This window comes from Diadema antillarum, unplaced genomic scaffold (assembly GCF_040938485.1).
Source record: "Diadema antillarum isolate AM-2024a unplaced genomic scaffold, OU_Dant_1.0 scf00000073, whole genome shotgun sequence".
In the NCBI taxonomy this organism is placed as follows: Eukaryota; Metazoa; Echinodermata; class Echinoidea; order Diadematoida; family Diadematidae; genus Diadema; species Diadema antillarum.
In genome coordinates this window covers 2,332,867-2,404,955 of record NW_027270962.1, presented here as the reverse complement: position 1 = coordinate 2,404,955, position 72,089 = coordinate 2,332,867, and the positions used below count along the sequence as shown (strand labels likewise).

Below are 72,089 nucleotides of genomic sequence, written 5' to 3'. Positions count from 1 at the left end.
ACTGTATACTACCCATGTGGAAAGTGGAAATCAAGTAAGTACTCAGAATTGCAGAGCCAGATCAATGAATATTATGTACTTAAAGGGCATGTAAATGAGTTCTATAAAATGCAGATTTTAGATGCTTTAAGTTCTTCTGTTTGTTTGTTTGTTTGTTTATTTTTTTATTTTTTTATTTTTTTTTTTTTTTGGGGGGGGGGGGGATTACCTACTCCCGACTCCCGAATCCAATCCATTAGCTAAAATCAATATGGAAAATTGATTTATTGCAAATATTGTTGAAAGTGTAAATTACAGATGTGAAAATCTTCATCCAAGAGACAAAGGATACAGTAATGGTCGTAACTCTCCTTGATAATGATGATGATTAAGAGAGAAGCAACAACAACAACAAAAAGACTTGAATTATTTCCAGAAAATGCAGCAAAGTAAGTAAAAACTGACGCAAGACACTAAGTGCTCATGTGATGAAGGGATTCTGTCATTCCTTTTAATTTGAACTTGCTTATGGATTCAGTCAACTTCTTTGCTATCCATTCATTTTCAGAATCTATGGGATCAGTTAAGTCCATTGTATTGCAAAGCCAACTGATTTGTTTTCCTTGTGTAATCATTTCTTTTTACCAGCACCAGTACGTCATGGAAGAATTGATCAGGGATCACGCCAAACCTGTCTGGATTAGAATGAAAGATGCATGCGCTTACTTCTATACAACCCGTCTAAAAGTGCAAACATCTGAGGATTACAAGGACATCGCAAGATATACTGATATACAGTATATCTATAGGACTACATGCCATATGAAGGAAATGAACCATGGATAATGATTTTGAATGTTAACACATGTAATCTTTTTCCCGCTAGCCGTGTGATGGCTCACATCGTCATGATGCACTACAGACCTATTAGGAGGCATCCCACCTGTTAGAGCAACCTTTCTATTGTTTTTTTTTTCTTCACTGACAGTGTGCATCTAAACCTGTATACTAGAATAAAGTAAATCATATGGGGGATGATAGGGTTTTGTATGCGATGGGGCTTCAGGTCTCCGTGTGTGTGAATGCATGTGTGTATTACATAATGACGAACCTCTAAAGAAATATGAAGGTAGGGGGCCTATATAATTCGAAGAGGAATTCCAATGCTTATTTGATAAAAATTGGTTTTGAAATGGCAGGGATATCCAAAACAAAGCGATTCTATTGTCCTCTGTGCTTACGATAATGGTCACCTGCATTCTTATTGCTCACAGATATGTGTAATTGTCTTTTTTTTAACAGCTGGTACGTAAAATTGTAATTTTATCTAATACATGTATGTAAAGACACTTGCTCGAAATCGTTTTGCACTATTAAGAAAAACAGTTTTATTCACTTCATTTTATTCATCAACCAATGTCCTTGTAATTCACTGTTAAGAAATTACTAAAGAACTTTGTTCGATTGGCTTTCTGTTATATTCTTGTGCAAAAAGGAATATAGATATCAAAACAAATTAAATGAAAATATCAGCTATTTCATTTTTTCCCCTCAGGTGCTTCCAATACAATCAGCAGATATTGGACGCAAATAAGAGGCCAGTAGTTGCATCTGTTTGGAATTCTTTGCAATTTTCTTGTAGACCTAATAGGATATGCAATATTCGGTAGTTAATATTTTCTGAGATATTCTTGAAATCGGTCACATGGAGAGAGGTATTAGAAATGTAGTACAACATGTATGGAGAATGGGGAGGAGTCTTACAACTGACTGACAAATTGACAAGGGAGGAGTCTTGCTGATCACATCGCGTGTTCATGACAGCCTTGCATACCCTCCCGCCTCCAGTTGCAATGCATTATTTTTCTTTGTTCATATCATCTTGTCTTTACCAAAAATTCTGCTGTGTCGAGATTGAAAGTAGCCCTCCATACCATGATTATGTGGAGTATGATGAGACTGATTAGACTTTAATAGACTATTCATGTATACCCATTGAGTTTGACTTCTTTCTCCAAGGTTCTTGCAAGGAAGAATTTTTTTTCTCACTCACCCCTTGAAATCCACTAACATTCTAATATTTCTCTCAAAATAGCAAAAGTGAAAAATCCATACAGTACTGTTAGCCTATGTACTTTCAGTGATCGTCGCAGTGAAAAGAAACATCATATATGTATTTAAGTTCCATTATTGGTACTGATCAGGGAGTGCAGATGTTCACCACAGGCTAAATACAGTGAAAACATTTTTTTTTTGTCTCTTTATGATGGAGTGCATCATCTACACTCCCTGATCAGTACCAATACGACCATAGTGTTGTGCATGGTATAATAGGGTTCGGGTACACCCCAAAGCACTTTGCCAATAATTGATGCAATCTTCAAGGTCGGCATGGATTTGTTCACAGACTGCAGTTATGTTCCTGGAGGTGTTTCTGTTACGTACATTGTGTCAAGCTTCCGAAGCGTTGAGTTGCAATTCACAATCAACAAGTTTATTAGTTTGTTTTACAATACTAAGAATTATTTCTGAATACAGTAGAAAGACGGCAATTCTTGAAAGTAGGCCAAGAATTACATGTGACTGAAAATTAATTGTTGAATGCAATTTTTTTTCTCCAAAATGAGTTGTGTGCCATTTCCTGCATATACAAACTTTACTGTGTGTATAGGAGAGAATTTCATTTACGTCTTCGTGTACAGGCCAGTGACTCCCAGATATCTTGCATTTAACTCAGTATGGTGTCGTATAGCAAAACATGGCAATATTTAAAGGGGAAATCCAGTCCAAATACAAGTTAGTCTGATAAGAAAGAGTAAAATATTAAGAGTTCGTCGGTAAAATTTTGATCGAAATCGGATGTAAAATAAGGAAGTTATGACATTTTGAAGTTTCGCTAATTTTTGAGGAAACAGTTCCTGAATGGTTGATATGAATATGCAAATGGTAACGTGGGCATGTCATTCCCTCAGAACTTACTTAATTTCAAGTTTTTAATTCAAACGCAATTATTCCCGAGGCTCAAGTCCTGATATATCTAACTGATCACTTTTCTGAAGTTATTCGACCAGCAATACCATGTTTCACATTTCTTTAACATAAACATTGAATTTCATCATTTTTTTTTTGTACACGATCAATGGAAAATTGTGAGGTTATGGCATGGTCAACTCACTTATTTGCATATTCATATCCACTTTTAACTGCTTTGCAGAAATTAGCAAAACTTCAAAATTTTATAACTTCCTTATTTTTCATCCGATTTCATTCAAATTTTTACCGTTAAACTTGTAAGATTTTACTCTTTTTTATCTTATTAATTGGACTCTATTTCCCTTTAAAGGATTTTAACTTATTATTCATCAGATATTGCCCAAGCTTTGACTGATGTTTTGATAACTTGCATTCAGAGAATTGCCTTTGACTCTTGTAGCCAAAATGTTTGTGAAAGCTAACCCAGGTCTTCCCTGGTATTATGCGATGTAAGTGTGCTGATGATTTGGTACATACTGGGAACATTCTTATGATGTTATGCGTTTATCTCATTCCATGCAACAACAAAAAAGTGGAAACAATCCACTTTACATTAGTAAATACATGGGAATTAACATGCATGATGATATGTCTCATTTAAACACGTACAAATTAGCATGTTTGAATGTATGATGTGTAAACATGTCTCATATAAACACGTGGAAATTACCATGTATGATGTGTAAACATGTCTCATATAAACTCTCAGCATGTATAAGGTGTAAACATGTACATTGTATTATATAAACACTGAGAAATTGCGATGTTTAATATGTAAACATGTCACATGTTTAGTGTATGCAATTTTGTGATCGATCTAAAAATCAGACATGTGTTCTGAGAATAAACACTAAAATGGCAAATAAACATGTCGCAGTGTTTTTAATCTGTCACAGCGAATAAACACGTCGCAGTGTTTACATCGTAAACAGTGCGTCATGTTTATTTTGTTTTTCAGTGTTTAGATCGTAAACATTGTGGGTGATTATGTGACTGTGCGGTGTTTAGTATTTAAACACTGTGAGTGATTATGGTGTAAACGTTTGGTGTTTAGGCTGTAAACAGAGCAGGTGTTTAGTTTTTAAACATCAGAACCGTTTAAAACATAAACATGTGTGTGTGATAAACACCTAGGGTGTGCTGAAAATAAACACAGCATGTGTTTAGCTCCTAAACATGTTTAATATATAAACGCGTCGCAGTGTTTTTAAACTGTCACAGAAAAGTGTTTAGTTAGGTGTTTAGAAACTAAACAAATTTTTTACAGTGTGGTTGGGCGTAGCCCCCAGACGCTCTCAAAGACCCAATTTTACCAGCTATAAGGTTCACATATTTCAGAAATGACAACAGTGTAATTCCATAACAATACCGCTTGCTTGCGAGTTCACCTGTCTATAATCTATGCATGCCTTATTCTTTTGTTCTGCTTCCTTGAGCCCCAGCTTATGCATTCGTATGGTGACTCTCCCATGTCATCATCCTTGTTCATTGCAATTTGTTCTATTTTTTGAAAATATTCTTATTCTTCATCCCAATTATCACAAATTCTGAAACTCTGTCCTTAGTATAACTAATTCATAGTTGTACAAATGTAAAAATCTGAGAATCACCCGGAGGTCTCCTTTTTAATGGGGGAGTTTCTTGAGCGCACAGGGACACATGCATATGCTTTGAAATATCAATAGGGCAAATGTTGAGACGAAATACTGTAGAAATATGAAAATATACAGTGCTGTGGTTTTGGTAGAAGAAATAGGGTATCTGTATTTGTCCTCAGTGATAACCAAAAAACTTATTTGGAAAGAATAATAGACAGCAAAATAAGAATTGCCCAATCCTGCACGCACCAGTCGACTGGGCAGTGTGTGAGCTTCACGCTTCGGTTAGCGGCAAGCAGCAAACAGTAAAGAAAAATTATTAACGAAATAGAACTTCTAGGAACATGCTTCACATGACCTCACCGTTTTCTTCTCTTAAGAAAGAAACGAAATCTGAAAATTGTTCAAGAGTGTTTTTGAACATAGTTCATTGCAAAAGCAGAAAAATTCAGTGTTTTTAAGAAACATAACTCACAACAGCAAGGAATTCCTGTCGTGTCTAGTATTGCACGTTTTTGGTTTGGAGGGTTTTGGATGCTAATATTTCAAGACAAGTTTATGCTCCGGCACTTCAATGAACTTAAATGTAAAGTAATGATCAACCTCTCTTGCCAATAAACTCAACATTTGCTGTTCTTCAGTAAAGCATATGACAGAAACATATGACAAACATGTCTAAAATTCATATGAATAAGCTCACAGCATCAACAAAAATATTGTTATCTATAAACTAATACTGCATGTACTTAGTTTCGAGGGATTAAGATGCAAAATGTTATGACAAAAGCCCCTACGTGGCTACCAGCAATTAAACATCCTTCAACTTCTTTAGCAAATGAGCTCATGTGTATCATCTTCTTGTTGAGAAGACGAAGATGAGTAACGACAAAATAACCAAACTATCAACTTTCCTTAACTTGTTTTATATGAAATCATTATTGCCTCCTCGTAACGAAATTGAAAAAAAAAGAACATCTGAAATTGTTCAAAATCGCTTCTTGATAACGATGAAAGCAAAGGAAACTTAGTGTTTGTAACAACTATGACACGTGTCTACAGATCTGTCATGCTCATAAGAAACGTAACTCACAGGAATATAATTTTATACAGTAAGTACTTGGTTTGGAGGACATTTAGATGCCAACTTTTTAAGAATAATACTCCAGCACTGACATTAACTGATGAAAAAAAAAAGGAATGCTCAGCATCTTTATCCAATTAGCTCATAGGTAATTCCTTGTAGTTGAAAAAAAAAACCGAGTACACATAAAAATATAGACTTCCCGTAACATGTATCACAGGTCATGATCTCCACATTTGCTCCTCTTAACTTAAAAGAAATGAATATATATTTAAATTTGTTTTAAATGACCTTTAAACAATATGAAGAAAAAATTCTGTGTCTGCAAAGGCTTGACACGTGTCTAATACTGGGTCACGCTCATATTAAACGTAGCTCACAGGAACAAGGAATTCACGTGTATATAAAATAATACTGCAGAGAGGGTGCAAAGTTGAACCCTTTATTGAGGGTGCGAAAATGTTCCCTTGGGTACATCTTTCCACCCACACTAAGTGGTGCTAGATTGCACCTCTTCTTGAGGGTGCATCTTTCCTCCCACACTAAGTGGTGCTAAGTTGCACCTTTCTTGAGGGTGCGATCTTGCACCCTTTACCTTTCGGCGCACCTTTGCGCCCCGTGTAGCCTTTACATCTTGGTGCAACTTTACATCCTTTCGTGAGGGTGCAAAGAAACACCCAAAGTTCGAAGATTGTGCCTTGTTTTGAGGGTGCAATCTTGGAAATTTAGGTGCTGCTTTGTACCCGCAAGAAAGGGTGAAAGTTACACCCTCGGGAGCAACTTTGCCCCCTTGAAAAAGACGCAGCCTCGTACCTTTAGGTGCAACTTTATACCCGAAGGATGCAAGAATGTACCCTCTCTTGAGGGTGCAATCTTGTGCCTTATTGGTATGATGTTGCACCTATGTGGTGTTTATTTGCTCCATGACTGCTGCGAAATTGCTCTTTTAAAGGAGCAAGTCAGTGTCACTGCCTGCTCCTTTATAGGGGCAATATTGCCCATCATCTCAAGGTGCAACTTAGCATCACATAATCGGGTACGATTTAGTTACTTAACTACTCTAAACCTTGAATAGTGCGAACTGATGTAAGCCTATTTGCTCAGTATATAACTTATGTTGTTGTTGCACTCTGTAGCACAAGTAAATAGGATTAGTGTAACTTGGATCTTGTGAATCATGAAATGTGTGTGCGTGTGGAATTTGTTAGTTGTGAAAATGTTAATGTAAAAGTTAACTTAGTTGTGTTTGAATAATATACTGAAACCAAAAATTTACCCAAATACCTTATCAATAAGGTGAGCACTATATCTATCAATTAAACCTTCTCGGCAAGAGTATACATCTGCATGGAGGAAGAGGTGAAAATATGATATGCAGTTGTCTGGATACGTTTTATTCAAAACGTTCTTGAATGCGTACTTATTCACATAATCTATAAGAATAACATATGCTTCTTACCAGTACTCAAAGCCTCTAAAACAAGAACATGCTTCTTACACTTCTAAAGTATACACCATTAGACCAGCAGCTGGCTGCTGGTCAATTTACCCCACCAAGCCCAAAAGGTTTGACCCCTCAGAGTTGCTGGGACCACCATCCTCATTAAAAAAATGGGCGTCAGCCTGGTCCCTGAGGTTGGGTTCGGCCCTCAGGGACCCCCCGAAAAGGCCCTCCGGCGGGTGTAATTTACGCCATGGAGCCCATGGACCAAACTTGGTCTAAATGGATGTCCTATGGGTGTACATAATCAAAATATAAAAACTGACAGAATATCTGGTTGGGAAAGGGGTTGCAAGACCACTTGTTTGCAGGTACAAAACCTCGATTTTGGTCAAGGAGTCTGCGCCAAGAATACACTGTCCCATAGGCCCTGTACTGTAGCGTAAGGGACACTACCAGTTAGTGCATGTAGTAGTCTTGGCGCAGACTCCTTAACTCTCAACAAGGGTTTGTGCCTGCAAACTACCCGTTAAACCCTGGGACCCAGGGTAGTTTGCTCCCAGAAATTCACCACACACACACACAAACACACATACGTTCACACATGGCTCCATGTATACTAATACTATACACAAAACATGTTCACTGGTTTCTCCATACAGCCATGATACCTTGCATGTATAAAATGTCCGACCTATAAAGATGTTCATACGTTTTGAATTTTTTAAAGGATACTCTCAATACACCTTTAAGCAGGAGCAGTGAAGAGATTTTGAAATTTGAGTGCAATCGTATGGTGTTTTACTGGCCACACAACCTGGTTACCCTTATATGTATCCACCTTATGTGACCAAAAATATAGATAATATTATTATTATGATACATATATACATTTTGGGAAAATGCTGAAATAGACCCTTCGTTGTGAGTAGACATCAGTTATATAATAGATCAAATCAAGCATCATACTGGCTGATAGACCAATATGTTTGGTATTTGTATGAAACAAATCCATTCCAAATACTGGTCAGTTCAGGAATCATAGATTGTGACTGAAACATGTGCAATGCTTATTAGGCCTATACATTATACTTAATTTATGTAAGCTTTAGTCTACCATGGAGTGTGATGCATGACTTCATGTGTAATTTCCACTAATTTCAACTAAATCATAAACATCAACTACATTGTGCTGTATATAGTATGTGACACCCTGAAAGTGTAATATCATCTTTTTTTTTTCTGGGGGGGGGGGGGAGGGAGGGGAGGTAGACAAAATATCTCTTTGATGAGGAGTTGACAAAAATTCTGATATAAAAGAGAACACAAGAACACTACATGTAAATGCTCTCAATGTGCATGCTATTGTTAAAGAAAGAAATTAAGCTAGCGTAACTTTCAGCTGGTAATTTCATGTTTCAATGTTGTGTGTATAATGTCAAGGGTTTATGACAATCATACTCTGATGTGCCGTTTGCAGTATATGTGACACATTTAACATATATATATAGGTTGAGTTTTGTTTGTGTTGGGCTGGGGAACTGAAGATGAAGTATCTCCAGAAATAAGGAGTTGACAAAAGTGCTGAAGGAATAAAGGGACCACAAGACCAAGTTAATGCTCTTAGCCTATATGCTATAATAAGAGAGCTATTTCAGTAAGCTGATGATTTCATGTTTTAACTCAGTGTGTAGGCCTAATGGTCACTGTCAATAACAGTGTTTGCAGTATGTCCACCATTTGTGTGGGTATGGGAACTATCACAAATAAAAAAGTACAATGTATCTCCAGAAATAAGAAGTTGACCAAAAAAAAAAAAGTGCTGAAGAAATAGAGAGAACACAAGATCAAAGTAAATGCTCTTAGCCTGTTTATTTCATTACTGAAAGTTAGCATTCTATTGTGAAGCTTGTTATTTGATGTTTCAAGGAAGTTCAGCAATATACATGTATATAAGGTTAATCTATTATAGTCACCATACAGTCTGTTCATCACTCTTATTAATATGCAAATATTTGTCCAAAACTATGAGGTCACATGCACTACTGAGTATGAAATTGGTTAGATATCATTTTCAAAACCATTAAGCTCCATTAATGTAATGTTGCAGTTATTCTGATTTGGAATTTATTAGAGTCAAATAAAGGAAATGTTGCCATAGATGCTGTAATCCTTGCCTATTTCATGCATCGTAGGGTGGTTTATATCAGCCAAATAAACAACAAGTTTTTAGTTTGAGGTTTTCAAAAGAATCTTGTATTATGAGGATTGAGACTTGTTATTTGTATTCAAAAGAGGATATCAAGCAGGAGAAAAGAAAGTAATCCTAGCTATATCCGGCTTCCTCTTGTTGACATAAACTTTAATAAAGATAGGCCCTATGTTTAATGCACTGTTGATGAAAAATTAATGTTTAATTAAATCTGTTATACAACTGGCCTTTAGTGCTGTTGCTTGTGGTTGGTCTGAAACTGAAGTCTACTCACAACAAAGGTTTTATTTCAGCATTTTCTGAAAAACTCTATTTGTGTCTCATAAGGTGAATACATCATACAGAATAAGTAGGCTGGGTGGCCAGTAAAACATTTTATACAACTCCACACAAATTTCAAATTTCTTCAGTGTTCCTTATAGGTGTATTGATAGTATCCATGTAAAACATTCAAAAGGTATGAACATCTTATAGGCCTGACATTTATTATGTGCAAGATATAATGTCTGTATTAATAGTATTGAGAAAGCTAAGTAACATAGAGTCATGTGTGTGTGTGTGTATGTGTGTGTGTGTGTGTGTGTGTGTGTGTGTGTGTGTGGTGAATTTCTGGATGCAAACTACCCTAGGTCCCAGGGTTTAATGGGTAGTTTGCAGGCACAAACCCTTGTTGAGCGTTAAGGAGTCTGCGCCAAGACTACTACATGCACTAACTGGCACTGTCCCTCAGACTGTTGGGAGACGTTACAGTGCAGGGCCTATGGGACAGTGTAGTCTTGGCGCAGACTCCTTGACCAAAAACGAGGTTTTGTACCTGCAAACAGGCGGTCTGGCAACCCCTTTGCCAACCAGATATTTTGTCAGTTTTTATACTTTGAATTTGTACATCCACAGGACATTCATTTAGACCAAGTTTGGTCCATGGGCTCCATAGGGTAAATTACACCCGCCGGAGGGCCTTTTCGGGGGGTCCCTGGGAGCCGAACCCAACCTCAGGGACCAGGCTGACGCCCATTTTTTTTTAATGAGGAGGGTGGTCCCAGCAACTCTGAGGGGTCAAACCTTTTGGGCTTGGAGGGGTAAATTGATCAGCAGCCAGCTCCTGGTCTACATATCTTAAAAACAAAATGTAAGAGGATTTAAGAAGCTGTTTGTATGCATTCAAACGAATCCATATTTCTATCTAAAATCTAAAACGAGTCTTGTAAAAGGGGAATTTGTTTTATAACGACGATGCCAATTGTCTTAAAGTCCTTATCACGACATGTCTTGGAGTTCACGCTTTATTGACAACATGAGATTCTTGGCACGTAGATTACAACTATGGTTTAAAGAGTTAACTGAGATACGCATACCGTATACGGCCATTTCGATGAAAACATTTAAATACATCGTACTGTAAATAATATGAAAATCAAACTTGATACCAGCCCTTATCGGCAACCAATAGAGACTATGGAGGACTGCAGTTGTGTGTTCAGATATTGTTTTGGGTGATAAACGCATGCCGACTGATTTGGGATCAATTCGAGTCCCTCGAGCTGAGATTCCGGAACTGCAATGAACAAACCATCATTATGAATAACAAAGTGACTGAGAATAATGCATGTACCAGTTTCTCTTTCGTTGTTCTATACACAGAAAGTTGTTTCGTTTTCAAATCCTGTGCAGGCACACAGAGATTTACAGAATTCAATCATCTTTGGCTATAACGCCATGGTCGCGTGCGAAATGAATGCAGCTCATCTAACTTAACCTGTAGTTACTGAATAGGGGACTACTGTATATTCAATTTATACATTATTAATCGGATGATAGAACCTGTCAAAGAGTAAATTGCGGATATCATATACCATTGTCAAATTCAATTTCTGTTCTATACATAGTATCAATGGAATGTTATGAACCACTTCAGCATTACCAAATCATGAAGTATCATAATTATTTTCCTGAAACGGCTGCATTTGTATGAGCGGGAAGAGTTTGGCATCATACATAGCAAGACTCGTGACTACAAAACTAAATACATGTATAATACAAGGTTTTGGACACTTTGAATCATGCCCCCCCCCCCCCAAAAAAAAACCCAACAACTTAGTGAAATGTTGTATACCCTACTTCAATTAACCTATGATCTTTGACCTTTAAATACATGACCCGCATTTTTTCAACGAATAGGCATTTGGATGCAACGTAGGTATGTATAAAAGAAAAAATGTTTTAGGAAAATACATTTAACCACTTCAGAAATAATTATGGAACAAATAGCAAAATATTGACACGTTCACTTCTTCCGTAATGACATGACAGAAAACTTTCCTCACCGAATCGTTTTGCCGTAATTCATGAGCAAGTCATGGATATATACTTAGTTCGATTAAAAGTATACATTGAGTCATTGCAAAAGTATCTAATGAAAAGCATGCTTCAGAACTACATCATTGCCATTTATTCTACAACACTAATAATATACAGCTATTGGTCCGCCATATTGCCTAACAGGTCGTTGTCCTCCTGCGACGTTTGTTCAGCAAATAAGGCACAGAATTTAATTTTGCACTTGTTGCCAAAGACTCTAATCTTCTTTACCGCTATTCTCAGACATGTATGTTGATGCTGTATGAATTAGAAACGGAAGCTTACAAATATTCACCATCTAACAAGGCAAAAGCGAAGTGATGTCTCGTCCACGTATCGACTTTGTGATTACAGAGATTTTCAAATGGTATAGTTCATTGACTTTTTGACTGTTGACGTAGTCGGACTTCACCAATATTAACACTTGACAGCAATCATTAGATGATCTGAGGAGTGCATTTGGTTTTGGTAGTCATACAGCTCAAAAGTGTGGAAAGTTATTGAAAGAACACCAGAATACTATGTCGACAGTGTTTATCAGGTGAGATACAAACATAGAACAAGTCCCAGTGGGTTTCAGGAGGTTACTTTTCCAGCCAGGGCTATAGTCTAGCTGGTAAAATTGGGTCTTTGAGGGCATCTGGCGGCTACCTACCCCCCCCCCCCACTTCTTAAAACGTCTGGCAACGGCCATGCATATATCCTGTAAGTGTAAATAACAAGTTCCAGTGGGTTTCATTAGGTTAATTTTCAGCTAGGCTAGCCTAGCTTGAAAAAGTTGGGTCTTTGAGGGCGTCTGGCGGCTACCCCCCACCACTTAAAACGTCTGGCAATGGTCATTCATTTATCCTGTAAGTGTAACGAACAAGTTCCAGTGGTTTTCATGGGGTTACTTTTTGAGCTAGGCTAGCCTAGCTTGAGTTGGGTCTTTAAGAGCGTCTGGCGGCTACCCCCCCCCCCCCCACCACTTAAAACGTCTGGCAATGGTCATTCATTTATCCTGTAAGTGTAACGAACGTGTTCCAGTTGTTTTCATGAGGTTACTTTTCCAGCTAGGCTAGCCTAATTTTGAGGGGTCCCTTTTTTTGGCCCTCCTGGCCACACCCACCACCGATGACCAGCCAGACGTGCATTTCCATACTTAGGGGCATATGTACTAAATTGCTATTTACATAAAAATTGGTAACCTTTTCAGCTAGGCTGACCCCCGCTGGCTCCCGGACTATATCAATTGCCACACACTGAAATCCATAAGCAATGTGTTAATAATGCACTAACATAAAGAAACCTCTGCCATCAATTAGAAAATCACATAATTAATGGGGCAGTTATCAAAATCCAGCGATAGAATTAATCTACCAAAAGTACAAATTTCTCCCGTTAACAATCACTTCTCACCAGCTTCTATCATTAACTTCACATGCATTCTCTTGACACTGTCTCTTGTGTTTCTAAAGTTCACATCCTAATTTGTCAGAAAACGTACTTTTTCTTAACATTAATTTCTGAATCGATTCACAACTACACTGTATCGATCCTCATACATGTCGCACTGTGAGCGTATATATGTGTATCGATATATACAGATCGATATCATTAGTAATATCATAATTATTACGATTATCGGAAAAAAGAATATCGTAGCAATTACGCCGTGCAGAAACAGGACTCATCATTACGGATTAGAATCTCACTGCTATTTCTTTTACTCAAACGGTCTCACTTTTGGGCGTATGCACATAAACAACCTAACCGTCTCACTATCCGACCAGTCGTCTTTCTGGCTTAAATATTTTTGACTCAGCACGTACACAAAACAAGCAACATTCGAGCTACTTTCAAGAACATCATGTGGGGTGTTTGCTTTATACTCTCTAACATTAACATTTCTTTACTACTATTCTAAAAAATTCAGAAAAAAACCTCTTCTTTCCTACCGGATGTTAAATTGAGTAATAATACCAAAGTCTGCAAAACTTACAGCTTCTCGGTCCCTTTTTCTTGTAGAATGTCCGGCAAGCGGTGTCCACGGGGAATGCACCAAGCGACGCAGCCGAATTAACGCAATGATGCTCAGGCCATGGTCTTGGCGTGTCAACCCGACTGCACCTTCTCTCCAGCACGACTCACAAGCAACTGCTCATTCTCTCTTCTCACTCACTTCACAACCACGCCCTAGCCACTCATTCCTCTTACATAACATTCAAATCATATTCAAATAATTTTCTCCAAAATATATGTCTACCTATCACAAGCTCCCTCTATTGACACCAAAACGAATACTCTCTCATCAATGTGAGATTCATTTTGACAGCAAGAATATAACAGATGATGGAGAAATTGCCGAAGCATTTTCTTCTTTTTTCATTAAATCTCTTTTTTTTTTTTTTTTTGGTTAACATTGGTCCAAACTTGGCACGCGACATTTCATCTGCGCACAGACCTTTCCACTCATATCTACTAAATTCCAATCCTCAGTGTTAATTTTTTTTCTCCCTGTACTTGAAGCAGAGGTCTTAGATATCGTTAATTCCCTTCCCCCCAAGAAGAGTACAGGTCACGATGGGTTTTCTAATCATCTCATAAAATGTATTATAAATGAAATTCTTTCACCATTAGTCCACGTTTTGAATTTGTCTTTGCTTACTGGCACTGTGCCCACTCAAATGAAAATTGCCAAAGTTCTTCCAATCTCTAAGGAAGGTAGAGAAAATGAGGTGTGAAATTATCGACCAATATCATTATTGTCTTCTTTTTGTAAAATACTTGTCTCAATGAGGAGGTGGTTTATAGTCGTTTACTTAAATTCTTAAATGAATATGATATTTTAGCTGATAATCCATTTGGATTCCGGAAAAAACATGCAACCACTCATGCTATATTACTTGCAGAGAAAGTTGCGAAAGCTATAGACTCAAAGTCGCATACAGTCTGCCTGTTTCTGGACTACTCCAAGGCCTTTGACACAATAGACCACGAAATACTTTTGTACAAATTAAATCATTACGGCATTCGTCGAAAGGCCTTGGAGTGGTTCAGAAGTTCTTACCAAGAGAACTCAGTTTGTTACTGTGAATAACCATGACTCAGAAATAAATTCGATTTGCTGCGGAGTTCCACAGGGCTCCCTCTTAGGTCCTCTTTTATTCATTCTTTACATTAATGACTTTCGCAACTCATCCTCTCTGCTGTCTTTTCTTCTGTGTGCAGATGACACAAGTCTTTTTTATTCTCACTCAGATCCCTATGTGTTGGTTAATTCTGTGAATAACGAACTGCAACTGGTATTTGAATGGATTCAGGCGAATAAATTATTGCTCAATATAAACAAAACTAATTACATGGTATTTTGTAATACAATAAAGTTTCTTCCAGGTTCAGTATTAGCTGATGGTTTGCAATTAAATCAAATAGATTCAACAAAATTTTTAGGTACTTATATTGATAGTAATCTTTCTTGGAAGGTTCATGTTGATTATTTTTGTAAGTTGTTGTGTAAAAACGTTGGAGTTATTCACAAATTGAAATACCTCTTCCCCAAGCCAATATTGCATTCCCTCTATTCAACTATATTGTTACCTTACTTAAATTACGGAATATTGGCCTTGGGGAATTGTTCTAAGACTAAAATGATTCGTTTTGCTTTTTTTATTCAGAAAAAGACTTTTAAATCGTACACATTTTTTGTATCATACAAATGAATTGTTTGTTTCCAGTAAATTACTAAAGTTTCCGACTTATATTTGTATCACGTTGGAATTTTTATGTATAAGTTGAGCATTGGCGATCTTCCTAGTTTATTTTCCTCAATGTTTGTTAAAAACAGTGAAATTCATAATTACCCTACAAGACACAGTGGATCATATCACTTTTCCCCCGTTCCTACAGTTTTAGCCCTTTAGACAATTACTTCTGCCGGTCCTTCTTTCTGGAATATCAATAAGAAAAATAGATTATATTGTAGATACCGTAAATCCCCAAATGCTTCAAACAAATCTTTTTATATTCGTTATCGAAATACGCTTACATCTACTCTACGTACAGCTAAGCAACAGTATTTCTCCAATCAGTTTGACAAATGTAAGTTCGATATAAAGGGTACGTGGAAGGTGATTAACACAACTTTAAACTCCACTGTAGATAAAAATTCCCTAAATTCCATTTTCAAATACCGTTGTTTAGTAGATGAACCAGGGGCGATGGCGGATGTATTTAACGACTTCTTTGTTAACCTCGGGCCAGAGCTTGCCAGCAAAACACCGCATTCACGGACACCTTTTCATTTCGTTCGTAGGGGATAGGAACGCACTGACTTTCTTTTTCGTTCCTATTGTTGATGATGAAATTAAAGAAGTTGTTTGTAAAATGAATAATAGAAAGAGTGCAGGTGATGATGGTATCTCAATTTTTCTTTTGAAAAATGTGATAAATGACTTAGTTTCCCCTCTCGTTTATATTTTCAATCGATCTTTATCAAGCGGAAAATTTCCTGATAAGATGAAAGTCGCTAGAGTTGTTCCTATATACAAAAAGGGTTCTACAGAACATTTCAATAATTATCGCCCGATATCTCTTTTCAGTACAATTAAAAAAACTTTGGAAAAGCTTGTCTATGAAAGAACTCTTAGATTCCTTATTAATTGTAATATTCTTTCGAATTTTCAGTTCGGTTTCAGAAAGCAATACAGCACTACCCACGCTTTATTGGTTTTTATTGATAAAGTGGCACATGCTCTTGACGATGCTTCACACACCATCGGTGTTTTTATTGATTTCTCGAAGGCTTTTGACACGATAGACCATGATATTCTCCTTTATAGTTATGGCATTACGGCATTCGCGGGACGACTTTAGAATAGTTTAGAGATTATCTTACTGATACAAAGCAGTATGTTTTTTTTAATGGTCATGAGTACTCAATGAAATCAATTACGTGGTGTCCCCCAGGGTTCCCTACTCGGCCCGCTATTATTCATCTTGTACATGAATGACCTCCAAAATTCATCAGGGATTCTTTCTTTTATATGCTTTGCTGATGACACAAATTTATTTCTTTCACATCGTAATTCTAGTACGCTTAATCATATGTTAAACAACGAACTGAAACTTGTTCACTCCTGGATTCATGCCAACAAGTTATCACTTAACATTAATAAAACATATTATATGCTGTTAGGTAACTCTCTGTAACTTATTCCTGGTCATGTCCAAATTAATGGCATTAATCTAACGAAGGTTGATAGTATTAAGTTTCTAGGATTGTATATTGATAGCAATTTATCTTGGAAGTCTCACATCAACTTTTTAACCAAATTTTTATCTACGAATGCAGGAATTCTAAACAAACTGAAAGATTACTTCCCCACCAATATATTGCAAATTACATTTGTATATACTCAACTATGATTTCCCCTTACCTCAACTTCGGAATACTGGCATGGGGTCATACGTCCCAATTTTTGCTTGACTCGCTCTTTCTTTTACAAAAGCGCGCTATTAGAATAATTAATAAGACTGGGTATTTATCTCATACAGATGAATTTTTCCATAAGAACAAAATTTTGACATTGTCAGATTTGTTTTATTACAATTTAGGGATATTCATGTATAAATTACTCAAAATGATCTTCCTGATATTTTTTTTTGCATATGTTTAAAAGAAATGATTCTATTCCTAATTATCCCACCCGCCAACGTGACGATTATCACCTACCACGTACCCGAACCATTTTTGCGAAAAAAACCAAACAATTACGTATACAGGGCCGAAATACTGGAACGATCTCCCCATAGAACTTGTAGGTTGTTTGTCTTTGTCGACCTTCAAATACAAATCAAGACAGAATTTATTGAATAATTACATTGCGTAAGTCCATTGAAATTTCCTTCTTTCTTGTTTACGTGCCTTTTCCTGCTGTGTAGGTTGTTGTCATTCAAATCAGTTAAGCCTCTCTGTTTGCGCTCTTAAATTCCTTCACACCAGTACCCCTTTCCGTACCCTAAGACTTCGGAACGTGTGAACAGCTGGCTTGTTGTATTCCCCTAAGTGCTATACTGGCTTGTAATTCTAATTCTAATTCTTCTTTGAATGTTAGTACTTGTATGTTCACTCTTTAGGTTTCCCGTATATCTTCCGAGGACTCGCATGTCGAGTTGTTCTCTTTTCACCATTATTCAAATCATATTATTACACTATTGTCAACATTGTAAAATCAACTGTTCTTACATCTGCAGAATGTGGTTGTCAGTATATCACTATTTGTATTGAGAAGATTCTGTTAGTGTCCCAGGTATCTTTGCCTTTCATTTTTTGTTTTTCTTTATTTTGGTCCTACGTTGCATCCGTGCTCCTCATCTTTACAATCTGTTCAGAATTTGGGACCTACGCTTAACAAGCTTGCTTTTAAGTAGGTTCCATCATATTTCTTTTAGCGTTATACATAGAACCAAACGACGATGATTGACCGCTATGTTTTACATGCTTACATTAATTTACTGTGCATCCAAGCCGGATATTACGATTCGCTATGTTTTTATTATATTTGATGTACATTCCTTCATTAAGAAATATGAAAATAAATTGAATTAAATTGAATTGAATTGGAATGAGTTAGATTCTGTTCGACTGCAATCAAGTTCTCTAAGTTCCTCTGAGCAAAATCTAAAATCCATTTTTTTTTAAAATCCTATGTTTAGTTACTTGCCGTGACCATTTGATATATCTGTCTTTATTCGCAAAGATGTCTCGCTCGGGTGACTACATTTGAACACATTATTTCTTTGACCAATATTGCAATTCTATGGAGCATTGAATCCCGGAGTTTTACCTTGAACTTCATATACTATTTTGTTTCCTTAGAATTATTATAATCTCGACATACCGATTTTCGCTTGTGTTTCGTCATCTTTCGTAATTAGCATGATGTACTAAAAGCTAATATTATTTCTTTGGAACCTGCATCATGCAAGCATTTCTTTTTAGTAGGTTCCTCATATTTACACAACGTTATATTGCATATCCTTATACATTTGTGAAATTATGTCTAAAATTGAATGTTGTGTTATACATATTTTACCCCGAAATCAAATGGAATATAAAACCTGAATATGAAATGTGGAATATGGAACTTGAATAAAAAAAAAAAGTACAGATTTTACGACATACAAGGGAAATTCATTTGCTCATATTATGGTGTATTTTGTGCACATATTGATGGCAGATGCCATTATAATACCCTGCATGTACATACTGTAGTTAGCAATCTCAGTTAGTTATTCTATTATGTATTGGTACAGCAAAACGACAGTCGTACTACAGTAATGTATGTGTACTGTATAACTTACAGTATGTGTAGCAGTACAGCACCAGGATCGATGCATTATGTTATCTAATCACGGCATTATGATAAACATCGCTAGCAGTTTAATAATGTTCAGAGTACACAAGTTTATATTTCATACAGACACTGAATTTTGTTTGCACATTATTTTTTGTTGATATGTACAGTGTACAGTGCACTCCCGTTTTAACGAGGTTATAACAAAATCCCAGTTAGAACGAAGTAAAGATTCAGGCCGCAACATCATGCTCTCTATGTTTTTATTTTTTCATTTGTTTGGTTAAAAACAAATTTCAATGTAATAAAAGAAAGCCGCTGGTCCAGACGGCTTCGTTATTTCGGGAGTCCACTGTACAATGAATATGTGAGATTTTTAACGCTAAATATGACAAAGTTACTGTACACCTTGTTTCATTAATTTCTGCATTTTGCTGGAAAAAAACGACTGCATTCTGCAGTGCTACGTTTTTAATCATTATTGGGATCCAGTTGACTTCCTATTGGTATCAATGGGGACCAACTGCCAATTGGTTTCAATGGGAACCAATTGCCAATTGGTTTCAATGGGAACATATTGCCAATTGGTTTCAATGGGGATCAATTGCCAATTGGTTTCAATGGGGACCAATTGCGAATTGGTTTCAATGGGAACATAATGCCAATTGGTTTCAATGGGAACCAATTGCCAGTTGGTTTCTATGGGGACCAATTGCCAATTGGTTTCTATGGGGACCAATTGCTACTATTGGTTTCTATGGAGACCAATTGACAATAGGTTTCTATGGGGCGCAATTGCCAATTGGTTTCAATGGGGACCAATTGCCAATTGCCTATTGGTCTCAATGGGGACCTATTGTTTCACTTTCCGTATACTTAACAGTTGCCAATTGGTATTCAATTGGGATTTTCAATGGGGATTCAATTGGATTTTCGCCCTGGGAATGAACGGACAATACGCAGCTTTATCATTGTGTATCAAAAAGACCTGTTTGTCCTGAGCAAAGCCCCAAAAGCACCAAGGAAATACATGATATAATATTGAACGTGTTAGTGGCAAGGTCATTTTAACATTGCTTATAAAGTCTGTCTACGTAATTGAAGCGCTTGCCAATCTACGTGTATTTGATTGAATCTTAAGCATTGAGTTGAAAGAAATCGCATTATTTTTTTTTCAGTTGTTGTAATGAACGGACAATACAAGCTGTCTCCGTAATGACACAATATCTAAAACAACGTTAAATGTATACCTATATCGTGCGTTTGGGGCTCAAAGAAGCAGAACAAAAGAAAAAGACATGCATGAATTCTACACAGGTGGAATTGTTAAGCAAGCGGTATAATGGAATTACATTGCTACATTTCTAAAATATGTCAGGCTCCTATGTAATCAACACTATTCAGTGTATGCCCTAATTTGTGGGACATTTTTCAGAGTATGAATTTCCCTGCTCAGGACCACAGTAAATTCTAAAAATCTATTCATAGAGCTATTGATTTTTGTACTACATGATCTGAAATTATGAAAATCGTCTGGAATGCCCCTTTAAGGGACAACATGTCACTGCATGGCTTTGAAAACATTTTGAGTTCAAATATGCCGGCAAAATCATTCATCTCCCAAGCAATAATTGGTCAACAACATTCACGGGGTATAGAAAGACTTCCACAGGTCACGGCAAATAATTACAGATGACCGCCAACTTTTTTCTAACGTTCTACCCTATAAAATTATAATACATAATACGCTGACTTAACTTTCATATCTCAACATTGCGATATAGTATGTCTGTGTAATTGAAGCGCTTGTGAATCTTATTTGACCGAATCGTGAGCATTAAGATGAAAGAACTTCAGTGTAAAAAAGATATAGAAAAGAGTTGTTTTAATAAAGGGACTATACACACCCTCTCCGTGATGAGACAAAATTTGAACAGTCGTAAGAGTAGTTAATCTACAGCAGAAGTATTCGTCTAACTACGTTGACGGTTAAATTAATATTCTTACTTTTCACCAGTTCTTGGTCTACACTACATATTGCAATCGTATCAACACTAGGTGTATATTACCTTTTTCATGTTACCATAATTTTTGTTTTCTTTGATTTCGAAATTAATCTCATACCTCTAGAGTTTGATACTGACTTCATTCTTAAACAACACGGTTGTGCTAGAATTGGAATTATTCTGCAAAGTATGAAGCAGATTTACCTTTTCTGTACGATATATCCCGCGTAATTTGTCCCACTGAAGTAACTGGCAGATCTCCAAAAAGAAAAGAGCAACACCTACTTTACAGACTAGTCACAGCGCAGCTGGTAGCTAGTTACACGTGCACTGCGCATATGCAATAAGCCAGTTTACTGTTACAGTCTGAGCATATGCAAATAAAAGTCCTGCAAACCATCTCTTGATACTGACTCATAACAGAGGTATCTGAAATCTGAATCTGTAAAACATGATATATTCGCGTCATGAATTTTTCCTGAATTGGAGCCAACGGCCTTTTTGTTTTTGCGGCATGAAATTTTCTCGATCTGCCACTGGCATTCAATGCATATAGCGTAGACAACAAATTTTGCGTGCATTTTGATTTTGCGACTTTTGGCGCTGTCGAAGTTCACGAAATTTAAATGCACGCGAACATCACTCGTTTTACAGGAGGTCTTTAGGACAACTTTTTTTAAAATCAATGTTCACTTGCGAACTAGGTGCATATCGGAGTGTGCCCTATTGAATAGATATTCTTTTCAACTAAATCAACAAAAGTCGATTGTGCAGCACTTTATTCATCCATTACTTCCTGTTGGTTGTTCTCAACCGCTGTTTTAAGAATATTTATCAATGTTTTTGCTAGGTCTGTGAAACAGAGATAACTGAATTTGCTTTTTCGTCGCAGTCGCTTTGAGCAGGCCCAAACTTGTTTCATGGTTGAGTCGAGGGGGATTGCCCTCAGAGGTCCACGCAGAACACCAGTAGAAGGGCCATCGGGGTAGCACACAACGACGTAGCCAAGATTTGAGAACTTTTTGCATTTTGATGTTGTAAATGGTGCAATTTGATGAATTTTTTGCGTGTTTTAACGCCTTGAAACAGTCTCACTTGTTCAAGGCACAAGGTTCAAGGCACAAAGCAATACATTTTGATGTTGATTGTTATTGAACAATTTGCCTATAAAATGGTGAGATCATTTGAATTAACAGTCCTTGAAACAGTTTAAGGTAGCAGTATAATTATCTTGATGTACATTGTCATTGAACAATTTGCCTATAAAATGGCGTCATCTAAACTTCTTATAGCTATTCTTACACTGAATGTCATGAACGCCCGAGCGAGCGGAGAGGGCGGGGGTGGGAGGGGGTGTCCCCCTCCCACGGCGAGAGCTTGTTGCATTTTGATGTTGTAAATGGTGCAATTTGCGTGTTTTAATGCCTTGAACACACAGAGAAATTACGGTTCTACTTGGCACCCTAAAGGGTTCATATCGTTGTAACACCAGCGGCTCCATTCTAAGGTTCTATTTTTTTTTTTGGGGGGGGGGGGGGGGTGCTTATTCAGCACCCTATATTTAACACCATATATGGTGCATATTTGCACCCCTCCATTGGGTTCCCTTTCTGCACCCAATAGGGTTCATATCGTTGTAACACCAGCGCACAGTGGGCCAGAATGGCTCCAAAGTGCGCCAAAATTCATATTCACCGAGATCGACTTAAAACGTACGCTAAATTGACCGATCTAGGGGTAATCAGACCCGTAGAGTGCAATGAAAATATTTTCAAACACATATGACGTCATTTACATAGGGATTTCTAATTGGCTGTGAACATCCAATGAGAAATATAATATTTCTCACGTTACGATATTTTTCCACTGTCAGAAAATTGATAGTGCGAACTGTAGCTGTGGGATAACGCGTGTGCTGAAACAACATGAAAAGTAACAAAATAAAAGAAACAAAAATAAAAGAAAGACGTCAAAGGTTCAGACTTTGGTCACACTTGGAGGGGCGCCCTTATTGACTTTTTTGGTATTTGTCACTAGTTTGCTATATTATGTCCCCGCTTGAAAATGCATGCGTTAACATTGCAAATAAGAGATAAGTGAGAAACAAACATTGTACACAAATATTATTGAAAAGGAAATTTGATAAAGTTATTATGTTAAGCCCGTTAAAGGGACATTCCAGACGATTTTCATAATTTCACATCATGTAGTACATAAATCGACAACTCCATGTACAGATTTGTGGAATTTATTGTGGTTATTTAGCAGAGAAACAATACTTGAAAAACCTTAAACAAATTACACTGCACAAGGATGATGACATAGGAGGTTCACATATTTCAGAAATGTAGCAGTGTAATTCCATTACAATACCACTTGCTTGCGAGTTCACCTGTGCATAATCTATGCATGCCTTCTTCTTTTGTTCTGTTTCCTTGAGCCCCAACTCATGCATTCTTATGGTGACTCTGCCCTGTCATCATCCTTGTTCATTGCAATTTGTTCTAAATTTTGAAAATATTCTTATTCTTCATCCAAATTATCACAAATTCTGAAACTCTGTCCTCAGTATAACTAATTTATAGTTGTTCAAATGAAAAATATTGAAAATCATCCGGAGGTCTCCTTTAAGACCATAATATATAAAGCTTTAAAAATGTTTTAGAGAGGTATTCATACTTCTTCAAAATGAATTAATGAAAATTTTTGGTAAGTATGTAGGATGTTACAAGACTATAGATATAATCGCATAATGATGGAGGAAGATGTGCTTACGGAGGTAGGACTGAAAGACAGAGAGGTGATATTATTATGATAAACTAAGAATTCAGTTAAAACATTCCTTTTGAAAATAGTATTTACTTTATTTGATAAAGGGGAGAAAATAATGGTTATTCTACATTCTAGGGCATACATATATTTTCGGAGAAAAGATAATCTACATTTTCGTAATGAAAAAAAAAAAAAACGAATGATTCTTCCCCTTCCAACTGACTTGACCAGTGTGGTCTACAGGCATGCATAAAGCATGAAGAACTCGGTATTTCAATACACATTTGTACAGGGAAAAAAAGATCATTAACACCCACACTGGAAACTAACCTTACACCTCAATAACCCTGCACAATAACAGAAGCAGAAGCCTATGGTATGTATTGCGAAAACATCATGCTAAAATAAAGTATCATGAACTGTTTATCAACACCCAATACTGTGCTGCATTTTCTGTTATTTTCGTGTTTTCCAACTCCTTACAGTCAGGTGATCCCATCACTGCAAGCCCTTGAGGCTTTTACGCTACACCTTTTTCTTTCACTTTACTTCACTTCTCCCCTCTTGTTTTTGTTCTTCTTCTTTTTTTTAAAGTCTGACTTGGTACTATAGTTTATTGTATGATAACCTATGTCATCCCTTTGTAAATTATATTGTGAACTATGTTATATTTCGTCTTTTTTAACTGTATATACTGTAAATGTGGAAAGAAATAAAGGAGAGTCCTATGCTCTCGGTCGATTCAATTCAATTCAATTCAAATGAATTCAATTCAACACTGTGAGATTATCAATAATAAGAGGATATAAAAATATGACTGTGGTACATGTACCACGAAAAAACAGGTCGAAAGAATCGTGCAGGAGGAGAACGTCAGATCTGTAGGTTTCTTGAATGTGGGAAGTTGGCATGCTGTTAATCAGTGCAAGTATACTGTCTACACAGGCATTATAGGGTTACAGACCATCGAGACATTTATGGTCATTTAGCTGGTTCGATGTGAACATTGTACACCTATCAATCATGATGAACATGACACCCCGCCCCTCCCCAGACCCCCGCCCCATCTCTCACCCTCTCTCTCCCTCTCTCTTGCTCTCTCTGTGGTCTCTGTTGTGTGTGCCTTGCCTGCGTATGGGGATCCATTGGATGCGTACTGCCACCGCACGCGAGATTTTGGCAAAAAACAGGCAAACATGCGGATGGAAAATTGGGTTTTCTTCACAAGATTGCGGAAGATTGCAGCCAAGTTTGGTATCATTGTAAAGCAGGAACTACAGCAAAGGCGACTGTGATATTTTTAGCGCGGGAATCGGTGGGAATATTGACCATTTTTTCACATTAAAAGAAATTTGCTATTTTTAGCCAAATTTTCCTTGTTTTGACCCAAATTACTTTCAGAGGGAATAAAATCTGGCCTGTAGAGTTTATGATCATTTAGAATAGTTGATTTGACACGTGTGTCGAAAATTTGAAGAGGGTCAAACGACCTATTCGGCGGAAACCTTTTGAAAACCGCAATATTGCATTTTACACGTGTTTTACCCAGTATTCACAAATTTTGAGTCTGTTTGTAGATAAACAATCCACTTGAAATTAATTTCAAGAAAAACTATTATTCAGAGGTGTTCAGGAGGATGTAATTTGTGCCTAGGATATGAAAAAAATAAATTTCCTTCCAGTGACTAAATCCCTATTTTGGCGCACTTTCATTCACACCTGGCCCACTGTGCAGCGGCTCCATTTAGGGTTCTATTTTTGGGGTGCTTATTAAGCACCCTATATTTAACACCATATAGGGTGCATATTTGCACCCCTCCATTGGGTTCCCTTTCTGCACCCCATAGGGGAACAAAAACTCAGGTGCAAATTTGCACCCTTTCTGGTTCATATCGTTGTAACACCAGCGGCTCCATTTAAGGTTCTGTTTTTTGGGATTCTTATTTAGCACCCTATATTCAACACCCTATAAGGTGCAAATATGGACCTCTATACAGGATTCCCCTTCTGCACCTCATACCTGCACCTATTATGGTTCACATTGTTATTGTTGTAATTTTGCACCCTATGGGGTGATAAAGTCACACAATATAAGATGCAATAACATTTGCACCTCTATATTAGGGTTACCTTTCTGCACCCTATATAATGGTGAAAATTATAACTTTTTTTTTGTACCAAAATGATTATATACTGGCTGCCTTCACTGACTTCACAAACAGTTACCGAAGATAACACTCCAGACATGAAGCAAAATAGCATGCATAGATTTACACACAGTTTCTCAGTCAATTAAATCCACAATCTTTCGAAAACTGAAGTCAGAGACTTCAGTTCAACAACAAATAGAACATATTAAACATGATGACTACAGTGCATACTTACATAGAAATTATTAACATTTTGATATATGTCTCATGGAAGAGGGACAGTTTAACAGCGATTTTCTTTTTCATGGTTTACTTTACAGTGAACAACAAATAATATACATTGTATTTCTACAAATTTTAATACGAGATGCATATTTTGTCATGAAAAGTGCAATGTAAATCAAAAATGTATGAAATTCGGTCAGTAAATTGAATAAGAAAAAGATATTCGTTCTTTCCATCAAATGATTACTTTTTCTTCTTTAAAGGAAGTTACCACATTGACAGAAAGCACTATTTTTTTTTTATTGAAAAAAATATCCCTGGAGCTTGTGCAGACTAATAGTAAACTATGTGACAAATATCTTTCACATTGTCCTTCTACTTCTAGAAGGGATCATAGATGTGTACCTTGAATTTACTGGTACATCTTACGGTAATCAAAAGCACCTTTATGACGCTCTTAGACATTAACAGCGATATGTCAACTCTGATTTCTCGTACACAACAAGTTATTGCCAAAACAATGGAGGGTATGGCAAAGTTCTGTCATATATTTGAAACTCACTATTACTGACATATTCCATCCAACACCAAGCATTAGAGCTTGCGAATGTGCCCGATTATACAATTAGTATACTTCACATTTTGTTTTTCATATGCAATTACACCAATGATAAGAAAGGTGAAAAAATGAATTAAAAATGAAGAATGCACATTTAAATTTGGTTACTTTTTTATGTACACAGCTAAAGATATGTCCCAGTTATAAATCTCGGGCAGAATAGCACATCTGAGAACACACTTTTCATTGCATCAAATTAACATCAACAATTCCACAGAAAATGTTACCTCAGAAAGGGAAAATAAGGTTAACCAATCAGTGGTATGACAAACTGGACATAAAGAGGAAGGAATATCTCTTATGAATCAAGTTTAAAAACATTTTTTTTGATACGTTGTGTTTCTTTCCAGCGATGGAAACAAGAAGCACATTGTGCTCAGTAGACCATAAATATAATTACACAATGTATGCAGTTTATCCCCAACATTCAAAATATTGTAAAGAGCAGTCGATTTTTCACATTTATAAAGCAGGCATTGGTATTGGTACCATCACAAGCATAATGATCAGGAGAAAAATATATTATTTTTATTATTATTATCATTATCATTACTATTATCATTATTATCACCTTAATTATTATCATCATTACTATCATCATCAATATTTTACAGAGATTTATGATCATGCATGAGAAATACCTCAAGTGTTGATGTTACAGTCTCACAACTCTTCCAATCATTTGAACACTTAATTTTCCCCAAACCTCACACATATCAGCACGTATACAACCTACATGTACTTAAAGAAAGCTTAAAATTATAAGCAGAGTTAGAGGGCAAGTCCACCTTCATATAGACCTACATGTGGATTGGGTGAACGCGCAGCAATAAGCCAGTTCGGAGATAGCTCATGTGCACATAGGTACAAATGACCTTTCATTTTTCTCAGTTGGTTAGGCACTTCACTCAATTCAAAGTGACATAATGCAGCAGCTTGCCCACCATAGCCATTTATGGAACTCATATTCGATTGAGCCTAACTTGTCTAGATGAAGTGACCATGCAGTATGGTTCATCAATCAACACTTAGGGAATCATGAATTTTATTAAGTGCTGTTTTGAATATGTTAACAAACTTTTTTTAACATTGCCAAATACTAGGCTTGCTGTCAAGTGGATGTACTGGCAGGCACCATTTAAAAGGATTCCATGAATAATCATAGCATTACAGACTCTTATCTCAGTGAAATTAAAAAAAAACCACCCTGTCTCTCTGTACAAATGCTCTCTGCTCATGCTCAAACTGGTACCCCGAAGTGGCTTATACTATTAGAACACATCAGTAAAAAAATGAGGAAAAGCGGACATTCAGCTCAAAAGTTAATAATCTTTAAATTATTTGTGCAGTCTCAGCAGAGTGAGAAGAGTACTACAGTTTATGATGTCACATGCGTAGAACAATTCAAGGAAAACTTAAAGAGAATTTCACATTTTTTTTTTCTTTTAGGAAAAACATGCACATTTCCTCGACAAGTCACTGACGTATGTAAAGGTAATGATAATAGTTTCTGCCTTCTTAAAGAGCCAAGTCCAGTGTTCTTTTACATGCAAAAAAAAGTAGATATATAATATGAGTTTTCTCAGGTTTTGGAACAAACTCTATTTTTCAATCCTTATATACATAAAGGGTTTGGGAGAAAATCATGTTTTTGTCAAGCGTGCTATGAAAATGTGTGCATTTGTCACAAAGCTACTCCACTTATGACATTGCATTGCCAGAGATTGCCCCAAACTGACATATATTGTGTGGCTGTCTACTAAAAAAAAAAAAAAAAAAAACCAGCAGGCGACTTTTTTTTTCGTTTCCCTACTTAAACAATCAATTCAAAGTGTGCATGTGTTGTTGAAGCACTGAGGCTATCGATGGTGAAGATATATCTACAATATGAACAATCAAAACTAACCCATCTAGTATGAAATATAATGGAAAGCATACTTTATGAGTATTCCATATCCATTAGCAGATTCATATTTTCATCCATAACCCACCCTCCCCCCCCCCCCAAAAAAAAAAGTGAATAGAAGTTCTCTTTAGGTTGTGTTTAAATGTGTAATTAGCAAGTTCGTTCTTTTGTATTTTTCTATTATATATTTCTTTAGAGTATTCTTGTAAATATTCAAGGCCAGTGCATTCTAGAAAGGGAATAACCTGACAACAGTTTAGAAGACAGAATGAATAGTTATCGTTATCTCTGAAATTAGACATGTTCACATATATTTTGCAAAAAAGAAAATGCTAATCCTCATTTCATGCAGTGGCTTCATGCTCACCCTCAGCTAAAAACAGGGAGGTGATTACTTCCTGGATTAAAATAGAAAGATGTTTCTAGAGCCGTGGTGTTTAGCAATTGTAATTGGGGGGGGGGGGAATTCAATGGGACCCGTCTGAAATTTGATAAGGTTTAAACATACGTTACATATGGGAGTCTCATTACTATGCCTCCGTCCTGAATGGTGCCGGAGGCATATGTTTTCAGGTTGCCTGTCTGTCTCCCGGTCTGTACGGATGTATCCAAGGAAATATTGATGGGCTTTCATCAAACCTGGTTCAGGGATACTACATGATGCTGATGAACTTATTTGGCTTTTGGACTATATCTGCTAAAAGTCAAAGAAAATTTGAAAATAACTTTTTTTGCTACTTCTCCAGTCAGGGAAATCGGTGTACTCGTGTGTACTCGTTGGTTGGTGCATTCAGTTGGGCACAGCAAGGTTTCATCCTCTGCTTTCACAAGAAAGCCGACTCCCAACTTCTTGTTCTCGTAGTCAAGGTATATCTGCTCCTCTGCTTCAGCAACCTGCAGCTTGGTCTTCATAGCTAATCTCATCTTACGCTGCATAAGTCGAAACTCCTCGAGCTCTAGTTTTTGATAGCTTCCATAGCAGCTGCTTCAGCTGCCAAATAGCATGCCCTTCTGGCCATCACTCTCAGAAGAACTGGCGTGGCTTCCACACTGACTCAACGAGGAACCAGGATTGACATCCTGAACATCTTCCATCTCCAGCTCTGGCATCCTATATGGCTCACCAGCTCTCGAGGTTGACCTGCATCACTCATCCTGAAGACCATTATTGAACTCGATGATAAATAATCAATCAAACACAGGTCCCTTTGGCCCATATGAAACCAAGCTTACACCATGCATCAGCATGGATCAGCAAGGTTCAACCTGTAATTGAATAAAACAAAGTTCAATCAATATTGGAATATCTACATGCTAAAGTATGGGATCAAGTAGTTGTACTTCTGAAGTGATTTACCGATTACATGTATATACCTGTTTGTGCGACTTATTTAATGTCTAGCACATGCAACTTCTCCAGTGGATATTATCTAAATTCACATATCGTGTATCATTGCTTATGCTCTGTGACTATGGCATTCCTAATTTATAACACATATTCTATTTTCATTGATATAGACAACAAGGAGTCAAGGCCAATCTAGATTTTCTGACTTCAATCTTCATACATGTCTTAAATTCTCCTAGATGAACCATGAACACCATTTTTCTTCATTAGGCACATCATACATGCCTACATCGTTCTATCTGTCAACTTCACAGAAACCAATATCCAAACCGAGCCTCAACTCGGCTCAAACGTAATAATTCCCATTAACAAAAATGATGCGATTATATCCGGTCACCTATTTACGTACGTACCTTTGTAACTGCGACCAGCAGCCCCATACGCATAGTGTAATTACGCAATGCGTATGGGGCTGTTGGTTGTAGTTAGTACCTTGGTAGCTAGGCTTTCCGTATTACCGTGCACTTTCATTGACTTATTCGCTATGCTTTATTGTATGTATGATCGCACTTCTGACATGAACACATGTACCTCGATACAACTCTTTCGCATCAGTTGTCACCACTCAGCATTCTATGAGCATGATTCACACATATTCTCATCGATTACTGTGAAATATATTCAACGGAATTACAGTACAATTATCTACTCACATTGTTTGGCTCATCAAAAGGATTAGTTCATCATCCCAACCTCACGGTCGTCTGTCCATTCCAAACGAGGAACATCAGCAGTACGTACCGACCTACGGCGCGGCGTGCACATGCGAGCTAGATTTTAGCTTTGCCATATTGACCAAGTGCTCAACGGGTCCACGCGCGCACGCATAATACGTGTACTTGTACTCGTTTGCTTTCTCTCTTTGATAACGTCATTGAAATGATATTCTCGATCCCGATGCGAGAAGAAAAAACAAATTTTTAATTCAAATAGTAATGATTGTAGTAGAGTATTATTGATGACACTGTTACTCTTTAACGAGGTGTAGTTACATTTTCAAATAAAGATATACGATAATATCCAAAAATAGTGTGGCATTTTAAGCAAACATCATTCAACACCCACATATCAGCTTTCGGGAAATACTATGGAATGGTTCCAAATTTGAACCATTAAGACTTGGCTCCCTTTAGGATTTGGATTTGCACCCCTACATCCATCCCGAACCCTATAAGGTGCCACTTGGTTAGCTTTGCTCGTAGGGTGAAAATAAGAACCCTAATAGAACCCTAATTTCTCTGTGTGAAACAGTCTCACTTGTTCAAGGTACACGAGGTAGCAATACATTTTGATGTTGATTGTTATTGAACAATTTGCCTATAAAATCGTGTGATCATTTTAATTAACAGTCCTTGATACAGTTTAAGGTAGCTGTATATCTTGATGTACATTATCATTGAACAATTTGCCTATAAAATGGCGTCATCTAAACTTCTTGTAGCTATTCTTACACTGAATATTGTGAACGCCCGAGCGAGCGGAGAGGGCGGGGGTGGGAGGGGGTGTCCCTCTCCCACGGCGAGAACTTGTTTCATTTTGATGTTTAAAATGGTCAATTTGATGCATGCTTTTGCGCGTTTCATCGACTTGAAATAGTCTCACTTGTTCCAGGTAGCAATACTATTTTCATGTCGATTATTATTGAACAATTTGGCTATAAAATGTTGTTGATATAAACTTCTTGTATTAATTCTTACACTAGATATCATAAACGCGACCGAACCCGAGAGAAGGGAGCGAGCGAGGGGAGGGGGGGGGGATGGGAGGTGTGGGAGGGGGGTTTGAATTTTTGTGTTGTTAACGGTGCCATTTGATGCATGAGAGGGGTTTGAATTTTTGTGTTGTTAATGGTGCCATTTGATGCATGTTTTTTCCGTGTTTTATCGCCTTCAAACACTCCCGCCTATGACTTGTTTAAGGTAGTAGTATATTTTGATGTAGATTATTATTGAACAATTTTCCTATAAAATGGCATTTAAATAAACTTCTTGTATTAATTCTTACACTAAATGTCATGAACGCGACAGAGCTCCAGCGAGCGGAGCGAGCGAGGGGAAGGGGAGGGTGTGTGAGGGGGTGTTCCCCTTCCCAGGGGGAGATTTTTTTTTTGCATTTTGATGTTGCAAATGGTGCGATTTGATGCATGTTCCTGCATGTTTTATCCACTTGAAACAGTCCCACTTGTTTAAGGTAGCTATATATTTTGATGTAGATTATCATTGAACAGTAACTTATTTGACTATACAAAATGGTATCATTTATATGAACTTCTTGTATTAATTCTTACAATGAATATGATGAGCGTTGTCTGTTAAGCAATCAACCCCCCCCCCAAAAAAAAAACCTAGAAATGTCGCTATGGCAACTGGTATGCCTCCGCCATAATGCATGATTCTCCTAATAGGTCTAGATAGTACATGTGGACAATGTGTGGTTACATTTCCAACAAAATTGTCAAAATATTAAAATGACAAGTTTGTCACAAATGTGTTGAATGTTCACCTTGACCTAGGTTTAATTGGATGAATAGGAGAGCATGTATTTGGGGATTTCAGGACTTTAACTTGACTCTGACCCATTCATACATTTATGCATAGAGTAATTTTCAAGGTTGGAGAAAAAGTGCAATTTCTGTATTGAATAGTAGATTGTTACCATTTTCATCTGGGCTTTGACCCTAAAATTCATAAGATAATCACTGTCAGGCAGAACATGCATAAATATGTAGTAAGTTTCAAGATAACTTGAGCCGCTTCGGAGATATGGAGGAAAAAGTTAGTTCAGCACTTTCATTTGATCTTTGACCTTTTGACCTTTGAGGCAAAAAAAAAGGGAAACAAAACTTTCCAGAGAATCTGTATTAGGTTATACATGCATACACCAAGTGTAAAAAAAAATCCCGCTGGCATTGCATAAACATGAAGGAAATAGTAAAATTTTGAAGTGTTGCCCTTGACCTTTGACCCCTGACCTTTGACCCCATGAACCCTAACTTCTCTAGATAATCACTGCCAGTCAGTGCATGTATATATACTATGTTCCATGAAGATACCTTGAACAATTTCCAAGTTACAGAGAAAAAAGTGAAGCTTTAATATTCTTACCTGACCTTTGACCTTTGACTTTTACAGCATGACCCCAAACTTTCACCAGAGAATCTTAATTGGGTAATACATGTATAAAGTAAGTTTCAAGAAGATATTTTCAGGCATTGCATAGATATGGTGGAAATACTGAAATTTTACGTATTTGACCTTGACCTTTTGACCTTTGACCTTGAGCATGTGTACCCAAAACTTGATAGGCACAACTTCATCCCCTAATACACATACATGCTAAGTTTCATTAGGATACCTCAAAAGGTTTTTTAGTTACGCTGTCCACAAAATTCATTAAGGACGGACGGACGGACGGACAACCCGGAAACATAATGCCTCCGGCACCACTTCGTGGCGGAGGCACAAAAAACATGCACACGAGGGTGTTCAAAGGGACATTTCTCCTTCCATACGAAGCTGATTTTGCATTTTCAGACCTGAAATTCAGCGATCTGATGCAACCTTTTGGTGCAATACTTCTAATATTTTTTTCCAGTGCCAAATAATAAAGATGTGTAGCAAGTCTGTGGAAGGAAATTCTGTATTTTCTGATTGCAGTTAAACGTTTTGGTGCACACATTTTGTGACATCTTTGGAAAACTGTTTATGTTCAAATAGTGTAGACACAGTCTACTTTTATGCATGGGGAGGGGGCGAATGAGCAGGGAGAAGGCGTGGGCGAGTGTTATTACCACCCTTCCCGTACGATGGAGCTTTTTGCCTTTTTACAGTTGAAATTGAGGTATATCGTATATACGCATAGTTGATGGAATACTTAGGACATTATGAAAAAAGAGGTCTGATCTGAGGGAACTGAGTGAGGAAAGGGTTGATTTACAGGGGATATATTCCGCTTGTACATGAGGGAACTTTGAGTTTTCGGAATATAAGTGATAAGTCTTGTGCGCTCAGAATTATTCAGAATTTTTTTTTTTTTGTAAATCAAAAAAGTGTGCTAAGGCTATAAGGAAAGGGGCACAGAGGGGGAGGGTTTGGGAGGGGGATACCTCCTACCAAGAGATTTTGCATTTTGTTGATTGAAATTCAGCGGTCTAGTGAACACTTTGAGTAAAAAAAAAATGATCTTACTGAATGAAAGCTTGTAACCATTACCATGATTTTTCTTTAGGACGACCGATAGAAGTTATTGTAGGCGGTCAATAGAATTATCCGTTGTATACAGTCTTCTACAGAACAGCTGCAGACCACTACTTATTTCTTCTTTTGAAATGTTATCTTTATTTCCTTTCTTTTTGGTGGGGGATGGGGATACCGTGGATGGGGTATTCAATGTAGACCTCTTGATACATGTAAGCTTTTTTACTGTTTTGCACCTTTTAAATTCATAAATTTTATATCTCTTATATGTACTGATCATACAGACATGAACCTGGGGGTGTTTCATAAAGCTGTTCGTAGAGTTACGAACGACTTACGAACGACTGGTGATCAGTTCTTGTGCCGAATTATTGAAATTCTGATAAGTATAGCACTTCAGAACTGATCACCAGTCGCTCGTAAGTTGTTCGTAACTTTACGAACAGCTTTATGAACAGGATCCCTGGATCGCTGTATATATTTTCAACGACACGCGTGTCAAATTTCACATATGTCTTTGAACAATCTGTTTAAAAAACAGAGTGAAAATGAAATTTGAATTTGAATTATAATTTTATTTATATTGACTTGGACCTGATGGATTATTATTATTATTCTATCATGTGTTATTATGATGCACGGACACGAGGAAGATCAGCTCTTTTAGCTGAATCATACATGTGCCGTCCTGAAGGTATAGAGCTATCTCTATGTCCGTTTTCATGCTTTGTACAGGTTCTGTTAAAATTCATATGGGTCAGAATTTTGAACGATGTACAATTGAGCCAAAACAACGCAAAATTCAAAAAGTAGGAAAGTCTCCAAATCATTTATCTTACCTGAAAGAGTATAACTCAAGCTTTAATATGAACCCAATTATACTAGGATTTTCCCAGAGGAACAAGTTTGTATTCACCTCGGAAGTTTACCATGTCCAGAGCAGCGAACGTCCGTGAGGAATAGTACTGCACATACATTTGAATACCATTTAACACAGTTTGAAAGGATCTGATTCAGTTCAAAATCTTAACGAAATATCTTAAGGGACATGTGTATGTGTTGGCAGAATATTAAACTTGTACTCTTAACCTGTACGTAATGGTAGACAACTAATGATTTAACCAAATTCGTCATTTCTGTTGAAATATTGCTCTTCCGCTAAACATGCTAAACACTTTCTCCACTTTACTCGCATTTTACAGAAACTCAATATTTTGACCTCATATTTCACTATCCTATACTTTAATCTTTACTCCCAAATAATAACATACCTCTTTAAGATGTATCTGATCTAGGCAGTCTCTATAACCCAGCAAACATAGCATAGTTTTCATCACGGAGGTTCGCATATAGCTCACGGACGTTCGGAACAAACAAGATATTGAACAATGCAGCTCTCTTGAGTTGGAAACGCATTCTATTCACAATAAACAGCGATTTCATGTCGAGAACAAACTCCTCTGCAAAATCCTGAATAGATATTACCAATTCTCAATTATAAAAGCTTGTTTATCTTCTCATGCTGAGGAATCAAAGAAAACAATTTTTCCATCTCTCGTAAATGAACGTACAAACGTACGTGTAATCTCAGTCCATCCTTGAGAACGAATATATTCATCAAAATTTCGTTATTCCGAAGTAAAGATTCAGGTCCGATATTTGTTATCTAAAATCTACAATGCAAAATTTGCCTATAACGAACATGGTCGCAGCTAAATATGACAAAGAATTGACATAGAAATACAAAAGAAATGTGCTCCGTTATAGAAATACGAAGTTTAGCTTGGGAGGGCAAACGAATACGTTAGGAAGAAATCCCTCTGCGTTTGCTTCTTGTGTTACACACTGTTACCGAGGAGAATCTGTGTTATTATATCAGTCAGAAATGATATTAGGTTCGATACTGCGAAGTTTCGTCATAACAAGACACAATAAGTCCATAACTTGGGTGGTTGTTTTTGACTTCGACCTTATACAATATGGTTTGTTATAACAAACATTTTGTAGCGCGTCGTTTCAATTGAGGCTGAACGTTATTCACTTTTGGGTATGAGCGACTCAGGGATTTGGTAATATTTTCAAGTAACATTAACTTTAAATGTTACCATTCTATACCATTCTAGTTGCCAATACGTAAAATGAAAATAATCAGTGAATTTTTAGATAGGCAACACTTGTGTCAGGTAGAGACATCCCCTGCTATTCATAAGAATCACTTATTTTTCGTTAAATTCTGTTTCTTTACCGAAATATTCACATGTACATGCATAAACTCTGATTTCGAAAATCGCTTACATCACCGCTCATTTCGATAGTTTCGTAGATCCAATGAGGTAGCCATGGCCGATTCCTCCTCCTTCTTTACATGGTATTTTTGGGGGTTTTCCTTTTATTGAATGTTAAATATTCAGTGTATTTCACTGTTTGATTTAAAATCGTTTACATTGAAATACATGATAGTATACTAGTGTGTTATATTCTTCCCTTTACATTTTGTAACCGTATGATAATTGGAGGCGACCTTATAGGGTACAATGGGAATCATCCTGTACCAACGTCTCCTACATGTATATCATTGAGTCGGTAATGGCATATTCACTTTTGTAAACATAAGTTATGTACGTTTGTTAATTGTTCCAGCCGAAGGGACGTTCTCCGAGCCACCACATGCCTCACAAACAGGGTCCCCTTTCAGCGTATAACCATGTACGCTTTCATTTATGACCAAAATATCAATTTTTGTTGTTGTTGTTGTTGTTTTTTAACTATTGAAACTAGACCAAAGTATTCTATGCATGCCTCTGTCATGCCTCACCGAAGTTTCCATGATTACCGGTGGCCTGCATGAGGTTGCCCCGAATGCAGAATTCTGTTTATTGTTATAATGTGTTGTTGTACGTCGGGTTGACAGGGTGACTTGTTGCGGAGGGTGGAGGGGGGGGGGGATGATCCATGAGTTCATTGACGTGACGTCGATGCTAGACCATAGTGTACTTACATTGATTTCTCATTGCAATTTTGATTTAGGTTTCAAACTTTATTCTTAAAATCTCAAAGATTCTCTCTTTTCCTCTCTCTCTCTCTCTCTCTCTCTCCCCCTCTCTTTACCAACCGCGGGTTTTGCCGGTATTCAGTGGTAAAATTTACGAGAAATTTTGCTGTTCATGTCACTCTCATTACCGAAATCGTGATATTGTACTCAGTTCATTTATAAAGTTTACGTTTATTTTCTAAAGTGAATGTTAGAACCGATAAATTCAGAGCTGGTTTATTGGCGTTCTGATTCTATGTTGCTTTCCGTAAGGCAGATAGTTACGGTCGATTATTACTCTTCAATACTTTTTTTTTTCTTTCTTGTGTTTTTGTATGTCTGTGCTCTGCAGTCCTGCAGATCATGTCAGTAATTTTGTTTCAGTCACTCCTCTATGGTCAGTTACAGCATGTCACGCACCGATGCACCTGATCGTATACATCCCGTGTATACGATGTGCACTGCACTTCCCGTTGCACCATGATAGGCCATTATTACGTAATGTCACTCATTGTAAATGGATTCTGATTTTGGAATAGATGACCAACAGCTAGTCAACCACACAAGCCAGTATTTCACTATCAATGAATTCAACAGTCAGGTTTTTTTTTTTCAATACGGCAAATCAGATTTGTGCTAATTTCACTTTAATTCACCTTAATTCAAGAAGCTTAACTAAAAATTTTGACACGTTTGAACTATTTTTAAGTTCCCTCAATGATTTTCCATTCTCCGTTATATGAGTCACCGAAACATGGTTGCACACCAATCCCCGGACCTATTTGGCATTGAAAATTATAATTTGTGACCCTGCACCTCAAAACAAACAAAGAGTCGCCAGACATGGATTTTTAGTTAAGGGCAGACTCTGAAAAAACAGACTCTAAGCTTTAAAATGATATTTAACTCAATTCAAATCTAAATACTGGTAAGAAAGTAAACACTCTGGAAAAGTGTGAACTGAGAAAAGAGGCTCTGAAGTACAGTGTGCATTCAAGCGCTTAATCTTTACCAAACCGTGCTGGCTGTGCGATGAATGGGACAAAAAACAGGAAGTAAACTACCTGAGTAACACCAATGAAGGGATTGTCAAATTAAACTGAAATTAAGCATGTCTCATTAACACATTCTGTCCATAATTAATGCCAACTTTCAAGGCAGTAGCCTGATCTTTTTAAAAGTTATTAGAGTTGAAAGTGAAGAGTGTATACAAGGTTTTTCAGAAATGAAAAAGGGACTCTAAAGACACACCTAATGACACTATTCTACCAAAAATATTGGAGATAAACTGCTAAAAAAACACACTTTCCCGCCCGTTTTATGATCCCAAATTTCAGTATAATGTAAAAGAGGACTTGCTCTTTCAGAATATATGAAAAAGTCAAGATCGGCTAGGTTGACCCATTTCACTTATTTTCAGTCCTCACGCAAAATCAGTGTGTGCGACTTTTTGTTCGTTTTGAGGTGCACGGTCACATTTTATTCGTAATGACAGAAAGCATGGCATAGGAGATGGGGTTGCCATGTACGTTAATAGTCAAATTAGATTTAAAATTCGAACTGATTTGGGTATTCAGGGAGCAGAAAGTTTATCTATTGAAACCTTAAATGATAATGAGAAAAAATATTATAGTTGGTACCATTTACCGTCCTCCACAAAATGACGTTCAATCTTTTATTGACAACTTCGACCAATGTGCTAACGAAATTTTTGGAGAAAGAAAATCCATTTTTTTTTATTGGAGATTACATTATAGATTTATTACAACCCACCCATTTCCATGACATATTACTTTCCAACTCACTGCATCCCCACATCAATAAACCTTTATTCAGATATATCTGATCATTTACCGATTTTTTATGATTAATGATAAATCTGTAATAACTCCAATACGTCGCCAACCCAAACAATATTTGAAAATGTATCGAAATGAAACGAAACAAAATATTGATTCATTGAATCAAGATTTATTCGAAGAACAATGGAATGACGTCTTTGAACTCCAAGATGTTAATTCTTCCTACGAATTTTTTTTTTACAAAAACTATTAGATTATTATGATAAACATATTCCTTTAAAGGGATAGTACAGTATTGGTGGAGATGAGAATTGGGCTTTTAACTTTTTGCGAGATACCAAGAAAACATTTATGATATAGTACAGAGCATACCATTTTAAGAGGAATTCAAAGTCTATTTGATGAAAATCGGGTTTGGAATGACTGAAACATCCAAAAACAAAGTAAAACAAAGCAATCGTAGTAAAGTGTGGGTCCCACACTTTATTAGAATTGCTCTTTTTTGGATATCTCAGCCATTTGAAAACCAATTTTCATCAAATAAACGTTGAATCCTTCTTGAAATTACGTGCTCTTTCATATTTCATAAGAGGTTTCTCATTATCTCACTTAGGAATGTTCAAAACATGAACCCCCTCCTCAACCAGTACTGTACAGTCCCTTTAACCCCCAAAGTAAATGGAAGGAAAAGAGCTCGGCAACCGTGGATTACTCAAGGTCTTATACATTCCATTCTTACTCGAAACCGTCTTTATAAAATATCTCTGAGGAAACCTACTCCTGAAAACGTGAAAAGGTATAAAACATCTAGAAATAGATTAATTTCTTTGATTCGAGTTTCACGTAAATCATATATTTCAAGTAAACTCGAATCTAATAAGGATGATAAAAATGCTCTTTGGCGGATTGTTAATGAAATACTCAAAAAGAAACCTACGGAATGTCCTGATAGCATTACCCATAATGATAAAGTTATTACCAATCCTGATCAAATTGCAAATATTTTTAACAATTTCTTTGTTAATGTTGGTCCTTTTTTTAGCTGCATCTATTCCCATTAATGATATCAAAAATTATAAAGATTACTTACCTGAAAGTAATCAAAACTCTTTGTTTTTTACTCCAATTAATGAATCAGAAATTATTGATATTGTTCGATCTCTGAATTGTAGTAACTCCTGTGGGCCTGACAACTTAAGGGTGAATTTTTTGAAAAAAATAATTTACCCCTTAGCAGCCCCTCTCACCCATATATTTAATTTATCCTTACTTAACGGTGAGTTTCCAGACTCTTTTAAAATCGCCAAAGTTATCCCCATTTATAAAAGAGAAGATCCATCATTGGTGAAAAATTATAGACCCATCTCATTGTTACCTGCAGTATCGAAAATTTTAGAAAAATTAGTTTATAAGCGTCTCTCCTCGTTCATGATTGAAAATGAAATATTAAATGTGAATCAGTTTGGTTTTAGGAAAGGATTTTCGACCGATTATGCTATAATCAAATCTGTTGATAATATTATTGATGCGCTTATTAAAAAGGAGCACATAATTGGAGTTTTTATGGATCTTAGTAAAGCATTCGACACTATTGATCATGACATTTTATTTGAAAAATTACATAATTATGGCGTGAGAGGGATTATTTTGTCATGGTTTAGAAGTTATCTAAGTCATCGAAAACAATATGTTGCATTTAAATCCAGTCATTCGTTCCATTTGAACGTGTCATGTGGTGTCCCTCAGGGATCTATCCTCGGGCCCCTACTTTTTTTGATTTATATTAATGATATCATTAATTCCTCTTCTCGTTTAAACTTCATTTTATTTGCAGACGACACCAATGTTTTTTATTCCCACAAGGATATTGTAACATTGGTTGATACATTTAAAATGGAATTAAGTAATATTTCGAAATGGTTTAGAAGTAATAAGCTTTCATTGAATATTGATAAAACATGTTTTATACATTTTCATACGCTTCAATCCCAACCCACCCTTCCTCAAAGTATTTCTACTGATGATATAAACATTGCTGAGAAACATTCAACCAAGTTCCTAGGAGAGACCCTAGATAACAATCTAACTTGGAATACTCATGTCCAGAATATTATAACAGCAATATCTAAAGCAACTGGTGTTTAAAGGAGAATAAAATACTTAATTAATGATCAAACTTTAATAATGTTATACAACACCTTATTTCTACCATATGTAATGTACTGTAATATTGTATGGGGCAACTGTAGCAAAACCAAATTGAACACAATTTTTCTTCTTCAGAAAAAGGATCTTCGTATATGCACACATTCAATTTTTTTGGCTCACACTGATCCCATATTTTACCGCCTAAAAACTCTTAAGGCCCATGATATACATTCATACCTAACTGCTATATCTATGTATAAACACATTCGAAATTTATTACCATTTTTCCATAATGCCCTAGTAACTATTGATCACATTCACTCATACCCTACCCGTCGTTCCCATGATTTTTATTTAAGTTATCCAAAGCTTTTTCTTGCTCAAAAGTGGATTAGACATCACGGTCCGGATACATGGAACACTCTTCCTGAGGACTTGAAACAGTGTGCCTCCTTGTTTTCATTGAAAGCTAACTTAAAGAAGCATATTTTATCACAGTTTACTTCAAATACGAATTAAGCACGAATAATTTATATGACTTATGTTGGTCTCCCGATAGTAGCAACGTCGTAAGTCATTCCCTCTTCCAGCAAACCAATTTTATCATTCCAAATCCCAGCCTATCTGCCACTGTGCACTCTCAAGCACTGGCACGCACATTCACCACCATCACACATCAGAGTTTATTTTCCCCTGCTATCTTCGCAGCAGAATTTGTATTGTTTACCAATTTACCTACCTACCTTTTCCTCGGGCCGGCCATCTTTTCAAGCAATGCTTACAATGGCGGCCCTCTGCATTATCACTTCTTCAATATAATATTGTTATTGTAATCCCAGCTGCATAGAAATGCATACTGTAATATCATTCATTTCCTTTTATATCGTTGTTTATGCAAGTCAAACGACTCTGTTTCAAATATACTTTGTATGCTTGCCATGTTCACGTTTATTCAATCTATGTATATATTGATTTGCAGAAAATAAAGTATCTATCAAACAAATTTACAGTGATATATTTGTAATGGAATATCAGAAATTTCCTTTCTCGGACCGAACGTCCGTGAGAGAAATTTTTCAGAACCTGTAGCAGTGCAAATTGTCTCCAAAACCTCATGAGAAAGAAATTTAATGTACAGAAATTACAGATTACGAAAATTTCCATTTTCCTAAAACTTGGTTTTCAGTGTTATTCAAGTGAATAAAGCTATATATATTCACCTTTATCCAGCAATTTGTTCTCAATAGTGTTTTGCTCAGCGGAAAACTAGTGTGTTAGTTGTCGCATGTCACAAGTTATGCCGAGTTACATGAAGAGCTGTCACTATTCCTTGCCACTACAACTCGACTTCTGTGTAAACCGTTCTTCGTTATTCTGCCAAGTACCATTATAATATCCCCCCGAAAAAAAAAAGCGCAAGCGCGCGAAACCGAGCGCTTTAAAAGTTCAATCGTGTGCACTGGATGAAGTTGGGGGAGACAAATCATTTTGTCCCCCAAGCAATTCCCGAGATGAGGACAAATCTCGAACTTTCTTTATGGAAAACTGGACAACTACCGGCAGAATTATGCACCGGATCGCTGAATTGCAATCATGAATATGCAAAAGCTACTGGGTCCCTTTCGATAGACTTTGTAAACTTTTGAGATTGACGTTTTATTTCCTTATATCTATCAAAGAGTGTGCAGCAGATCTTTCACTTACAAAGCTCCCTCATATGCAGAGGCGTCGATGGAGGGGGAGGGGGATGGTTCCCCCATAAAAGTATTGGGGACAAACAGATCATTTTGCTCCTCCTCGTAACTCCCGAGATGTGGAAATGTTCTTACTTTTTTTGATAGAAGACTGTCTAAATATTACACCCAAAGATAGCTGAATTTCAATTCTGAAAATACAAAATCTCCCTCGCGTAAGAGGGGGATAGGCCTAACCCCTCCCATATCCTCCCCGTTCAATCATTTCTACTTAATACACTTTAGATTGACAGATTTCAAAATGTTTCATCCAAAGTGTGCACCAGTTCTGTGACTTCAGTTTAAAGAAATGCAAATGTTCTTGGGTGGGAGGAGATATCTAGATACTTTCAATTATCGGAGGACCTCTCCCCCCCCCCCCTAAAAAAAAATAGTATACACTTCTGGGATTGAAATTTCCCCAGATTACATCATAAATGTGTTTATGAGATATTTGTTGCTGCCAGTAATTGCCAGCAGTTGAGCCCGGTGAGCCTCCATCCCTTAATTTCCAAAGCGAAAAAAGTACAGCTACAAACGGCAGTTTTTGGACTGTAAAATGTCAAAATTTTCAAGCTCGCTCGCTTCGCTCCCTCGCATTGAATCGTCATGCCATTCTCCTGATGTTGCTGCTGGGTAATTGCCAGCAGTTGCGCCCGGTGCGCCCCCCCCCCCTTATTTTTCAAAGCGAAAAAAAAAATAGCTACAAACGGCAGTTTGGGGACTGTAAGATGTCAAAATTTTCAAGCTCGCTCGCATCAGGGAGGTGGGAAGAGAAACACCTCCCTGCTCGCATTTAATCGTTATGTCATTCTCCTGATGTTGCTGCCAGTAACTGCCAGCAGTTGCGCCCGGTGCGCCCCCACTCCCTTAATTTCCTAAGCGAAAAAAGTACAGCTAAATTTTCAAGCTCGCTCGCTTCGCTCGCCCGCATTTAATCGTCATACCATTCTCCTGATGTTGCTGCCGGGTAATTACCAGCAGTTGCGCCCGGTGCGCCCCCCCCCTTATTTTTCAAAGCGAAAAAGATATACTAGCAGCTACAAACGGCAGTTTTTGGACTGTGAAATGTCACAATTTTCAAGCTCGCTCGCATTTAATCGTTATGTAATTCTCCTGATGTTGCTGCCAGTAATTGTCAGCTCGCTTGCTTCGCTCACTCGCATTTCATCGCTATAAGCTATTCTCCTGATGTTGCTGCCGGGTAATTGCCAACAGTTGCGCCCGATGCCCCCCCCCCCCCCCCCCCTTTAATTTTCAAAGAGAAAAATGTAGCTACAAACGGCAGTTTTGGGACTGTAAAACGTCAAAATGTTCAAGCTCGCTCGCTTCGCTCGCTCGCATTTAATCGTTATGTCATTCTCCTGATGTTGCTGCCAGTATTAAATTGCCAGCAAATGCTCCCGGTGCGCCCCCTTAATTTCAAAAGCGAAAAAAATATATAGCTACAAACGGCCGCTTTTGGACTGTACAATGTGAAAATTCATGATCGCGTTCATGATCTTCAGTGTAAGAATTAAGACAAGAAGTTTCTCTTTTGATACCATTTTATAGGCAAAATTGTTCAATAATACTCTACATAAAATGTACTGCTACCTTAAACATGTTGGAGTGTTTCAAGTGGATAGAACACGCAAAAAAAAAAAATGAATCAAATTGCACCATTTACAACATCAATATGCAAAAAGTTCTCACTTGGGGAGGGGGAAACCCCCCTCCCACACCGTCCCCCCTCGCTCGCATCTCTCCCTCGCATCTAACCGCTCCCCCTAAGATCAAATCCTTGCTACGCCGGTGATAGGCCCCACTATTTAGTAGGCCTTCACAGTGATGTCGCACAGGCGGAGCAAGAGCTGAAATACCACGATGTAGTCATTCAATTATCTATGAATATTTCTTTTTCTTACTTGTCTTTTTATAGGAAAAAATCCCAAATTTCACCAAAGTGTGCACCAGATCGCTGAATTTAAGGTCTGAAAATGCCAAATTTTCCTCGTGTGGGAGGGGGATACCCCCCTCCCACACCCTCCCCCACGCCGCTCCGCTCCCTCGCACAGATATTCAAACTCAAAGTCGCTCCCCTACCCCCATCATTAAAACGGAACGATGCCCCTGTGATGATTGCTTCACTGACTTAAATCAGGAAAATTGAAGAATACAATTAATAGCTATAGGGAAATATCTAATACGTTATTCAAGAAATGGATATCCTTATTAGCATTTTATTGAATTTATTTGGGCATCCTTTTGATCTCATCGTCGTTATGTTTAAACTTGAAGAATTGTGATTATCAAGCTATGAATGTAAAACTGTTTTTTCCAATTCTGTTGTCACATATACCTGGTGTCATTTTCACGTATGCAGAAATAAAATCGAACTGAACTGAACTGAACCGAACCGAAACTTTTCGCAGTTATGATGAACTGTACGAAAAATTATGTTATTTATTCTATTTTGTGATATCAACTGCAATAATGCACCCCAACAAAAAAACAACAACCATAATTTGCAGACATGAAGTCAAGAAAAGTATGATTAAAATACCAAAGAGAAAGAACATACTTAAACACTTATAGCTGACGTACACAAATTGCAGTAAAAAAAACTGTTGTTACTTTGTCTTTATCACTGTTTGACTTGTAGGACCAATACACTGCAATCGGGTACACTTGACACGTACATACTGGGATTGGACATCCGTTTCTTGTTTGTGTCGGTAGCAAAATTAAAGTTCAAATCCGAACGACTTTAACAATAACATGCAACTGTCGTAGGATACAATGAAATCAATCGAGAAATGAGATTGGTATAACAGAAACAAGAAATATATATATAACATGTCATCCTATAAAAGTCAGAACAATGTGTTGCTTTGAATAACTCCTCATAAACATGATAAACCTCCATAGCAAGTTAGAACTACACTTGAAAATGTATCAGCACTGACAAATTAGGTGATCTGATATATCCAGAAATGAATGTTTTAGCCCTGACTCAATTTACATGGCCATGATCGAATCAGGTCAGGAAGTCGGTATTTCAAGAAATGATTCCTGTAACGTGATCTATATGTGTGCAGAATAAGGGAGAGATGAGGCTTACGAACGGAAGTATGACTTTTGATCTCAATTTCCACAGCCACGATGGCGTCTGAATAAAAAGCTTTTATTTCATGAAATGATCCATGCAACATGGTCTATATGTGGGGGCGATATGGCATGCATTTACCAAGATAATACAGGATGAAGTATTTATGACATTTGACTGTCATTGATCACTGCCAACATGCTTTCTGATGAAGCAGCGGTTATTTCATGAAATGACGCATTATATAGACATGGGATACAAATGCGTGCAAATTAACAGGTATGATAACACATGTCATCACCAAGATGCAGGATGAAGTATATTTAACCTTTGAACCTAGTACTCACAGCCAAGATGACATGTGAGCGAAAAGACGTTATTTTATATTATGATCCTCGTAACATGGTCCCTATGCGTGCATTATTGTGGCAATTCAATATGTACTCTCCGAGATACAGGATAATTCTACTCTTTGACCCTAATTTGCAAAGCCAAGATGGCGTCAGAGCAAAATGTCTCAGCAAAAATATGTGGGCAATGCGTCACGTTTTCACCAAGGCACAGATTGAAGTGCTTTTTACTTTTGAACCTCACTGACAAGATACGACATCGGACCAAAGAGTCATGATTTTATTTAAAAAAAACAAACAAACAAAATGATCCCTGTATCGCGGCCCGTATGTGTGCAAAATATTGTTGCATCCAACAGGTATTATCCAAGATACAGGGTGATGTACACTGTAATTGACCTCTGACCCTAATTTTCACGCCCAAGATGGCGCCTGAGCAAAAAGTATATTTCAAGAAATGGGTCTTGTAACATGATCGGTATGTGTGCAAAATGTTGCGGTGGTACCGCATATTATACTAAAACGAAAATACAGAATGAAATATAATTGACCTTTTTCCCACTTTGGACAGCGAAGATGGCCCCAAAACATTTGTTTTTAAATCTATTATTTGTGTGTGTGTGTGTGTGTGTGTGTGTGTGTGTGTGTGTGTGTGTGTGTGAAAGGATCATTGCAACGTAGTCAACGTGGTATCGTGGTCCTTGTAACGTGATGTAGAGTGTAGAGTTGGGGCGTGGGACGCCCGGCGTAATCGTGTTTTTGTTCCGGAAGGGAATATAGCAATTGTGTCTCTCCCCAGTTAGATATGGAATCATGGTTATGCAGAGTAATCTCCAATCTCTTGTCATGATACTTTCTCCGTGCATTTTTACGCCTGTTGCAATTTTTTACCCAATTAACAAAGTATGCTTCAATCATTTTCAACGTTTCTTGCAACTCTCCATCTTTCGATACACACGTCGCTGAAACACTAGCTGCCTTTTGTTTTTTGTATCTGGTGATCTTAGTTGATAGCGATTTGATCAGAAAATATTTGCAATTTCAGTATGCAGCAGTAATAACTTTTATTTTTACAGATCCTGCAACTGCACCTCTTTGTATGTTCTCTTCTGTCACAGTTAGGCCTAACCGTTTCTCACTAAAGACATGTACTGTTTTATTAAATCTCATTTTCTTGCTCAGTTCTGAACATTGTTCAAAATGGCAATGACGGAACTTTTTTTGTTTAGCTTATTCACCGGATCAAATTCATGATAATGCTGATGATGTTTCTGTACAGAAATAGAAACGGATTTGAGTGTTACTTTAATTTGAAAACACAAGATTTAGATTATACTTTTGATGAAAAAGATATTTCTAATTTGCCCTATTGTTCTGTATATAGATACAGAAAATCAAATTACTGATAAGATTTAATGTATTGTCATTCTTTTTTCAGAAATGTAAATATCATTGTCCTGTACTTTGTTTAACTGAAACATGGAAATTTATAGTATTCTGATTCATTTGGTCGATTTTCAAGTATACGGCGTTCGAATGAGAATGATTTTGAAATTTTAGATAATGATTTGAATAACGTTGTTAATAAGGATGATGTGAATAATGCTTTCAATATGTCTTGGAATTTATTTGATGTTTTATATGATGATTCAGTTTTTTTTAAAGAAAAAGAATGATTACAAAACAGCCATGGTTAGATAAGTCTTTATTGATATGTGTGGATTAAAAAGAAAAGATTACTCATATAAATATATATATATATATGGGTCAGAATTTTGAACGATGTACAATTGAGCCAAAACAAGGTAAAATTTAAAAAGTAGGAAATTCTCCAAGTCATTCATCTTACCTGAAAGAGTATAACTCAAGCTTTAATATGAACCCAATTATACTAGGATTTTCCCAGAGGAACAAGTTTTTATTCACCGCTGAAGTTTACCATGTCCAGAGCAGCGAACGTCCGTGAGGAATAGTACTGCACATACATTTGAATACCATTTAAGATAGTTTCCGAAGATCTGATTCAGTTCAAAATCCTAACGAAATATCTTAAGGGACATGTGTACGTGATTGCAGAATATTAAGCTTGTACTCTTAACCTGTACGTAATGGTAGACAACTGATGATTTAACTAAATTCGTCATTTCTGTGGAAATATTGCTCTTCCGCTAAACACTTTGTTAACTTTACGCGCATTTTACAGAAACTCAATATTTTCACCTCTTATTTCACTATCCCATACTTTAATCCTCACTCCCAAATAATAATATACCTTTTTAAGATGTATCTCATCTGGGCAGTCTCTATAACCCAACAAACATAGCATAGTTTTCATCACGGAGGTTCGCATGTAGCTCACGGACGTTCGGAACAAACAAGATATTGAACAATGCAGCTCTCTTGAGTTGAAAACGCATTCTTCTCACAACAAACAGCAATTTCATGTCGAGAACAAACTCCTCTACAAAATCCTGAATAGATATTACCAATTCTCAATTATATAAGCTTGTTTATCTTCTTATACTGAGGAATCAAAGAAAACAGTTTTTCCATCTCTCGTAAATGAACGTACAAACGTACGTGTAATCTCAGTGACGTAGTCCATCCTTGAAAACGAATATATTTATTAAAATTTCGTTATCATTAAGTAAATATTCAGGTCCTTACCTTGTTATATAAAGTCTACAATGCAAAATTTGCTTTTTATATAACGAACATGATCACAGCTAAAATTATGACAAAGAATTAATATAGAAAAACAACAGAAATGTGTTCCGTTATAGAAATACGAAGTTTAGCTGAGGAGGGCAAACGAATACGTTAGGAAGAAATCCCTCTGTGTTTGCTCCTTGTGTTACACACTGTTACCGAGGAGAATTGGTGTTATTATATTAGTCAGAAATGATAATATGTTCGATACTGCGAAGTTTCGTCATAACAAGACACAATAAGTCCATATAACTTGGATGGATGTTTGTGACTTCGATATTATACAATATGGTTTGTTATAACAAACCTTTTGTAGCGCGTCATTTCGGAGGCTCGTTATTCATACAGTTTGTCAATACGAAAATTGATAGAGTTCGTATAATTATGAAGCTTTTTTATTCGGTAAATGATAGGAATCTCCGAAGGTTAACCGAAAGGCTTATTAATTGGAACATGAAAAATTATGTTCGCTTATCCAAATGTGGAGAAACAAGTTAACAACTAAAATCCTCCAATTTCAAAACCTCATAATAACCGTTTTCACCTAAACGAATATCAGGCCCATTCCACTTTTAGAAGAACGGACCTAAAAATAATGATCCTTAATATCTATTTTTCGAAGAACATTTCTAATAACAAACCCCCTGAATTAACTACAATTTTTTTTTCCATTTTGGAATAACAAACCTTTGGACATCGGAGAAACGAATCTTTGGAAGAGCGAACGTATCAAAGTGCGACCTTAAACCTATTCTTAATAATTACTTTTTTTAACATGTGTTTTCAAAGTAAGCACAAAAGCACAAACAAATTGACGATCTCTCTGTCTCTTAAATGTAAAATGAAAAAAGAAATCTTGGAAAAAATTACAAATGAATATTGCTTTTCATTGATGAGTATAAAACAACACCATGTGATGATAAGCGGAGGAATTGTGTGTTTTCATCAGCCAATAATTGTATACTGCATAATTTTTGTTTGCTTGTGACGGCATTTCGATGAATAAAAAACATAAACAAACAAACAAACAAAAACTTCTCCAGAGGAATTTGGTATAACGGGAGTGCACTGGCAATTCTTTTCTCTGTGTGTTGGAGCTCGATCCCTTCTCTGTTTCTCAGTCATTTTCATTCAACTGCTTCCACGTCCTTTTGAAACTTTTCCGTTTCTTATTCAACACATGCTCATTACAGACTTCTTCCGTCATTATCCTGAATGTGATTGCGCAGCACTTTTCGGATTTGTTTTGGTTTGTTTTGTTTTGTTTTTGTTTTCAGTTTGGTCGCAGCATGTTCAGGCTATTGAGGGAATGAGAGAAAAATCGTCATGAAGAGAAAAATAAGAATGAATTAAAGCATTTAATATCATGACAATTACAGCGAACGTCCGTTATGGAGACCAAAACTGGATGTGTTCTGTTTGAGACGGCAGCTACCGTACTCAAAAGATAAGCACTTAGAGCACCTGTCACTAAAAAGTGGCACTGATCCTCTTTCTCCTACTATGTAATCCACTGACTTATTCAACCAACGAACATCCGTGAAAAAAACGTTTTCCGTTTGTAACAGTACAAATTGTCTCCAGAACCTCCTTAGAAAGAAATTTAAACGCACAGAAATTACAGATTACGCAAAATTCCATTTTCCTATAACTTTGTTTTAAGCATTTAGCTGGTTTTTTTTTTGTATAATTAAAGGGAAAACAAGCGTAAAATTGTGAGTAAATTTTCAATTGTTTGTTCATCATGATCACATAACGCCTTAAAAATTCTGAAACTACTGCTCTAAACTCATTTTCTACTTTGTGAAACTTTATTTGTCGCTATTCGAGCCAAAAGCTTTAAAGAATACAGGACACTTTCGGGACAAGTTATCCCTATCGGAGGGATTGCATACGTCACGGACGTTCTCTGGAATTATCACGGACGTTCGTTCTACTACTAGGGTCATGTTCCAGGACGGATAACTAATCGGCAGAGAGTACCTAGCCTTCCTAACTCTTTCAAAAATTTGAAAATGTATTGTCAATGCAAATTATAAGAAATTTGACATCCTTACAACATATATATTGCTCAGAGGGGGATCAGGAGGTGAATTTTCAGAGAAAATATTAATTATTTGCTTGGTTTTTGGTGAATTGCATGGTCCAAAAACTGCGGACGAACCTCAGTCCGCTCCAAAAATGGCATGCAGCTCCTCGGCTAGAGAGCCAAAGGTAAAATGCACCTTCGCCATCAAAGCAAGATGGTGTCCCACTCGAAAACGTTTTAATCATCACGGACGTTCTTTTTTTCTTGGAGGTTCGTCTAAAAATATAATTTCGGTTCCTATTTGACAAAGGATGGACAGAAACTCAAAACAAACATATTATCGTGTTGCTAGATCTTAGTTGATTACGACTCAGAACAATATCGCCAATAACGTTTCATGGGCTACGATTTTTATTAGAAAATAGCGGAGGCACGTCCGTGACGAAAACTCAGTATAATTTTGCATAAAAGAATATTACGTCCCATGTACAGCCAGCAGACGTACAATTTTTGCAGGATATGTCCATTAGGTGGATTACCAAATTTTCGTATACGTTACAGTTGGGACAACAAAGTAGAATTTGCAGCAGCGATAGAAATAAAAGCATCACGGACGTTCGTCTGTTTAGGACTTTGATATTTTAATTGTTCTCTGTAATTTCATACGTGCTCATAAAGTTCTTATAATTTTGTGGTACATACCCATGATATGTCAGATCCAGAACATGGTCAGATATTAGATGCCACGTACCATTAAAAATGCACATCATTAGTTTGAAAAACAAAATTTTTTGTGAAAATAGCGTTTTTACCGTATTTTTACGCTCAAAATATCAGACAAAAGTCAACCAAACCATATATTTCCTGAAAGGAAATTTACCAGTCTTTGAGATGACATGAAAAAATCTGGTTTCTTAGATCATCCTGGCGTGTTCTAAGGGAAAGAATGTCATAAGGTACGAAAATTGGCAATTGTACATCGTTCAAAATTCTCACCCATATATGTTGCGAATTCACGTATTGTGTGTCAAGCTATTGTGATTCCAGTGATAAAGAAATCCTCATGTGACAAGAACATTCTCAAGAACTACAGACCAGTTTCCAATATCGAGTTCAGATCCAAGATCATCGAACGTGTAGTCACAATTCAGCTTGTTCAGTACATGGACGAGTCTCATCTCTCCGAGTCTTTTCAGTCGGCCTATAAGAGTAACCGTAGCTGCGAGACAGCCCTCCTCAAAGTCCAAGATGATATCCTTCGCGGCATTGACAAAAGGAAAGGGGTTATGCTGGTAATGCTTGACCTGTCAGCTGCGTTCGATACAATCGATCATGAAATTCTGCTCGATCGCTTACACAACACCTTTGGTATCAAAGGTTCAGCTCTACAGTGGATGGCTTCTTACCTCACAAACCGAAGGAGTCGTGTCTGCGTGTCTGGTCACTTGTCTAGGGAGTGTACTTCAGTAGTTGGCATTCCACAAGGATCTGTAATTGGGCCCCTATTGTTCACCATGTATACCAGTCATCTTGGAAATCTTCTTCGTGCTGAAAATGTTAAGTATCATATGTATGCAGATGACGTGCAAGTCTATCTTGAGTTTGACCCCAGTGACCCTTCCAGTGTTAAACTCACTCTGAATGCACTGTCCAGATGTGTGGGTAAAGCGCAGGAATGGATGACTCTGAATAAGCTGAAACTCAATGAAGAGAAAACAGAGTATCTTGTTCTTGCCTCCCAACGCCATCTTAAGCTTGTACAGGACATCAAACTTGCTCTTGGTACAACTCTCATCTCTCCATCTGATCATGTGCGCAATCTTGGAGTTATCTTTTCCTCTCATGCAAAGATGAGCATGCAGGTTTCACAGATCTGTAAGTTAGCTAACTGCTACATCAGAAATCTGTGGAGGATCAGAAAGTTTATTGATGCTTCTACTTGTCACGCAGCAGTCCGTGCATTGGTCTTATCGCGACTTGACTACTGTAATGCTCTTCTTGGTGGAATCAGTCAGGCTGATGCGGATCGCTTACAGAGAGTTCAGAATGCTGCCTCTAGACTAGTGTACCATGTTTGTTCACATTCTCATGCCACTCCTCTTATACGTCAACTCCACTGGCTGCCAGTCAAAGCAAGAATATCCTTCAAGCTTCTCCTACTGGTCTACAAAGTAGTCAACAAAAGAGCTCCATAGTACATTGGGGAGTGTCTGGTACGACACTCTCACTCTAGGCGCACTCGTCTTTCATCATCCGTTACCTTTACACAACCACACACGAAAAAACTAGCCGGAGATGCAGCTTTCTCTTCTTGTGCTCCTAGGCTGTGGAATAAGCTCCCTCCTCTTCTCAAATCTTCACCCACACTTGATCATTTCAAACAAAACTTGAAGACTTATTTATTTTGATGTCCCTCTGTGTTCACTGGACTTATACTGTCACTGCCTGGTATTTTGTATATATTTTATCTCCTATGGCGACCAGGGATGACACTTTCTGCAAAAATAGTACTGTTTACGTAGCAGCTCAATTATTCAATCAATTACCGGAAGCCACGAGAACATGTACAAGGTTAGCACAATTTCTGAAGGATATCGATTCTGTTTTCTTACTTGATTTATGAGTTTTTCTGTTTCTGAGTAATTTTTTTTTATCACTTCCTTTCCTTTTTTCTCTTCATACTACATTCTACTGTCTGACTGTTTTGTAAAGAGTGTTGTGTATATATGTATTTTTTCTCTCATCTATTTGTTTCGTTATACCGATTATTGTCTATGTATTATCCTATACGTTGATTGTACCACATTATGTTTTTTGTGCAGTGTATATCATACGAACTTGCTGAAAAACAGCCTAACGGCTGAGTGCAAGTATTTTTTTACCCGTGTTTAAATAAATAAAACAACAAAACGACAACAACATGTCATAGCGCTTTGCATCCAGTGGAAAAGGCGCTCTATAAATGTCTATTATTACTATTATTCCCATTATTATTATTATTATTATTATTATTATTATTATTGGCTCCAATATAACGAAGACTCAAGAAATAAACTAGCAATGCATTATTTCGCCAATATATAAGAAAGAATGAGTTTATTGAGCAACTCAAATTTTCGGTGGCCTCCACCTTCTTCAGGAGTCTCGAAAATGATAATGTGCAGCTGTACAGATATCCGAACTTGGATGGTAACAAACAGATTGCTAATCAACGATGATATTATAAAGACAGAATTCCTCATCATTGGCACACGACAACAACTCCAAAAGATCAACATTCCCAACATTGGGATTGGCAACGCTAACATTGTTCCTGCATCTTATGTCAAGAATTTGGGTTGCATCTTCGATTCAACCTTGAACATGGATCAGCATGTCCTAATGACATGTCAGGCAGCCTTCTACCATCTGCACAACATCCGTCGAATTCACAAATATTTGGACCAGAGACCATTACTCACCATCATTCATGCCTTCATCACCAGCCGCCTTGACTGATATTATGGTCTGCTCTACGGTACCACTGCTACCCACATTTAGAAATTACAGGGGGTTCAAAATGCAGCTGCCAGATTGCCACAGGCACATCCGAATTTTCCCACATGCAGCCTGTCCTCCGTCAACTGAACTGGCTCCCCATCAGGTCCAGGATCCACTACAAGATACTTCTGCTCACTTTCAAATGTATCCATGGTCTCGCTCCTCCTTACTTATCTGACCTCACAACCATCCGTCACCCATCCCGGTACACCCTCCGCTCCTCACAAGGTATCAAACTGAATCACCCAACTTCCATGATGCTGGCCACACTCGGTGATAAAGCATTTTCATCTGCTGCTCCCAAACTGTGGAATCAACTACCCAAAACTCTCCGTAACCAGCAATCTCTCATCTCCTTCAAAACACATCTAAAAACTCGCCTATTCCATTTATATCAATAATCCATTGATAAAGCGCATTTGAACATGTACATTTACGGAAAATGCGCTATATAAATGTATTATAATTATTATCATTATTATTATCATTATTATTATTATCATCATTATTATTATTATAATTATTATTATTATTATCATCATCATCATCATTACTATTATTATTATTACAAGACGAAAACCGTCGTGAAAATTTATTTGGAGTTTTGCCGATATCTTCCAGACGCCACTTGGCATCAGTTATCATGGAACAGAGATTAATTTTTATCGTCTTTCTTGGATTCACAATAGTCTTTGTTTTTCCCATCAGTCATGCTCACAGACCACAATATCGGGCTTCCACAGCAATATGGCAGATTGAAAACCCACGTAAACCTGTTATCCGGCAATTTTACTGTTGAGACAATGCGTTCCGATCGATATTCATCTATTCCAAACATCAATGCTTCGATATTATTATACCACTTATTATTATTATTGAAATGATGACGAAAAAAAATACTAGCTAGGTTATTTCATTCAGACGCTTCCACTTCATTTTCACATAGCCCAAAATGTGTCCTACATAACTTAGACTATAACTTAATATATTTCATGACAATTTACGTGAAATAAAAATGGTAAGTTTAAAGTTTCACATGTTTTCACGAGGCAGTGATAAAGATTACAATCACATCAGGTAACGCAATTATATGAGGCGTCAAAGTTCTGATCTTTATTACTAACCCCCAGTTATCATACCACATGAATATTCATCAATTTGGATTATTTATTATCGAACTCGAAAGGAAAAAATCTGTTAGAATGTTACGAATTTCCTTTAAGAGGGGAATGATTCAAATCAATCAATCGATCAGTCAATCAATCAATCTCTCACTCACTCGATCAATCAATCTATCAATCAATCAATCAATCAATCAATGATTGTATTCATTTCGCATTCGATATGAGGGAAATGATTCAAATCAATCAATCAATCAATCAATCAATCAATCAATCTATCTATCAATCAATGATTGTATTTGTTTCAAATTCGATGAGAGCCAAGATTGTATGATCATTATTAATATTATTCATTATGCGCAGAGGAGACTAAAAGAATACTAGGAAAAAAGTATGTCAGTATGCAGTCGTGAGTAATGAAGGCGGGAAGAGAAAAAAGTACCCTTTCAAAAAGATGCTCATTCAGCAATACCTGAAAGAGAAAAATACACACACAGATACAACAGACAATAGTAAAGAACTTTATGTACTTAAACATAGAGGTAACAGTCTGGTAGATATTCATGAAGATCATGTAGGAACCCTGCTTTCAGAATTTGTGTTGCTTGAATAAAGGGTTGTTAAGAAAAAGATAGCCATTAAAACTGTACTTTTATCAATAGATACATTGTCAATGAAAACGTTTATGCTGTGAAAGATTTCATTTCATTTCGTTTATTTCATTTCCAACAATGCAAAACATTTTCATACACAAAATAACACAAGATCAATACAACGTAGTAATAAAGAAAAATACGTGAAGTTAACAATACTACGCATCACAAAAGCAAATGAAATTTGAATTAAAATTAAGGTTGCAGGAAATGGAGGAGACATGCTGAAAAGCTAAGCTTGTATTTTGCAGTCTCCTCGTGGACAAAAAGACTAAATAACATCAAGGAAGCAAGTTGCTAGAAATAATATAAAAGTGCACAACACATACAGACCTATACAAACAAACAAACAAACAAACAAACAGACGGACGGACACACGGCACTCCACTATTGATTCGAGAGTGAGAATCAGTAATGTTTGTTAAACGGGTCTTGCGTATATTCAAAGATAATTGATTACCAAAAAGATGCCTTTACCGTTTTTATATTTAGTGTTCATGATTTTTTGATGCATGCAATTTTGAGTATCGCAATTCACCTTGGGTGTAATTTTCCAATTCTTGCCGAATGCCACCTATTAGAGAACAAAGCAAAATTGGGGACTGGAGCTTGCCCCGGGGAGGATGGCATCCATTCGCATAAAATCATATCCCAATTGCAATAATGCCTGTCAAGTTTGTAACAAAATTGAGCAGAAACTTCGGTCTCCAACCAACATTCCCCAACCCACAAGGTCCTTCTCAAGATCTGCCGTGAACAAACTTGAAACTACAGTTACCAGTGTACTTACTCATAGCACACAACTTCACTAATGACATTATGATTTTAGGGAAGATTCGTTAAAAAAGAAAAAACAAAATCCTTAATTAAATTGACGGAACCCCCCCCCAAAAAAAACAACCAAAAAAAACAAAACAAAACAAAACAAAACAAAACCCAAAACAAAACAAAACAAATACAAAACAAAACAAAAATCGGAAGGAGGAGCAATGCGTCAATGGCGGTCACGAGAGGAAGATGGAAATACGAAAATTTAGCTACATCGGTTGCCCTCCCCCCTCCCCCCACCCTGTACTGCCGTGAACCACATTGAACACTGTAGTCACCAATCTGTTTCTTCTGATTCTAGAAAAGAAAATGTGTAAAGATTTTCTTGTAAAGATCTCTTTCAGCATTGTACTCCAAGGGGCCCAAATGTGGGGAAGGGTGCCCATTTGTACAAATTTTGAGTTTAGTCCTGTAGCTACACTACCTGCTAAGCTTTGCAAGAAAAAATGACCATGAGGCTTCAAGAATAAGGACAAAAGTGTTAGATTTGAAAAAACTTTGGACCCCAATTCCTTATGGGGTTGGCACCCCGAATCTGCCATGAACAAACTTGAAACTACAGTCACCATTTTATCTGTCATAGTACTAACTTAGCTCTTTTAATTCTTGTTTTAGAGAAGGGAGATTTTTGAAGATTTCTTTTAGTTTAGGGGCTCCCCCCCCCTCACCGCTACGTCTCGACGTAGTGCCTATTTGAATAAATGGAAATCCCATTACCCTATAGGGACGCTACCCCCCCCCCCCACAATTTGTTGAAAATCTGTTTGTGGGTTTTAAGAAAAAGATGAACATGTACAAATTTTAGGAACGACTCATGACGCCCGGCCTACGCTGGGAAATAAATAAACGCAATATCTAATTTGAAGAAAACCAAAATAAATATGTAAATGTGAATCAACAGTTATAAGAAAGCAGCAATATTTGTGGAACACATAGGTGAAGTTTGAGGAAAATGGGACCATCAATTCAAAAGTATTGAACATTTAAACCTACGATGCCGTCATAGATCGCTGGGTATCATAGAAGACTGCAGTTCATGACGTCATGTGTGGACAACAATACGTAGAAGTTTATTTCGTATAAAAGTAGTGTTTTTTAATCAAAGAGGAAATCCGTGATTCCATTATAATCTGAACTCTTGCTTTATTTAATCTATCAAGAATCCTCTCATCTTCAACAATTGGTAAAACACAAAACTGGAAAACAAAACAAAACAGCAATCAAACAAAAAGGAATCCGTGTCCTTATCGCCTTTTAAACGTGTGAAATCTTCAGGGCTTCAGGGATTTATTTGGCAAGATTTGGCCCATTGTTTACAATAATGTCAGTGCAAGCTTCAGCCATAATATTTGGGTTCATCAATTCAAACAACACCATCATGTATGTAATTAGGAGTGTTGATATTGACATTTCATTTCAACGCTTCATTAACCACCTTCCACGTATTGTTAATATCAAATTTAAATTCAACAATTGCAATTCACATTTGTTTAGCTAGATGTGTATAAGGCTGTTGACATGGTATACGGTGAATACTAAATATATCTGGACTATTTAGACCGGAAAGTATTTTCCGGTATTTTTAAATGAGTCTGTTTTTCTTATAAATAAACTTTAGGAGTAATTTTGTAGCCTATGGTTGTCGGAGTGCTTTTTTACAATCTGAACGGCCACTATCAATAAGAGACATTACGATGTCGTGTCAAAACATTCAAAAGATGAGTGTACATCTTTGAATGTAGACGATCGATCAATCACAAGATTTCCGCCCTTCCGGGAAGCTTTTTATGTTGATTCTGACTAGACACGAAAACAGGAATTGCTGAATAGATTATTCGTCACAGATTGAATAAAGAGGATGTTTGCATACAGAGGAAACACATTTCAATACCAGGTGAAATATAAAAATACATAGTGTTAAAAATATATCATCAAATGAGGTAGATGAGATGCCAGTAATTCTCGTCGGTTTTCTGATAAGCGCAATAAGCGCAATTTGGTCAAGAAACTTTTGCCAGAAATGGTTATCACGATTCAGAAGATTTAAATCCAAATTGGCAATGTTAAAACATGCTGTGTTCATGGGATCCTTGTTCGATAAAATACCGTAGAGTAACTCGAAAAAAATGAAAATCTCAGCCAAAGTAGAATTTTGTGATCTGTAAATTTCCCTGACGATTATATATCCTTGGTTTGGTCTTTTTACCGACATGAAATACTTTCAAGAGTTCCTGTCAATTCTAAACTCATGTAATAAACAAAGGTTTTTCAGTGATATACAAACTGGTCCCACCTCATTTCCTCCAAAAGACTTTTCTTTTTTAGTAATCGGTTGAAAAGGGTCGACATGAACAAAACAGGAAGGTTACGTCTCAGCTGTTAACGGTAACCATGTTTCAGTGAGGCCAGTAACACAATGTGAAAATCTTGATAAGTCTATTCATGTAAGAAATGAATCGAATTTGGGTTTAAACTCATATTGAGAAGAGAGCTTGAAAGTAGATATGGGTCACAATGATATAACAAAAAGAAAGATTTTTAAAAAAAAAACTATAGTGCCTAATTATTGCCTAAAAATGTTACCAGGCATTGCCAGCGGTGTCATTAGAGTTAAACTCAAGTTTTAATTCATTGGTTTCTGAAATTTGAGAGAGTTGTCTCCATTCTCAGTATTTGAGATGATTACTGAACTAGCTTTAGGGGTTGAACATCTAGGACAGTGTATCATTCATATCAGGCATGGCAAATACTCGAAGCAAATCATTCAGTTTTGAAAACTGCTTTTGTTGACAGTTGAGGGCATATACACAGCTGTACTCGAGAAAACAGGCTATCAGTAAATTGAATAGAAAATCATCATCATCACGGATACACAGCAACAGAACGAATGTTCCATGACGCTGTGGTCGGGTGCAGATGCGACTTACAACTTATTCAAAGCGGCTTTGAATTTAGCGGCTTTGAATTTATCTAAGGATGGCATTGATGTAATAGCAAAGGGAAGATCATTCCAGTCCTGTATGGTTCTGGGCAGAAAAGAGTGCAAATGCCTGTCAGTTCTGGACTCAATTTATATTGTAGGCATCCGGTGTGGGCGGTTAGAATTTCTGAGTTGGAGCTTGGTAAATGTAACCAGGGATTCTCCCTTGTGAATTAGGTAGAACTGGCTCAATCTGGCATAGAGTCGTATTTCAGCTAGACTTTCCCACTCCATATGTTTCAGCATTGCGGTAACACTGGACTTCCGCCTGTAGTCATTGACCACAAAGCGAGCGGCCCTTCTTTGAACTTTGTCCAACATCTGAATGTACTTGACCTGGTATGGATCTGTGACAGCAGATGCATATTCAAGATGCGGTCGAACAAGAGCTTTATAGGCTTTGCCTTTGGTACTGGGACTGCACTAGTGAACATTCCTTTGAAGAATGCCAAGAACTTTATTTGCTTTATTGACGCTACGTCGATAATGTGACTTCCACGAGAGATCATCAGAAATTGTTACTCCAAGGTAAGTATGTTCATGAACTTGGGCCACGGTTTCTCCGAGCATGGTGTACTTGTGGAGGAGTTTATGTTTCTTCAACCCCACTGACATGTGACATTTCTTAGGGTTAAAAGTCATCTGCCACTTGGGAGCCCATTGACAAACGGTGTCCAGATCTCTTTGGAGCTTGTTACAATCCTGGACATTTGAAACATTGGTGTATAAAATGCAGACATCCGCAAATAGCCGTATACTGCACTCAACAATATCGTTTATGTAGACTAGGAAAAACAAGCGACCCAACACTGTCCCTTGTGGAACTCTCGATATTACTGGATGCCATTAAGAGGTTTCTCCATTGGTGATGACACGTTGTCGTCTAGTCAAAAACATACTAATCCAGTCAAGGGCTTTATTTCTAACACGGTAGTGGTGTAGTTTTGATTTGAGTCGCTCATGAGATACATAGTCAAAAGCTTTGGTGAAGTCCAAAATTGCAGCGTCAATTTGTTGAGAGTTATCTATTCCTTCCATCCAGTCATTGACGACTTGGATTAGCTGGGTAATGCATGAATGTCCCTTTCCGAATCCGTGTTGCAGTGATGTCAATATTTTATGCTTATCAAGATGTTTACTAATCTGAGAATGAAGAATATGTTCCAAAAGTTTACACATACTTGCAGTTAGGGAAACAGGGCGATAATTCTCTGGATTTTCTCTGGACCCTTCTTAAAAAGCGCCGTTACATTAGCCAAAAGTCAGTCATCTGGGAGAACCCCTGTGTCTAGAGACTGTTGAAACAATGATGTTAGAATCGGAGCTAGTTCTTCAGCGGATTCCTTCAACATCCGGGCAGTTATCTCATCAGGACCAGCAGCTTTGCTAGTGTCGAGGTTCTTAAGGAGCTTGAGAACACCTTCTTTTCTAATCATGATGTCTTCCATAGTGGGGTATCCATTTGGCATGAATGGGATGCAATCATCTCTTTCATTGGTAAAAAGAGGAAAGTGAGTTGAAATGATCAGCAAGTACAGCAGCCTTATCAGAATCTAAAATTAGAAGCTTGGAATCCTTTTTCAGAGTAGCAATGGATGAATTATCCACTCTCTTGCTTCTGATATACGAGGTGTTTCAAAAAACATTTCCCACTTTTGATCATTAATAGTTTAAAAACTATTCATCCGATAAAACTGTCATTGATATGAGTAATAGCTGAATATTGTTCAACTTTGTTGAAGGTAATTTGAATGTGAAAGCATAAATCAGTTTCATTAAATTTGAGATTGACTTTGAAGTAAGGTTTCAGATTTTGGTCAAATTTTAACCGTCTGTACAAAAAATTGAACTTTGCACAGAAACCAATGATGTGTATGTGAGTGTGTGCTGACAATGGCCCTGAACAATGAACATGCCTGAACCACCCGTTGACTAGGCGTCAGTCTCGCCGCTCCCAGGCACATGAATGCTGAATCAATAATTCATGTGGATTGCCCTGGGCACTGCTAGTCTGAATTCATGCATGGTAAAGAGTAAAATGCATGCGCATGGAAAAAGTAAGCACATGTTTTCAAGTGCTTGCAAACACCACATTTCTTTCCAGCTGGCAATCACTTTCAAATTTTGCTTCACATATCACTAAATTTGGGATATAAATAAGCATAAATGATCTAAAGTTCTTCATTTTAATACAACTGTCTACTAATAGTCTGACAAATTTGCCGCTTTTTCGATAAAAAGAGACCATTTTTGGTAAAGAGTTCAGCAGCATTCTTCATTGGGGCAATTTGTTTCATAGTAGATTTATTTAAGGTTCCATATACACAAGTGTATACTCTAATTGATTTTCTTTGCTTCCTGTCACCATGTTTACGACAGAATAGAAGGTATTCATTGTTATTTCCTTTTTCAGAAGTAGGGAGAGCACTGTCGCGACTCAACGACAGTATCGGCAGGCGTTTGACTTTTAATACACAAATACTGCCAGAGGCTGAATAAAGACTAGTTGTGATAGTGGAATTTCTCATGAATAAATAATGAAGCATTCAAACCCTGGCCATTGTTCAGGACCATTGTCAGGGTGTTAACCACACACTCCCATACACACCCATTGACCCCTGTGCAAAGTGAAAGTTTTGTACAGAGGGTTGAAAATAGAGCAAAATCTGGAACCTAACTGTGAAATCAATCATGGATTTCATGAAACTGATTTTGATGCTTTCATATTTAAACCACCTTCAACAAAATTATACACTATTCAGCTATCACTCATATCAATGACAGTGTTATCTAATATATAGTTTTTGAATTATTAAGAATCAAAAGTGGGAAAAGTTTTTTGAAACACCTAGTACTTCCAGAAAGCTCGTTGATCTACCTCTAAATTATCAATGCTGTTTCGGATCAATGCTGTTTCGCATCAATGCTGTTTCAAATATTGGGAGGCTATACGTATTTATGTTTCTCTTTAAAACATGCACACGCTAGAGATTAAGAATATTACGAGCAGTTGTTGCAGACGTTGGAATAACAATAATGTTTATGCAAAAAGGAAGAAGTAATGCTCTAGCACCGATTGATAGATTTCGGAAAATATGAAGTACTGTAAACACAAATAGAATGTGAAGCTCTGTCATTATCGGGAGGAGAACGCATGAAACAATTTTCGTATAGATAGGTATCGTAATGAGAATACACTTAAGCGTACTCATTTAGGTTCAAATACCAAGGATTATACTTTGTTACTTTCACCAAGGAATTGCGAACATAATAGTATAATGGCTCTTCTTAACAGCAGACGTGTACACTTGGCATGTGCATAGTAAGTGCGAGATCAAATGCGAGATTTACACATTTCTCAAAAACACAAATGACAAATGAATTTAGCAAGGAACAAATTGAATTCAAAGTTGGACGTAAGAATGGACGCAGAAATATGCCTAGGAACAACATTGTTTCAAAATTAGATAACAAACAACAAATCTGTATCAAACCATACATTCCTTTAGCTCATATCATGACTTATTGACGACCTCCCTCGCTCATCCTACGAAATAAAGAACACTTACGACTAAGGAATCGGGGAGGGGGGGGGGGGCATAAAACCTGATTTCATGAAACATTTTGTCGGATATTTTTCCCGACAAACTGTCATAAACTACTAAAATCCTTGCACCTGGTTGGCTGAATGCAAATTTGTCCGACAAATTTGTCAAACAAAATGCTTCATGATTTACCTCTAAGAAATGGCACAATTCTAAAGGATCCAAGTGATTCAGTATTAAGTGGTAGATATCACTGCATAGAATACAGGCTGAGTAGGAAAAGTAGGGAACAAATTAACTCGGAGCATTTCACTGTAAAACATGGATATGTTACGGTATGCAGTAATATCTGACGTCCTCGTAGCAAAACCAACTTACATTGATATTTTGGCAATGGTATAGATGACATTGAGTGGAAGAGTAGGATCAAAGTGATTTTCAGTCCTGGAAATTTATTCTACCAAATGCTAGAAGTTTCCTGTTTTTATGATATACCCTATAGTGGTGTATAGCGCACCAGATGTACTTTACAAATCACGGGTTCGAGTATCAGAATTGTGTAAACATCATCACTGCAGAGTATAATAGTATTGAAAAAAAATGAGAGGAATGATACACTGCATCATATATACCGGGCAATTTATTGCCGGGGTTGATTAGATTTATAGTAACATCTAAGCCATCAGTATGATCAAGGTTGATACATTTTCGAACACATTCATCAAGGGCAAAGAAATATAATGGCAGGATCTTTCAACTTTTCACTGAAGGATTTTTGTTTGGATTATATGCACTTTTTCAGCATTATTTGTCAAAAAATTTAACTTTAGAAGCATACTAGCCCGATGACAGTATGAACAAAGAGTATAAATGATATCACATTTTAGAATGTCGGAAACATAACAATTCAATGACATTGAGAAAATGCTAAGATTGTAATTACACGATACATGTAATTATATTGAAAATTACACTTGGCGGCATGCAAGTTACGTTGTACGTACCACGCGAGAAGAAAGACATATACATAAACCCCTTTGAGGTTGCATGTAGGGACATATTACGCATTCAATTACATTCTAAAAAATGTATGTTTATGGGGAAAAAAAAACTGTTGCAAAGTTTCACTATTGCATTGATGATGTGGTGTTCTATTTATCGGCTGCTACAGACTTAGTTGGATTGAGAAGGCAGCTGCCTGAGACGTACAATAAGACTGATTGCATATGGCCATCAATATTGTAAAGGAAAGTATGTTCATCATGCACTAGGTATAGGGTTCCTATTGTCCGGTATTCATTCAATCTAGTACACACAGTTTGTAAATCCGAGGGGTCGTTAGGCCTATTCCAAGAGTTCGTTAACCTGAACAAAAAAAATAAAAGTTCGATATTCCAAAGCTTCGACAGTACCCTGCCAGTATTCTGCATTTTGAATGGAGATATCAGATATTAATAACCTAACACCTTTCGAGGTTTGAATAGTTAACAATCTCTCTGTCCTACTTCACATCATTTTCAAAAATACCAAGACCAAAACACGGATTTATTTTCAATTCAATTAAGTTCGATGATGTTTTCCATCAATAAAAGGAAATACATAAAACAATGTGATGACTTGATTAATTCAATTTGTAAACAATTTTGAATGACATGGCATTGATATAAAACACATTTTAGTTCACTTCCTGAGACGGAGTTTAAAAAATAGCTTATTTCAGTTTTGAAGTTTATAGATACATAGCACAACTTTTAAACAATTTGGAAGGGCAAAACATTCAATATAATGCATAGATGTATAGATGTAATATATACAAATAATGTAATAATCTTATAGATACAAACCACTTTCTACTCGGTCCCAGCAAGAAATAACATTCTTCGAGACGTCCTTGAATTTCATTTCGAAATATCAAAAAGAAACATCTGAATCACCCAACTCGTCACCTTTCAAATGCTTGTAACCCTTGAACTTTGCCCTCAGTAAGTCGTTATTCCATTTCCCGCTGCAGTCGTTAACGATTCGGAGGGCGCCCTTCTCGTCCAATTTGAGGAGGACTCTGAATTCATCTGTCATATTGTGTCTGTTGGTTGTGTAGTTCATCTTGACGTCTTCGAAGTAATGCGTGGACAGAGTGCGATTCGTCGGATCTTTGTAGAACGGAAAAAATCCGAAGAGCTGAATTCGAGAACAGAAGTGAGTGACTGCTGCGTAAACCGCTAGACCGCTACTTGGAGCTCTCAACTTCAGAACTCTGCAAATGAAGAAATGGTATATAACATCAGAAGGAGAATGATTATTCCATGTATAAGAGAGAGAATGTAACATGTAGTACGGGTGCATTGTCCGGGCAGCGTGTTTTTTTTAGACGGCACAGATTGGGGAAGCTAAAAATCTATCGGGGACCCTATCCCTAAACCTAACCCTAATCCTAATCCTAACCCTAACCATCAAACCCTAACCCTAACCATAACCCTAACCCTAACCCTAACCATAACTATAACCAAAAAACCCTAACCCAACGTTTTTCCCATAGGTTTAACACGCGCCATGCCCCAATCTGTGCCGTCTTAAAAAAAAAAACGCGTCCGGGCACTGTGTGTACACGTGTGTGTGTTTGTGTGTGTGTGTGTGTCATTATTATACATTATCATTTTACCTTTTTCGGTGCTAAACCTCTTGCACCCTTACAAGTTTTGGAATATCTAAGATTGCTGCAAAAAAAAAAATCTGAAACTCTATTACATTAGATTATATACTGGACGTTGAACCAAAGAATAAAGCAATGTCAAACCAATTTGATTTGTTGTCGTTGTTGTTTTACATATCAGTCGAGCGAATTCGTCAAATCATCCTAAATGATATGCAACACACCTACCCCAATGATGAACGCTATGTTATCCAAATGATATTAATCATGCCTCAAATGTTGGTTTTACTCATCCAGACAAAAAGTTGAACTGACGTTTTCTCTGGGAGATGAGAGATATGACTGTATGAGAAGTTCTGTATTTTATTTGTTGTTGCTTTTTTGCGGCCAATTGGAAGCCACCTTGAACATTTCCCATGCCCTCAATGATGCAAAAGATGCGTCATTTCTCAAGCATCATGCTGGACCCCGTCCTTTTCTTTTTTTTATTGTACAGCGTACTAAAGTTATTCAGTTTTAGTTGCCAAACAGTCAAGCTTTGTGCATGTTCTTGCATGTCTATTGTTCTGTATGCAAATTAAGATGTAACGCTTGTGATTATACTACTGATATACACTCTAAAAAAGTCCGGGTCAGAACTGGGTCACACACTGTTCCGGGTCAAAAACAACTTGGAGTTTGGTCATGAAGACCCGGAATAGGGTCACCCTGACCCAATTCATGACTCTGGATGGGGTCATATCTGACCCCATTCCTTGTCATTTCTGACCCGGAAGGGTGGGTGACCCCAACGGACCCAGTTCCGGGTCAGAACTGACCCGGACGTATATATTATATATATATGAAAAGAAATCCGATTTGAGGAGGACGTTGATTTCTTGTTCTCCCTTTTAATCGAGCTTTCGGCCTTTCATGGCCTTCATCAGGATCTACCAACAGAGCACACATTACGATAATTTTCAGATGGCATAATGTGCCATGATGTAATAATTGCAATGTTATATACCGTAATGTGATATATTAATACCAATTTTCTGAAATATTGCCTTTACACGACTCAATCATTTACAACACACAAAAATATAATCTAAAATCATGTCATCAGCATAAAAGTATTATGTATCATACAAAAAGAAAATGAAAACATGAATTCTATTTCTCTATCAAACTTCTGAAATATACTAATTATACTTTGTCATGAAAGCAATGACATGCCGAAAGCTCGATTAAAAGGGAGAAAAAGAGAGCAACGTCAGCCTCAAATCTGATTTCTTTCACTACATACTATACACAATGAGGCACCGCGTGCGTTCGGACAGGAATGACCTCTCGCACTATACAGGGTGGCCCAGAAAGAACGGAACAGCTAAGATCTTTAATTTCAGCAATATTGTTGCAAATATGTCATTCTTCTGCATGCTATTGGAAATGCCATAATTTTTTTTCCATAGAATGTCACCAAGTTCTTTAATTTTGGTTGATGCGTTATGAATTTAAGACCATTTTTGTCAACCTTGCAATTATCGAATTGTGATCATTCTGCACTCTCAGAGATACCGAAACGAGCGAGAATTCGGCTTGCCAGAACCAGTAGCGTTCACAATGTGTGAAAAGTGGGGCGGACGGTGCGGTTGTCATTGTCCGTTATCATTGTGAAAGAGACAACCTGTTGAGCTCATTGATGTGATAAATTTAGCTGGAAAATAGCGAGGTTTATTCAAAAGCATGATTGGCAGTGACGCAACTTTATGAGTGGTTAAGGGATAAAGCCCGTACTTTTAATCAAGTGCACATTGATAAATAAAAGTATGAAAGCTGAGAATATTGCTAAGTCCGTTTATGATTAAATCAATTTATGATTTTCATTATGCTTGCTTATCTTTGTAGGTCTCATTCATCTGAACATAATCATACAGGTCAGACAGCTGAGATTGAGAATTTTTAAAATCGGTCAGCCACATTGTTAAATTGTGTCTTAAAATTTCTTGCGACTGCTCGGAGACACTGTAATTTTACAATAGAAGTCTTGGAGTCGTAGGCTAGCGAAGACATCTCTGCAACTAGCAAAATCTGCAGTCGCGACTAGTTTGAAGCCCGGTGAGATATAGTCTGGGTGCCAGAGGTTGAACCTTGTTTTACCGTCCACCCAATCTCTTTTGGTGGTTTTACCCTAATTCGGGGTGCTGAATCCGAATCTGGATGATGCAATCTTGCATCTTTGAGGGTTTTGAGATATTCAAGATGGCCGCCAAAATGACTGCCAAAAACCGGAAATTCCCACATATTTCTTTTTCAGTAGTTCGAAATTGAGAGCAATAAATGGTTCTACCGTACTTCGATTTTAAAATGGCCGCCAGAACCAGAAATGCCCACGTATTTCCTACTCAATGGTTCAAAACTGAGAACAACATTAATGGTTCTACCCTATCCTATCGAGGGTGCTGAATCCGAATCTGGATGATGCAACTCGTTGAAAGTTTGAAGACATTCAAGATGGCTGCCAAAATGGCCGCCAAAAATGGAAATTCTTATGTATTTTCCTCTGATACATGTAATAAATGGGGGGACATTGATTACAAGGGCGGTGGGTTGGCTCAGTCGGTAGCGCGTCTGCCTCACGATCACGCGGCCCGGCTTCGAATCCGAGTCTGGACTGAGCAAATGTTGTGTGTAAACATACCGTCCCCTCTAGCAAGAGGCAAAACACTCTGTCCCTCGGATAGGACATAAAATGGAGGTCCCGTGTATGAGAGAGTCACAGCTCATGCACGTAAAAGATCCCGCTTCATCCATTCATCGCAAAGAGTAGGGTGTCTAACCCGGTGAAGTGGTCCCACCCCACAACCAACTGGACCCCATGGAAGACCAGCTTAGTGTAGCTGAATATGGGCTATCCAGCCATCTTCACAGATGAAAAATGAACAACAACAACAACAACAACAATTGATGGTTTTACCCTATTTTTGTGCTGAAAGATTTCAGGTTTTCGTCAATCGTAAAATCTAAACCCAACTCTACTCTGCCGATAAACGAATGCATATTATAGTTCTTTTAGCCAAGTTTGAACTTGCTGTACAGTGAAACCAGCTCTACCTGATATCTTGAAATTGGTACGATACAGGTGTGCAGCAATGAACCCTGTAAGATTACAGATGCAGTTGAATAATTTGCAAGATTACACTGTTTCCTCTACACATCATGGTTAAGCTTTGAATACTAAACATGCAACGCACACAAGATATATATTGGTGGTCTTGATGACATTGTTGAAGACACGAGTTGGACATTTTTATAGTTATGCTTCAACTTTTTCGGCAATATGATGTCACATCATAAACATAATATATAAATGTATATATATAAGCATATATATATACACACACATATATATATATATGCATACATATATATATATATATATATATGCATACATATATATATATATATATGCATATATATATGCATACATATATATATATGCATATATATGTATATATATATATATATGCATACATATATATATATGCATACATATATATATATGCATACATATATATATATATATATATATGAAGAGTTTGTTTGCAAAAACCGATAAGTCCATATTTGCCAAATGGAGATATTTGCGATTAAAGGTCAAGAAAAATAAAGAGAATAATAAGAAATTTTTTGCTTCTTTTGACCATACCTTGGAAAAGAATGGCATTTCCAATAGTATGGAGAATAATGACATATTTACAACAAAATTGCTGAAATCAAAGATCATAGGTGTTTCGTTCTTTCTGGGCCACACGTGTGTGAATATGTATATATATATATATATATATATTACGAAAACTTGTTAAAATAGTCATATCAATGTGTAAACACAAATTTTAAATGTTTATGAAAATGCAGAGAATATGTACTTGTGAAGAAAATGTCATACAGAGAATAAATCACATGACATCAAAGCAAATCAAATCATCCAAATTTTTCATAAGGAATTTCGAAAACGAATTTCTGCGTAATGTAGGGGGAAAGTGTAGTGAAGAAAAAAATTAACATAAACAAAGTATGTGGGCGATGGGAGCAAACAAACTTTACTATTTTAGATGGTCAGCCTTCTTGTTGGTGCATGAGTAAATGAGAAGGTATATCGATTCGTTTCCAATTAATTACACAGAAACAGTGCGATCATCATGTAGCCCACCAGCACTTGACAAATACTATCTTCATCTATTTCTGCATTCACGGCAGTGCAAAATGCAATCAAAGAAAACAAAGTACAAACAGCATTCCATCTAGGCCTACTCACTTGGTCACTTCACTCTTGATCTCTGCCGGGCTGTAGGCGAAACCAAAGTGGAGATTGTAGAGATGGCGTAACGCCGCCAGCACCGTTTTCAGTTCATTGTTGTGGGTCACATTACCGATGTACCAGAGGATGCTACCGTTCATGCGGCTTAAGCTCGTCAGAAGTTCCCGACACAAGCTTGGTAACCCGTCGATAGAGATGTCGCCATAGTTTTGCGTACAGTTCGTCAGGTTCCTGTATTGTTCTGAATTCAATGTCATCAGACTGACTTTCGAACCGACGTCCGGAGCGAACTCGCGGCCAAACAGCGCCATATTCATTCGGATTACAAGATCGGAGCTGTCGATGAGGTGGCCGCACTTACTGTCTATTAGCACACCAGAATTGCCAATGACAGCACAGGTCCATCTTTCATTCATTCTGGTAGTCTGGTTGAGTCGCGCTATCTCCGTGACGTTACTCGAGAATTGCATATCCATTGGGGGAATACCGGTTTTGAATAATTGAAGGGTTTCTCCCAACGTCCGACGCTTGGAAAACGCCTCTCTGTATAATGGTACGGAACATTAACCAACATTAAAAACAGTCTATAATCCGGCCAAATAACAAAGCGAAAGCTAAAAATTAGTATTACAAAGAGTAGAGTGATAAAATGCGGTAATTGATTCATTGTTTTCAAAAGATATAACTAAATGATAAGATTTCCTAGTCAACCATGACAAATCCTTGTCGTACATTAAAATTACATAGACTTGCCTCTGTTTACCGTCAAGATAGCCTTCACTCTTTACCAGCCACCAGAAAATTTCTATTGGTCTAATCAAATAGCTCTTACTCTTATAGATGCTTTCAACGTGAACGTTAAAACCTCATTATCTCATTTTCTATTCTACTTCTATAGTTCATACATTTCTCGCGTGTGTGTTTATTCATACCTCTGTTCTTTAAAAAAATTGCTGTAACCACTTAGTAACGTATCATATCTTGTCTATGTTCAGTTTTCAAAGGTGCACAAGTAGCTTTTAAAGCAAAAGGAGCAAGAGTCAGAGTGCACTATCAGAATCTAAATTATTGTCATTAACAGCATAACATGCCCTACAGGTTTAAGTTTGGGACATTGTCTTAACTAAGGTTAAACCTATTCGCGACCACTTATGAAAATGATGATGTAAAAATAATGTTTAAAACACTACTAACTACTACATTTGATCGAAATCTGATAAATTTGGAGAAATTGTGACATTGTGAAGTTTAATTAAACAT

The 72,089-nt window shown here is 37.0% G+C and overlaps 1 protein-coding gene across 1 annotated transcript; it reads right to left on the bottom strand.

The window, feature by feature from the left end:
• Window positions 1–65,676: 65,676 nt before the first annotated feature.
• Window positions 65,677–71,276, bottom strand: LOC139717254 (alpha-2,8-sialyltransferase 8B-like). The gene is made up of 2 exons (XM_071628752.1): window positions 70,827–71,276; window positions 65,677–66,133 (listed from the first exon to the last, which is right to left on the bottom strand). The coding sequence occupies exons 1-2, from the start codon at window positions 71,243–71,245 to the stop codon at window positions 65,791–65,793; spliced, it is 762 nt and encodes a 253-aa protein (XP_071484853.1). The 5' UTR covers window positions 71,246–71,276; the 3' UTR covers window positions 65,677–65,790.
• Between the last annotated feature and the right edge of the window lie 813 nt (window positions 71,277–72,089).

Bases quoted from the DNA above. Each gene is read 5' to 3' on its own strand.
- LOC139717254 (XM_071628752.1), bottom strand. From the start codon at position 71,245: ATGAATGAAAGATGGACCTGTGCTGTCATTGGCAATTCTGGTGTGCTA. The intron at 66,134-70,826 runs GTGAGTAGGCCT...CTTCATTTGCAG, and splicing joins ATCAAGAGTGAAGTGACCAA to AGTTCTGAAGTTGAGAGCTC.